The sequence below is a fragment of the Loxodonta africana genome, chromosome 11 (assembly GCF_030014295.1).
Source record: "Loxodonta africana isolate mLoxAfr1 chromosome 11, mLoxAfr1.hap2, whole genome shotgun sequence".
Classification (NCBI taxonomy): Eukaryota; Metazoa; Chordata; class Mammalia; order Proboscidea; family Elephantidae; genus Loxodonta; species Loxodonta africana.
This window is the reverse complement of record NC_087352.1, coordinates 107,953,396-108,025,317: the sequence shown is the minus strand read 5'-3', so window position 1 is coordinate 108,025,317 and position 71,922 is coordinate 107,953,396. Positions and strand designations below refer to the sequence as shown.

Genomic DNA, 71,922 nt, shown 5'->3' with positions numbered 1-71,922 from the left:
GATACACCCTTTTCCACCCCCCATCCTCTCCCTGCTGCTCTACCTTCGTGCTTCCTGGCTGGCAGTGGTAGCTTGGCAGGCTGGGAGGTCCAGAATACATGCCACTTGGATTTTGCCTACCCACACTGGAGATCAGCGGACAGGAGTATGGGAAAGCAGCTTCTGAAGTTCCCAGCAGGAGACAGAGCATCTGGTAACAAGTGATATACACTTTCCTAACCTCCACTCTTCTCCCCTCCCCACTTCGGCCTGCTCTGCTTCCCACTAGCTATGGTCTCGTGGCCTGCAGGCAACTGCTTCAGCCCCGGGCTGCTTGGATTCACCCACACTGAGTGCCATTTGTCTGTGGCTGGCATTGCTTTTTTCTCTTTCTTTTGGTTTCTTCCGTGCTTCCCACTACCAACTCCTACTTTCTCTCAAACACCCAGCTTTGTGTACCATCTTTCCTTCCTCTTGAAAGGCTGTGAAGCAACACTCGACAGGGGAACCACTCCCCGGCCTGTGACACTACACTGGTGGGATCCCCAAGGCTTTTCTTTTTTTGCTTAGTTTTGTTTTCCTTTGTTTTGTTTATTTGTTTTCTTTTTCTTTTTTAAGCTTGGGAGCTCCTTCTAGCCAGGCTACACCACACAGCTTAGAAGCCGCTCCCCTAATCTGCACAGCACCGTAGTTGGGATCCCTAGGGGCATTCCTTTTCTCTCTTTTTTCCTTTCTGTCTTTCTTCATTTCTCAGTTCTCATCTCTCTACACTTACCTTCTTTTCTGTCTCCTGAATACCTGGCACTGTGTGACATCTACACCCCCTCTATCCATGCTATATTGCACAGCCTGGGAGATACTTCCCCGGTTTTTGCAGCCACACCAGTGGGAATCCTGGGGGCTTTTCTTTTTTTCTTCCTTCCAAATTTTTATCTATTTTTTTCTTTTTCCCTTATTTTTTTCCTCCTTTTTGTTTTTCTTCATTTCTTGGTTTCTCATGTCTCCACTTCAATGGCAAGCTCCCTTAGCACTTTTTTGTTTCTTTGTTTTTGGCTCCTATTTCTCTCTCTTCTCTCCTCTTCCTCATACCCATATTAGCTCCACACATGGCAACCTTCCCCCTCCTCATGCCTACCTGCTCAGTGTGCTGAGCATCACACCCCCAAGCAGCACAAGCATGGCCTACCAGAACCTGCCCAGCACTGATTTCCAGCTAGCCCTGTTGGCCCTAGTGCATACCACAAACAACCCATCCCAGGCCTTGCTCTTCAGCTGGACCTGCCCTGCTGCACCATAGCTGAGTGACTGGCCCTGCCCATTAGACAAGGAGGTGAAAAGTATTATGACCACAGAAAGTAAGCAACAAAGAACACATAGCCCACCTGCTCAGACATAACCAAATAAAACAAAAAACAGGGCAAAACAAACAGACCTACAATCAATAAACAAAGAAAATAACTACTGAATGTCCTGAAGACAGCAGACAAATATCAAAACACACACACACAAAAAAAGGATGGTTCCAGTAGGCATCCAACATAAAACACCAGATGACTTTCCAGTAGAAGAAAAGACACTAGACGTACCTGATAGGGAATTCAAATCTTTAATATTCAGAGCTATCTAAGAGTTGAAGCAAAAAACAGACGAATTCATGGAAAAGACAGACAATTTCATGGAAAATACTGACCGAAAAATGGAGGAATTCAGGAAAATAACACAAGATGCCAAAATAAATTTACAACTAGAAATCATACAAAAACAACAATTACAAATCCAAAAGATAAACAACAAGATTTTGGAATTGGACAGTGTCATAGAAGGGCTAAGGAGCAGCTTTGAAATGACAGAAGACAAGATCAGCAAAATTGAACACAAACACTTGGACACAACTCTGATGAAAATCAGAAAAAAGAACAAAGAAAAATGAAGACACCCTGAGAATTATGTGGGATATAATCAGAAGAAAAAACTTGCAAGCGATCAGAGTTCCAGAACAGGGGGAGAAAACAGAAAATACAGAGAGGATCATTGAAGAACTGCTGACAGAAAGCTTCCCTAAGATCATGAAAGATGAAAAACTGACCATCCAAGAAGCTCCACAAACCCCATACAGGATAGACCCCAAAAGAAAATCACCAAGGCATATCATAATCACACTCCCTAAAACCAAAGACAAAGAAAAAACCCTGAGAGTAGCTTGAGGAAAAAAAAAAGTCACATACTGAGGAGAAACAATAAGACTAAGCTCTGATTATTAGGCAGAAACCATGCAGGCAAGACAGCAATGGGATGACATATATAAAACCTTGAGAGAAAAGAATTGCCAACCAAGAATAATACGTCTTGTCAATCTCTCATTCAAATATGACAGTGAAATTAGAACATTTCCAGATAAACAGAAATTAAGGGAATATGTAAAAAACAAACCAAACTTACGAGAATTATTAAAGGGAGTCCTTCAGTCTGAGAACAAACAACGTCAGACCACAGCCTGAATCTAGGACTCAAGATTGTACCAGCCAGATACCAATGTAGGAAATGAACTCTGAAGGACTATCCAAAACTAAAACAATTGCAACAGGGAACCAGAAAGATTAATCTGTAAATGACAACAACGTCAGAACAATAAAACAGGGAATAAACAGTGTAGGTACAGAACTTTCTAACGGAGGGAAGGCAAGGTGATACCAAGTAATAATAGATTGGTTCAAACCTAGGAAGATAAAGGTAAATCTCAACGTAACCACAAAGAAAGTTAAGAAACCTGCTCATCAAAATATAGAAGAAAAACATACAGTCTCAATAAAAACAAAATCTACAAAAACAAAAGAAATCCACCAACAAAAGGAATTCAGCACAGGAGAGTAAGAAGAACAAAGAAAATGTCAGCACCACAAAAAAAAGTACTACAAGATGACAGCAATAAACTCACACCTATCAATAGTTACACTGAATGTAAATGGTCTAAATGCACCCATAAAGAGACCGAGAGTGACGGAATGGATTTAAAAAACAAACAAAAAACAGGATACATCAATTTGCTGTCTACAAGAGACACACCTTAGAAACAAAGATGTAAATTTATTAAAAATCAAAGGATAGAAAAAATATACCAAGCAAATAACTACCAAAAAAGAGTAGGGGTAGCAATACTAATCTCAGATAGACTAGACTGTAAAACAAAATCCACCATAAAAGACAAAGAAGGGCACCACATAATGATTAAAGGCATGATCCATCATGAAGATTTAACCATGATAAACATCGACGCACCCAATGACTGGACTCCAAAATACATAAAACAAACTGTAACAGCACTGAAAAGGGAAATGGACAGTTCCACAATAATAGTAGGAGACTTCAACACACCACTCGGTAAAGGACAGAAGATCTAGAAAGAAACTCGACAAACATACAGAAGAGCTAAAAGGCACAATCAGTCAACTTGACCTCATAGACATATATAGAACACTCCACCCAACAGCTGTAAAGTACACATTCTTTTCCAACGCACAGGGAACATTCTCCAGAATAGACCACATCTTAGGCCAAATCCAAAACATTGAAATAATACAAAGTATCTTCTCTGACCACAATGCCATCAAAGAAGAAATCAACAACAGAAGAGTAAGGAAAAAAAAAAATCAATTGCATTGAAACTGAATAACTCCCTGCTTAAAAACCACTGGGTAATAGAAGAAATCAGAAGTAGAATAAAAAAATTCCTAGAATCAAATGAGAATGAAAACACATCATACCAACACCTTTGGAACACAGCAAAGGCAATCCTCAGAGGTCTATTTATAGCAATAGATATAAAAAAATAGATATGCACATCAAAAAAGAAGAAAATCAAAACATTAGCTACGCAACTTGAACAAATAGAAAGAGAACAGCAAAAGAAGCCCACAGGTCTTAAATGCTAACAAGCGGCCATCTAAGATGCATCAATTGGTCTCAACCCACCTGGATCAAAGGAGAATGAAGAACACCAAGATCACACGATAACTATGAGCCCGAGACAGAAAGGGCCACATGAACTAGAGATTTACATCATCCTGAGACCAGAAGAACTAGATGGTGCCCGGCCACAACCGATGACTGCCCTGACAGGGAGCACAACAGAGAACCCTGAGGGAGCAGGAGAACAGTGGGATGCAGACCCCAAAGTCTCATAAAAAGACCATACTTAATGGTCTGACTGAGACTAGAAGAACACCGGCGGTCACGGTCCCCAAACCTTCTGTTGGCCCAGGACAGGAACCATTCCCAAAGACTACTCATCAGACATGGAAGGGACTGGACAATGGGTTGGAGAGAGATGCTGATGAAGAGTGAGCTACTTGTATCAGGTGGACACTTGAGACTGTGTTGGCATCTCCTATCTGGAGGGGAGATGGGAGGATAGAGAGGGTTAGAAACTAGCAAAATGGTCACGAAAGGAGAGACTAGAGGAGGGGAGTGGGCTGACTCATTAGGGGGAGTATGTAGTAAGGTGTATATAAGCTTACATGTGACAGACTGACTTGATTTGTAAACTTTCACTTAAAGTACAATAAAAATTATTAAAAAAAAAAAAAGAAGCCCACAACCACCAGAAGAAAGGAAACAATAAAGATCCGAGCAGTAATAAAAGAAATAGAGAATAGAAAAACAATAGAAAGAATCAACAAAACCAAGAGTTGGTTCTTTGAAAGGATCCACAAAATCAGCAAACCACTGGCCAAACTGGCAAAAGAAAAACAGAACAGAATGCAAATAACCCAAATAAGAAATGAAATGGGGGACATTACAACAGACCCAACTGAAATAAAAAAGATCATAAAAGAGTATTATGAAAAACTACACTCCAACAAATTTGAAAGCCTAGAGGAAATGGACAAATTTCTAGAAACACACTACTTACCCAACTAACACAAAATGATGTTGAAAATCTGAACAGACCCATAACAAGAGAAGAGATTGAAAAGGTAATAATAATAATAAAAAAAAAAAAGCCCTGGCCCAGATGGCTTCACTGGAGAATTCTACCAAACATTCAGAGAAGAGCGTACGCCAGTACTACTCAAACTATTTCAGAACATAGAAAAGGAAACGATACTGCCGATTCATTCTATGAAGCCAGCAAAACCCTGATACCAAACCGGGCAAAGACATGACAAAAAAAAAGAAAAAGACCAATGTCTTTCGTGAATATAGGTGCAAAAACTCTTAAAATTCTAGTCAACAGAATTCAGCAATGTATCGAAAAAATAATATACCATGACCAAGTAGGATTCATACCAGGTATGCAAGAATGGTTCAACATCAGAAAACCAATCAACATTATCCACCACATAAATAAAAGGAAAGAAAAGCCTCGCATGATCATCTCAATTGACACAGAAAAGGCACTTAACAATGTCCAACACCCATTCCTGATAAAAACTCTCAATAAAATAGGTATAGAAGGGAAATTTCTCAACATAATAAAGGCATCTATGCAAAACCAAGGCCAACAACATTCTTAATGGAGAGAGGCTGAAAACATTCCCCTTGAGAACAGGAATAAGACAAGGATCCCCTTTATTAACTTTATATGGAAAAGGAAGAAGTCCCTGAGGAGTAAAGCACTATTGAAGAGGAAGAATAAAGTAGGAGGACTCTCACTACCTTACCTCAGAATCTACTATACGGCTGTGGTAGTCAAAACAGCCTGCTACTGGTACAAAGACAGATACACTGACCAATGGAACAGAATTGAGAACCCAGATGTAAATCCATCCACCTACGGTCACCTGATCTTCAACAAGAGCCCAAAGTCCATCAAAGGGGAAAAGACAGTCTTTTTAACAAATTGTGCTGGCAAAACTGGATGTCCATCTGCAAAAACATGAAACAGGACCCATACCTTACACCAAATACAAAACCTAGCTCAAAATGGATCAAAGATCTAAATATAAAGCCAAAAAATACGAAGTTCATAGAAGAAAAAATAAGATCAACCCTAGAGGCCCTAATACGCCGCATTAACGGGTTACAAACCACAACCAACAACACACAAACTCCAGAAGGTAAGCTAGATAACTGGGATCTTCTAAAAATTAAACACTTATGCTCATCAAAAGTCTTCACCAAAAGAGTAAAAAGAGAACTTACAGACTGAGAAAAAAAAATTTGGCTATTACAAATCAGATAAAGGTCTAATCTCTAAAATCTACAGGAAAATCCAACACCTCTACAATAAAAGGGCAAATAATCCAATTAAAAAATGGGCAAAGGAAATGAACAGACACTTCACCAAAGAAGACATTCAAGTGGCCAACAGACACATGAGGAAATGCTCATGATCACTAGCCATCAGAGAAATGCAAATTAAAACCACAATGAGATATCATCTCACCCTAGCATTACCAGCACAAATCGAAAAAACAGGAAATAACAAATGTTGGAGAGGCTATGGGGAGATCGGAACTCTTATGCACTGCTGGTGGGAATGCAGAATGATATAACCATTTTGGAAAACAATGTGGGGCTTCCTTAGAAAGCTAGACATAGAAACACCATATGATCCAGCAATCTCACTCCTAGGAATATATCCTAGAGAAATAAGAATTGTCACGGGAATAGACATATGCACACCTATGTTCATTGCAGCATTGTTCACAATAGTAAAAAGATGGAAACAACCTAGATGCCCATCAACAGATGAATGGATAATCAAACTGGTACATATACACACAATGGAGTATTATGTAACAATAAAGAACAATGATGAATCTGTGAAGCATCTCTTAAAAAAAAATTTTTATTTTTTTAATTTTTTTTAATGCATAACATTGATAAATCTGGAGGATATTCTGCTGAGTGAAATAAGTCAATTACAAAAGGACAAATATTGTATGAGACCACTACTGTAAAAACTCATGAGAAGGTTTACACACAAAAAGAAACAATCTTTGATGGTTACTATGGAGGGGAGGGGAGGGGTGGGGATGGAAAAACACTAAATATACAATAGATAAGTAGGAACTTTGGTGAAGGGTAAGACAGTACACATTACTGGGGAAGCCAGCACAACTTGTACAAGGCTAGGGCATGGCAGCTCCACAGACACATCCAAAGTCCCTGAAGGACCGCATTGCTGGGCTGAGGGCTGTGGGGACCATGGTCTCGGGAACCTAGCTCATTTGGCATGTTTTTTCTGGGAGGTTATAAAGAAAATGTTCTACATTCTACTGTGGTAAGTAGTGTCTGGGGTCTTAAAAGCCTATGAGCGGTCATCTAGGATACTCCACTGGTCTCACCCCTTCAAGAGTGAAGAAGAATGAAAAAAACTAAAGATACAAGGGGGAAGATTAGTCCAAAGGACTAAGGGACCACATCCACCACAGCCTCTACCAGACTGAGTCCAGTACAACCAGATGGTGCCCGGCTACCACAACGGAAATTGCCGTGACAAGGATCACAGTAGAGGGTCCTGGACAGAGGTGGAGAAAAATGTAGAACAAAATTCTAACTCAAAAATAAAGACTGGACTTGCTGGCCTGACAAAACCCTGAGAGTATGGCCCCCAGACACACTTTCGGCTCAGTAATGAAGTTACTCCTGAGGTTCGCCCTTCAGCCAAAGAGTAGACAGGCCCATAAAACAAAATGAGACTAAAGGGGCACCAGTCCGGGGCAGGGACTAGGAGGGAGGAGAGAGCAGGAAAGCTGTTAATAGGGAACCCAAAGTTGAGAAGGGAGAATGTTGACATGTTGTGGGGTTGTTAACCAGTGTCATAGAACAATGTGTGTACTGACCGTTTAATGAGAAACTAATTTGTTCTGTAAACCTTCATCCAATGTACAATTTAAAAAAAGGGGGCAGAATATATTAACAGGCACTTCACCAAAAATGACATTCAAGCATCCAACAAACGCATGAAAAGATGTCAACAGCCATTAAACCCATTGCCTTACAGTCGATTCCGACTCAGCAACCTTAGAGAGATGGGAATCAGAATGACAGTTAGATACCATATCATCCCCGTTAAAATGGGACTGATAAAAAAAAAAAAAAAAAACACACTAACAACAAAAACAAGGGTCACAGAAACTGATACTTACTAGACATAACCAATGATCTTGTGGGAATAATTTTCTTGGTTTGAAGACTTAGGGTCATAGTCTTGTGGGACAACTCTGTCAACTGGCATAATATAGTTCATAAAATGTATGTTCTACATCCTCATCTAGTCAGTAGTGTCTGGAGTTTTAAGATACAGCTAAGATACAACTATTGGTCCTTACTCTTCTGGAGCAAAATAGAAAACCCAAGATTCAGAGAAAGAACTAATCTACAGGACAAATTGTCTGAATGAACCACGGCCTCCTCCACCCTGAGACCAGAAGGACTGGATGGTGCCCGGCTACCATGGCCGCAAGCTCTGATCAGGACCACTACGGATGGATCCTGATAGAAAGTGAGAGAAACATACAACAGAATTTCAAATTCTCAAAAATTCCAGACTTACTGGACCCACTGAGACAGGAGGAATTCCTGAGACTACTGCCCTGAGATATTCTTCAAGCGTTGAGCTGAAACTATCCCCTCAAGTCACCTTTTAGCTAAATAGCAGCTTAGCTCATAAAGTAATGAATACCACCCTTGAGTACTGCACCCTTTTAAAAAATCATTTCTATGAGAACAAATAGTCAACAAGTACTCGAAAGCATAGATGAGAAGGTTGGGGGGCTGCGAGACTAGGTTAATGAGAAGGGACCAACTAGAATGGAAATAATAGGAATGCTGATACAATGTATAGGATGTAAACACTGTCACTGAACAATATGTATAGAAATTGTTGAATGGGAACCTGTTTTGCTATGTATACTTCCACTAAAATACAATAAAGTATTATTTAAAAAAAAAAAAAGTTCAAAGCCAGGGAAGAAATGGAATATCCTAGATTTTCTGTGACTCCCAAACTTCTATAAAAAAGAAAACAAAGCTGTACTTAACAAAATTGAAGGATCAGTTGCTTAGTGATTTGAATGTTCTAACCTAAACTTTGACTGGATTTGAATATAAACGTTCTGTCCTGACTTTCAGGAAAACCAATCCACAGCGCAGACACTAAATTTAATCCAGTTGGTAGATGCAAAAAAAAAAACATTCTATTAATTAAAAGGCAACACAAAGTTGTTATTTATTTGTCCTACGCTTTTTTTTAGAAGAATTTGTTTTCACAGATCTGATCTTAGTCACAAAATAAAGATCTTTATACAATATTACATCGCAGCTGTAAAGCCAGCCTTTTTTGTGAATTGGCAAAGTAGTCCACGCAAGCTGTTTCTGTTAAAATTCATATGACGATATCAACTTATTCACTTCACACTTCTATCATTCACAAATCTAAAAGTTGAGAATGACCCTGGCCCCATCATTCCTGACATAAAAAAGTAATGGCAGCCTTCTTGATTTAAGTGAATAACAAAGAGGTTAAACTTAGTCACCTTCAAGTAACAAATTACTCGGTTTCTAAAACAAGTATAAATAACTTTACCATAACTAGGGTAAATCCACATTTCCTAGTATAGACATAACAACAGCATTTTTACTGATCTGTATATATACTGCACACTCCCCTGCAAGGTACAAGATCACCTACAATAAAGGCAGAGTTCAATAAAGACGGAAATCAGGGAGCAGAAGACGAAAAACATGGACCAAGAAATGCTGGGAAAAGGGAGGAGTAACATTATTTGGGGCTGAAGAGCGCAACAGTAACTGATGAGTGACCTTAACTCTGAGCGGCCCAGCCAGCTGCCAAGGCGAAGGAGCAGGAGTACCCTCTGCCAGCACAACTCTGGTCGCTGGCACTCAGTTAGAGACAGACCTTTCCTGCATTTAAGGTTTCAGAGGGTCTGTGTTATGAGAGGTACTGTACAAAAATAGGAAGGCTGTCTTAGACACCAATTTTATCAGAAGTAGAGGTGGTTCCCCATCTTATCTCCTACATTGGCCTTCCCTGAGGTTGTAGTATTGGGAGCCAGGGTGAAGTGTCCAGAAAGTGATGATTTAGCTAAAGTTTTGGGAAGCCAGAGAAATGAAATGAAAAGTGCTTCAGGCTATTCTCTAATTTCAGCTTTTGAGTAAACCTGTAAAAGACTTAAATAATCAATATATTGCCAATGGTGACCTCTTTGAGCATCTGAGGGGAAGCTGGGTAGAAGGCTCGTGTCCCTGCCAAAGTCCACAGGAACCAGGCATTCTGAGGGAGCTGACCCGGCAGCGAGCGCCCGCAGTGCTGAGCAGCGCTCTGACCCACACAGAGACTGGTGAGCTCTCTTGGTCATAAAACTGAAACAAGGGGAATTTAATCTGAAGGTTTATATTCTGTGTAATGAATTAAGTCACCCCACAAGCGTCTAATAAGTGCTGAAATCCTAGTGGTGCCGCTGAAACTGTATTTCCCTGTAGAAAGACGACGATGACATGATAGAAAGACATCTGCTCACGTGATGAGATTGACACACAGAGCCTACCACCAAAGACAAAAAATTTAAAAGCTCAATCCATTTCGCCGATAAGGCTCATCACTGCCATGATGTACTGAAAAGACTGTCTTCATGTGTCTAGAATTCCTGGAGACCTATCAGTGAAAATGCATGACCTGCTCACAGGTTTCAGAGCCCAGTACTGCAGCCACCCTGAAAGCAGCTGACGAGCTTACACCACTTCCATCAGATGCCACCAGCTTTCAAGGTCAGTGAAGGTCCTTCAGGACTGTATCAGCAGCTGACACTATTTGTCCACTATGTCTAAACCAAATGAGTGAATGAGCAAATTCGCTTCTGTGTTTTCCTGAATATAAAATGGGAAGAGGTATTCTCATTGACTTCTTACCTAGAACAATACTGAAAGGAAGTACAGGAGCACCAGCTTTTATACTCTTAGAGGAAGAAAAATGGTATCTCAATCTGTATGATACACACAGGAAAATAGTTTGTAAGGACACTGAGCAAAATATAAGTAGTGGCTATCTCTGGGTGCTGAGGTCACAAGGAATTTTAAGTTTCTTGTGAATTTTATATTATCGTGTAGATGGAAAATATAGAAAGCCTACTTTAAAAGAAAAGTCTCTGTGAAAACCTAATGTTTGGATAATTCTAGTCCATCATAATCATAATTCAAAAGGCACTGATAAAGCTCCTGGAGCCCTGGTGACACAGTGGTTAAGACCTACAACTGCTAACCAAAAGGTCAGCAGTTCGAATCACCAGCCATTTCTTGGAAACCCTGTGGGGCAGTTCTACTCTGTCCTGTACAATTGCTATGAGTCAGAATCAACTCAACGGCAATGGAATTTGGATAAAGCAACTAGCTCCCGAGGGCATCAAAGACATAGCCCCAGGACTACAAGGTAAACCCCGTTTGAGTTACTTTTAATTCCCTTCCAATAAATTCCTACTGAGCACCTACTGTGGGCAAAGTAGAAGCGGGATCCCACTTCGGAGGCACACTGCCTAGAGAAGAGTGGGGGCAGCTGTGGCCACAAACCTTGCAGGCCACTGAGCGGGACAGTCTTGCGTGCTGAGCGGGGCCAGATGGCACTAAGGGTTTGAGTGAGTACAAGGCGTCATCTGACTTAGCTCTTAAAATATTTCACTGAAGTGTTGTGTATGTGAATATGCACGTGTGTGTATGGTGCAAATATGGGTGAGCATCAGTGTGTGAGTGTGTGTGTGTACGTTTCTTTGTGGTGCAAGTGTATGAGCGTACACGTGTGTTTTAAGCATGAGTGTGTGCTGTGTAAGGATGTATGATACGGTGTGTGTGTGGTATGTGTCAGTGTGGTGTAACTGCGTGAATTTGTGTGTTTGCTATGTGACTGTGCATGAGATGTGTGTGTGTGTGGTGTATACATGTGTGCTATGTGTGTGTGTCTGTACTGTGTAAGGTATTGTGTATGTGAGTGTGTGGTGTGTGTGTAAGTGTGTGTGAATGTGTGCAAGGAATGTATGGTGTATGTGAGGTATGTGTAGTGTGTTCGTGTGTGCATGAGTTCATGAGGTGCATGTGTGTGGTGTGTGAGCGCATGAGCATGTATGAGTCTGAGTGTGTGCTTTGTGTGTATGAGTTTGGGTGTAAGTATGAGTGTGTGGCATGTATGAGTTGTGGTGTGTGTGTGGTATGTGTGTGTGGTGAGAATGTGCATGCTGAGTGTGTATGAATGCGTGTGTGGTGTGTGTGAAATGTGAGGGTATGCTTATGAGTGTGTTTTCATGTGTGTGTGGTGTGTGTATGTGGTGTGTGTGGTATGCCAGTGTCGTGTGTTTGTGCTGTGTGAGTATGTGTGGTGTGTGAGGGAGCATGTGTGGTATTTGTGTGTGAGTGTGTGGTTTGTGTGGTATGAATGTGTGTGTATGTGCTGTGTGAGTGTACCTGTGAGCACGTGTGTGTGTATGTGTGTGTATGGTGTGTGTGAGCATGTGTGGTGTATATGAGTGTGTTAGTATGTGGTGTGTGTGAATGTGTAAGTATGTGCTATGTGTGTGTGAACATGTGGTATGTTTGTGTGCAGTGTGAGTTTGTGTGTCAGAAAGGTCCAGCTCTATGGATTTTCACAAAGTAAAACCACCCATGTGACAGGTACAGGAAGGTACATGAAGGGCCTTGTGGTGTGTGTGTGAGTGTGTGGTTTATTTCTGTGCTGTGAATGTGTGTATGTGCTGTGTGAGTGTGTGTGAATGTGTGGTATGTGTGTGAGTGTGTGTGTCAGAAAGGTCCAGCTCTATGGATCTTCACAAAGTAAAACCACTCATGTGACAGATACAGGAAGGTGCATGAGAGCCCTTGTGTTGTGCTCTAACATAGTTTAGCAGGGTCTCGTTGTGATATGCAAAGTGCACTCTGGGGGACAGGCCTCTGGTCAAGCACAACTGCACGCCTTGCTGAAATCATTATATGGCTCTCAATCTATACATCTTAAATACATGTGTCTGAATGGAGTGGCAACCAGGCGGTGCCCGTATTTAATATACATTCATCAAAACCAAACCTGCACAACCCTCTAGTGCCTTTGTCCACTGAGTAAGCAACCTATATCATGAAACCCAACAAAGGCTCTAGGTTCACCACTAACAGCTGTCCTTCCATGAGCACTTGTGGTGTAACCTGGACTCACCAGCAGGACCAACACAGGTAGGTGTACAGGCCCCCAAGACGGAACCAGCAGGGACAAAGAGTACTGCAAATGCTGGGCCCCAGGGCTCCTTCCTTTGAAATCATCCATACATGCATGCTATGCTACAAGGGGTTTCTCTTATATGGCCTTTGTGGCCCTGGGTTTGTAATTCTCCCGGAATGATTCACTGGGCCACAGTCTTGCAAGTGATTCGTCTATTTACTATCCACAAAAGCGGCTTGCAGGGATTGGTTGGTTTACTTGCCACAAAAGCGGCTTGTAATCCACTCAATAGGATAGAGCAGCTTGCAGTCCACCTAGGGGATTGGCTGGTTTTCGGCCCTGCTGGGAGGGCCATGCCTTGAAATTGCCTACATAGCGGCAACTTCACAGCAGTTTTTAGGGACCTCCTGACCGTCAAGAACCTGGAACAGAGCACATCCTTTGGACCTGGGGTTCCTGTGCTGAGAAACTCCTAGACCCAAATAAAGAGCTGTAATACAGGTTGGGGGCTGTCACACTGAACAGAGAGAGACAGTGGGGTAGTCAGAGAGACGGCTGCAGTGGGCAGAGTCAGGCTATGGAAAGAAGTTGGGCAGGAGATCGCTGAGGGAGCTGAACACAGCCCTGAAGAGTGGAAGCAGGTGAGGCCAGACCCAGGCAGCTGGCATCTGAGCAGAGCAGATGCATAGCTGCTGAGAGCTGGAACACTTATTTGACCTGAGTAGAGGCCTGAGTGCCCAGTGAAGGGATTTCCCCTTTCCTGGCAGCATGGACGGAGCTGCGTGGGCCTGGGGTAATGCCGCAGGAGCTGGTGACACTAGGCCTTATAAAGCCCAGCAGCAGGCAGAGCAGTGATGGGAGCAGTGCAGGCCCCGCAGGCAGTGTGGGCAGAGCCACGCAGGCCCAGGCAGCATGCAAGAGCTGAAGGCAGCGGTGACGTGAACACAGGATCTGACCGGAACCACATGTGTCTGCGGAGCCAGGTAAGTGTGGACATGGGTAATTTGGAGGAAGGGTAAGCTGGGGTTCTCCTTTAAGAAGTAAGAACGTTCCTCTCCTACAAAGTGAACTACATGTAGGAGGGCAGGCCCATTTTGGCATAACTGATCTGTTCCTACTGTTTACTATTTGCTTGCTATAAATAATAATCATACCTTTCATTTTGCCAGCACGAGTCTCGCATGTCTGGTTGGATCACACTGGACTAACGTAGTGCCCAGGAGTGGTTGGTACCACTGGGAGAAATCCTCATTCCTAGCAGTTTCATTGTTGCCTGGAATTGTGACACAGCCCAGTCTGCACGTGCAATGCCGACAAAGACATGCATTCATAAGACCCTGAATTCTGGACATCTTGGTATATACTGATTATCAATAGCCCCTCTATGGAGCTTGCCTGTCAGGACACAAACGTGCTATAACTTCCCTCATCTTTAAAACCACGCTCTGGTCCAGTTCCCTCTTTCTCAGCTCCCACGCTCAATGCCTCAAATCAGTCATCTGTACTCATGGTCTGTGATTTTTGGCTCTCCCCTAACAAATTCCAGTCAGGCCCTGGCCCCCATCACTGCTCAAAAGCTGCTTGTCTAGGTCGCTGGGAGCCTCTACGCTGTTGAACGTGGTCATCCCTTGACCCCTTAACCCTGCCAACCACCTTGAAGCAGGTTCGTTACTTGGGCCCAGGACACCACACTGCTCTGCTTGTTCCTATCTTACCACCTGCGTTCCACAGCTCCTCCACAGAGCCCTGTCTGCCTAGCTTCAGGTGCTCAGGCTCAGCCTTGGTCCTCTTCTCCTTTCTCAATACCCAGGCTTTTGTGATCTCAAGTAGTCCGTAGCTTTAAATATTGTCTCCATGCTAACGATTCCCAAATTTACCTTGGACCTCTCCCCTGAACTCTAGATTCCTCCAGTCACCTGCTCAATATCTCTGTCGAGAATGGCTAAAGGACATCGCAACCTAACGTGCCCTACTGAACACCTCCTTGTCCATGTCCGTCAGCTGCCACAGGCACACTGGCCTCCTTGCTGTCCCTTGAACACACAGGCTCACTTACACTTCAGCACCTGGGACTGCTGCTCCCTTCGTCTGCAACTCTCTCCCAGGATATCTGCTTGGTAACTTCCTCACTTTCTTCAGGTGTTTGATCAAGTGACACCATCTCAGTGGGCTCTTCCCTGACCACCTTGTTTAAAACTCAACTCCACCCATTACATGCCTCCCCATACTTCTGGCCCTTCCTCTCCTCGTTTCCTGCTTTATTTCTCTCCAGAACTCTTATTTCCATCTCGTATTATGTTTTAAACATATCCATGCTGTTTATTGCCTTTTTCTCTCTTAAAAAGTAAACTTCACGAGAGCAGGCAGAGATTTTTTGTCTGTTTGGTTTTCTTAATGAACTCCCAGAGTCTGGAACAGGACCTGGTACATAGTAAGCATTCAATAAATATGTGTGAAGTAAATCAATGAACGGAAGTAAAAGCTTGCTCGGAGGCTTTAGGAACCACAATGAACTACTGGTGTGCCTTTAAGTGAAGAAAGTGTTCTTTTAGCTGAGAAAATAGTCTCACTAGAGATACATATGAAAAATGAGGTAAGAAGGAAATAAAACTCAAACATGTTATTAGCAAATCACATAAAAGATTTGGAAGGCAAAGTGTTAGGTAAAATAACTGGCTAAGTAGATTTTTTAATAACCCGTGGTCTTCAGTTTATTCATTTTCTTTCTAGGCCACAATATCATAAATATTTAGGCTTTTTCCATCTGTCTTTCCCAGTCATCTGGCTTAATTCTGAAAGCACCATATTCTCTCTCAGTATACCACCCGTGTTTTTTGAAGAGGAAGCCCATTGTCTGGCAAAAGCATTGGACTGTTTACTCAGGAAAAGCCAGCTCCTACCCTGCATAGCTTCCAGCAAACCAAGGAATTGGATGTGGATGCTGAGTTATCCACCTCTCTTATTTTTTAATATGTAAAGACCAGCTTGGGAGCCGGGAAGTAAGGTGGGTATTACAAACTGATGACAGTGGTGCTGGCAGGAGGGGGTCTGCCCACCTTGTTCTTAGATACACCATGTTATTTTTTCCTACACAGGTACCAAAGACCTCCCTCTCCTGCCTGGGGTGCGGGCCTTTGGTTTGAGCCCACGTGATCTCTGTCATGACCACCTGGGGGCCCCAGCTGTCTCTACTCTTTGTGAAGCTTCCGTTCTGAAAACTTTGACCTCCCAAGACCCTACAAAAGCAAGTGTCACAGCATCACAATGCCACAAAGTACTGGCCAGGGCCACTCCCAAGGCCCCCAGCTCCTTGAGCCAAGCCAACATGGGGCTTTCAGAAGGTGACTTAAGCTTTTTAAGTGGATAGTTGGATGTCCTCATGCCCCAAACAAAGAGGGCTGCCTACCTTCCGTTATGCTATTGGCTCCTTAGACACCCTGCTCTTTTCCCTCATGTAAACTCCCTGCTGAAGGGCCTCATTCCGCCCTACTTGACAGGACTATCCTACAGGCTGGGTCAGTGGTCCCGTACATATTAACACAGCACCGCATCCAGCCATGCCTCCAGGTTCCTCAAACACACCCAGTCCCAGGAACAGACAGCTGAGGGACATAACGGACAGGGCAGTCTCCTCATATCTAGATGGAGACCTTCAAGTACTTCCAAGAATGGCCTTTGGTTCCCACAACTAATCAAAGGCAAGAGCAGGGATCAATGTAGGTAGAAAGCCATAGCAAAGACTCCCTTACATGCCATGCTTGGGCAGGGGGGAGAGGTGGCCCTGTTTGGTTCTCAGATGGCTGTTTCTTCCCCTAGTTGGGGCCATGTGAAGGCTTAGCTCTACTCTGATCTCTAGGACCTAGACCTGCACTACAGTTTCTTCCATGGCTACCTCCCTATTGAAGAAAATGGCCTCTTTCTGACAACCCTGGCTGGGTTAGAATCCCAGGTTCTACAAGGACAAGATAGAGTTGGTCCTGAAAGCTCATTTCAAATTCTTCATAAAGAACTTTTTCTTATGTTTCCTGAATTCCTCTGCATATCTCCCCAATGATAAATATCTCCAGTAGACTTAAGAAACTTCAAACGATCTGATTAATAAACAGGATCAGAGTCTTAAAACCAGTCCTCCTCAATGGGACACTAGTTGGCACATCTACCCTCCAACATTAACAACTAGCACTCTTCCACTCACTTCCTTCCCAGGAACACACCTGGGAGGAGGCTATTACACTTGTGCAGTGTGATCTGGTGGCCCAGCACCCAGGAACTCTGCTCTTCATGTTGTCCCCAAGTCTCTCCCCACCGGATCATTCTTATCCACAGTCTGACCCTCATAGAATCTTAGTCTCCCTACCACAGTTTAAAATCAGTCTCAACCTTTGGCTGGCTTCCCTTTCAGCACCGCCCCCCACCCCTCCAGAAGAATGGATCTCACATGCCATAAATTCCTCACATCAAGAAATTGCCAGGGGCAGAGCCAAGATGGCGGAATAGACAAACGCTTCTGTCCAGCCCTTTTTACAACAAAGACCCGAAAAAACAAGTGAAACGAATATATTTGTGACAAGCTGGGAGCCCTGAGCATCAAAGGCAAGCTTAGACAATGAACTGAGAGGCAGGGGGAGGAAGAGGCCTTTCAGAAGTGGAGAGGAGTTACCAGTCCTGAATCGCGGGGAGCCCTCAGGCACCATTCCCGGAGCTGTAGTGGTGGTGGTGGCGGTGGCGGTGGAGGTGGCGGCGGGCTGGTACTAGCATTCAGCTGCAGTTTCCTAAGGGAGGGGCAGCCAGCCACACAGCCTGCTCACACCTCTGGAACCTGAAGAGAACGGCTCCCTACAAAAGCTAAGTACTTGCCTATATTTTACCGTGCCCCCCCCCCCGCACCCCCAAGCCAGCTTCAGCAGCCAAATCCCTGGGCCTGAGATGGACCCCAGTGTGCACCGACAGCCATCCTCCCAGCCGTGGGGAAGGAAAAAATTTGCAACTGGGGGGAAAAGATAATATCCTAGCTCCATTAACTGGGGGACAGCAGGACTGAAGCGGCTTCTGTCCAGACATAAACCATCCGTGGACCTTGAGCACCTTTCCCTTCTGCATGGACCTGTGTGGGCCTATTTCGGGAGAATACGCCCTTGTTGGCAAACTCCAACCATTTCAGCTGTGCAGTGGAGAGGTGGGTGTTTGACGTTCGACATTGCTTTGCCTATTAAACAAGGTCCTCAACTACCCACAACAAGGACCTAAGGACTGGTAGCTCCACTCAGGTCACCCAGCCACCTGCAAAAGGGGTCCAAAGATAACTGGTACCTCCCAGTCCTTATGACAAAAACTTTGGGTGCCTATGGTCCCTCTGTAGAACCCACCCACCGGGACGCTCCAGAGAACAGAGATGTGTTTTCCTCAGAGACACTTGAGAGTCGGTTCTTAGCCCCCTGCCTTGTTCAGAGTGTGACCCCCTGCTACAATCAGATACTGATATATATGCCAATCACCCCTGCCCCTCTAAGACTGTAGGACAGAGCCTGTACCACACACTTGATATAAGCTACCTGGAAACTAGAGCTGAATTCATACAAGAAAACTGAATGAACTCCTAGACTCATATACCTGATAACAGCTCTAGCCAGCTGGGGACAGTTCACCAGAGCTTCAAAGGTGAAAATAATCAAGCTAGCTCACTCAAGCAACCCATAGGAGTATACCAAAACAAAAGAAAGCAAGCATCTATGACACAGTAAGCAAGCATAAAATAATACAATAACTTCTAGATGGCTCAGAGACAACAGTCAATATCAAGTTACATAAAGAAACACGCCATGATCACCTCAACATGCTCTCAAAACAAAGAATCCAGGGATCTTCTACATGACAGTGCATTACTGGAATTACCAGATGCAGAATACAAAAGCTTAATATACAGAACCCTTCAAGACATCAGGAAAGAAATGAGGCAATATGCAGAACAAGCCAAGGAACACATAGATAAAGCAACTCAAGAAATCAGAAAGATTATTCAGGAACATAATGAAAAGTTTAATAAGCTGGAAAAATCCACAGATAGACAGCAATCAGAAATTCAGAAGATTAACAATAAAATTACAGAATTAGATAACTCAATATAAAGTCAGAGGAGCAGAACTGAGCAAGTAGAAACTACAGTTTCTGAACTTGAAGATAAATCACTTGGGACTAATATATTTGAAGACAAATCAGATAAAAGAATACAAAAAAATGAAAAAACCCCAAGAATCATGTGGGACTCTATCAAAAGAAATAACCTATGAGTGATTGAAGTACCAGAACAGGGAGGGATAACAGAAAATACAGAGAAAATTGTTGAGGATTTGGTGGCAGAAAAATTCCCTGATATTGTGAAAGGTGAGAAGATATCTATCCAAGATGCTCATCGAACTCCACATAAGGTAGATCTTAAAAGAAAGTCACCAAGACATAGTATAATCAAGCTTGCCAAAACCAAAGATAAAGAGACAATTATAAAAGCAGTGAGGGATCAAAGAAAAGTCACCTACAAAGGAGAGCTGATAAGAATAAACTTGGACTACAGGGCAGAAACCATGCAGGCAAGAAGGCAATGGGATGACATATTTCAAAAATTGAAGGAAAAAAAATTGCCTGCCAAGAATCATATATCCATCAAAACTGTCTCTTAAATTAAAAAAACCCAAAATATGAAGGTGAAATTAAGACATTTCCAGATAAACAGAAGTTGACGGAATTCGTAAAAACCAACCAAAACTACAAGAAATACTAAAGGGAGTTCTTTGGTTAGAAAATCAATAATATCAGGTATCAACCCAAGACTAGAACACTGGGCAGAGCAACCAGAAGTCAACCCAGATGTGGAAATCGAAAAAAACAAAGCAAGATTAAAAAACAACAAAAAAAGCCCAACACAGGGTAACAGCGATGTTATTATATAAAAGAAGACAATATTAAAATAATAAAGAGGGACTAAGAAATGTAATCATACAGCTTCCGTGTGGAGAGGAAGATACGGTGATACAAAGTAATAAAAGTGAGTTATAAATATAGAAAAATAGGGGTAAATAATAAGGTACCACAAAGGAGACAAACTATCTTACTCATCAAAATAAAATACAAGGGAAAAATAGAGACTCAGCAGAAACAAAATCAATAACAACAAATATGAGGAAAGGACAATATATAAAGAAAACCTACTCGGCACATAAAATTAAGTGGGAAAAGAAACAGTCAACAACACACACCAAAAGATATCAAAATGATAGCACTAAATTCATACCTATCCATAATTATCCTGAATGTAAATGGACTAAATGCACCAATAAAGAGACAGAGAGTGGCATAATGGATTAAAAAACAAGATCCAAGATCCGTCTATATGCTGCCTACAAGAGACATACCTTAGACATAGAGACTCAAACAAACAAAAGCTCAAAGGAAGGAAAAAATATATATCCAGCAAACAACAAACAAAAAAGAGTGGCAATATTAATTTCTGACAAAATCGACTTCAAAGTTAAATCCATCAGAAAGGATAAGGAAGGACACTGTATAATGATTACAGGGACAATACACCAAGAAGATATAACCATGCACCGAATGAAGGGCTACAAGATATACAAAAAAACTTTATCAGCATTGAAAAGTGAGAACGACAGCTCCACAATAATAGTAGAAGACTTTAACACACCACTTTCGGTGAAGGACAGGACATCCAGAAAGAAGCTCAATAAAGACATGGAAGATCTAAAAGCCACAATCAACCAACTTGACCTCATAGACATATACAGAACACTCCACCCAACAGAAAGCAAGTACACTTTCTTTTCTAGTGCACATGGAACATTCTCTAGAATAGACCACATATTAGGTCATAAAGGAAGCCTTAGCAGAATCCAAAACATTGAAATATTACAAAGCATCTTCTCTGACCATAAGGCCGTAAAAGTGGAAATCAAAAAGAGGAAAAGCAGGGAAAAGAAATCATACACTTGGAAACTGAACAATACCCTGCACAAAAAAGACTGGGTTGTAGAAGACATTAAGGATGGAATAAAGAAATTCATAGACTCCAATGAGAATAAAAACACTTCCTATCTGAACATTTGGGACACAGCAAAAGCAGTGCTCAGAGGTCAATTTATATCAATAAATGCACACATACAAAAAGAAGAAAGGGCCAAAATCAAAGAATTATCCCTACAACTTGAACAAAAGAAAGAGAGCAACAAAAGAAACCCACAGGCACCAGAAAAAAACAAATAATAAAAATTAGAGCTGAACTAAATGAAATAGAAAACAGAAAAACAGTTGAAAGAACTAACAAGCCCAAAAGCTGGTTTATTGAAAAAATCAACAAAATTGATAAACCAGTGGCCAAACGGACAACAGGAAAAACAGGAGAGGAAGCAAATAACCCGAATAAGAAATGAGAGGCGCGATATTACAACAGACCCAACTGAAATTAAAAGAATCATATCAGATTACTATGAAAAACTATACTCAAACAAATTTGAAAACCTAGAAGAAATGGATGAATTCCTAGAAACACAGTACCTACCTAAACTAACACAAACAGAGGCAGAACAACTAAATAGACCCATAACAAAAGCAGAGATTGAAAAGGTAATCAAAAAACTCCCAATAAAAAAAAGCCCTGGTCTGGATGGCTTCCCTGCAGAGTTCTACCAAACTTTTAGAGAAGAGTTAACACCACTACTACTAAAGGTATTTCAGAGCATAGAAAAGGATGGAATACTATCGAACTCATTCTACGAAGCCACCATATCCCTGATACCAAAACCAGGTAAGGACACCACAAGAAAAGAAAATTATAGACCTATATCCCTCATGAACATAGATGCAAAAATCCTCAACAAAATTCTAGCCAATGGAATTCAACAACATATCAAAAAAATAATTCACCGTGACCAAGTGGGATTCATACCAGTTATGCAGGGATGCCTCAACATTAGAAAAACAATTAATGTAATCCACCACATAAATAAAACAAAAGATAAGAATCACATGATTTTATCAATTGATGCAGAAAAGGCATTTGACAAAGTTCAACACCTATTCATGATAAAAACTCTCAGCAAAATAGGAACAGAAAGAAAATTCCTCAACATAATAAAAGGCATTTATACAAAGCCAACAGCCAACATCACCCTAAATGGACAGAGCCTGAAAACATTCCCACTGAGATCGGGAACCAGACAAGGATGCCCTTTATCACCACTCTTATTCAACATTGTGTTGGAGGTCCTAGTTAGAGCAATTAGGCTAGATAAAGAAAAAAAGGCATCCAGATTGGCAAGGAAGAAGTAAAAGTATCTCTATTTGCAGATCACATGCTCTTATACACAGAAAACCCTAAGGAATCCTCAAGAAAACTACTGAAACTAGTAGAAGAGTTCAGCAGAGTATTGGGATACAAGATAAACATGCAAAAATCAGTTGGATTCCTCTACACCAACAAAAAGAACATCGAAGAGGAAATCACCAAATCAATGCCATTTACACTAGCCCCCAAGAAGATATAGGAATAAATCTTACCAGAGATGTAAAAGACTTATACAAAGAAAACTACAGTACACTTCTGCAAGAAACCAAAAGAGACTTACATAAGTGGAAGAACATAGCTCGCTCGTGGATAGGAAGACTTAACAGTATAAAAATGCCTATTCTACCAAAAGTGATCTATACATTTAATGCAATTCCAATCCAAATCCCAACAACATTCTTTAATGAGATGGAGAAACAAATTACCAATTTCATATGGAAGGGAAAAAGGCCCTGGATAAATAAGGCATTACTGAAAAAGACGAACAAAGTGGGAGGCCTTACATTACCTGATTTTAGAACCTATTATACCACCACAGTAGTCAGAACAGCCTGATACTGGTACAACAACAGATACATGGACCAATGGAACAGAATTGAGAATCCAGACATAAATCTACCCGCATATGAGCAGTTGATATTTGACAAAGGCCCCAAAACAGTTAAATGGGGAAAAGACAATCTTTTTAACAAATGGTACTGGCAGAACTGGATATCCATCTGCAAAAAAATGAAACAAGACCCATACCTCACTCCATGTACAAAAACTAACTCAAAATGGATCAAAGACCTAGATATAAAATCTAAAACAATAAAGATCATGGAAGAAAAAATAGGGACAATGTTAGGAGTCCTAATACATGGCATAAACAGTATACAAAACATTTTAGAGAATGTAGAAGAAAAACTAGATAACTTGGAGCTCCTAAAAATCAAACACTTGTACTCATCCAAATACTTCACCAAAAGAATAAAAAGACTACCTACAGACTGGGAAAAAGTTTTCAGCTGTGACATTTCTGATCAGCGCCTGATCTCTAAAATCTACATGATACTGCAAAAACTCAACTACAAAAAGACAAATAACCCAATTAAAAAATGGGCAAAGATATGAATAGACACTTCACTAAATAAGACATTCAGGTATCCAACAGATACATGAGGAAATGTTCACGATCATTAGCCATTAGAGAAATGCAGATCAAAAACTACAATGAGATTTCATCTCACTCCAACAAGGCTGGCATTAATCCAAAAAACACAAAATAATAAATGTTGGAGAGGCTGTGGAGAGATTGGAATACTTCTACACTGCTGGTGGGAATGTCAAATGGTACAACCACTTTGGAAATCGATTTGGCTCTTCTTTAAAAAGCTAGAAATAGAACTATCATATGATCCAGGAATCCCACTCCTTGGAATATATCCTAGAGAAATAAGAGCCTTTACACAAACAGATATACACACACCCATGTTTACTGCAGCACTTTTTACAATAGCAAAAACATGGAAACTACCAAGATGCCCATCAATGGATGAATGGATAAGTAAGTTATGGTATAGTCACACAATGGAATACTACACATCGATAAAGAACAGTGAGGAATCTGTGAAACATTTCATAACATGGAGGAACCTGGAAGGCATTATGCTGAGTGAAATTAGTCAGTTGCAGAAGGACAAATATTGTATAAGACCACTATTATAAGAACTTGAGAAATAGTTTAAACTGAGAAGAAAACAGTCTTTTGTGGTTATGAGGTGGGGAGGGAGGGAGGGTGGGAGAGGTGTATTCACCAATTAGATAGTAGATAAAAACTACTTTAGTTGAAGGGAAAGACAGCACACAATACAGGGGAGGTCAGCACAACTGGACTAAACCAAAAGCAAAGAAGTTTCCTGAATAAACTGAATGCTTCGAAGGCCAGCGTAGCAGGGGCAGGGGTCTGGGGACCATGGTTTCAGGGGACATCTAAGTCGATTGGCATAATAAAATCTATTAAGAAAACATTCTGCATCCCACTTTGAAGAGCAGCGTCTGAGGTCTTAAACGCTAGCAAGCGGCCATCTAAGATGCATCAATTGGTCTCAACCCACCTGGATCAAAGGAGAATGAATAATACCAAGACACAATGTTATTATAAGAGCCCAAGAGACAGAAAGGGCCACATGAACCAGAGACTACATCATCCTGAGAGCAGAAGAACTGGATAGTGCCCAGGTATAACCGATGACTACCCTGACAGGGAACACAACAGAGAACCCCTGAGGGAGCAGGGGAGCAGTGGAATGCAGACCCCAAATTCTCATAAGACCAGACTTCATGGTCTGACTAAGACTAGAAGGATCCCAGTGGTCACGGCCCCCAGACCTTCTGTTGGTCCAGGACAGGAACCATTCCCGAAGCCAACTCTTCAGACATGGATTGGACTGGACAATGGGTTGGAGAGAGATGCTGGGGAGGGGTGAGCTTCTTGGATCAGGTGGACACTTGATACTATGTTGGCATCTCCTGCCTGGAGGATAGATGAGAGGGTAGAGGGGGTTAGAAGCTGGTGAAATGGACATGAAAAGAGGGAGTGGAGGGAGAGAGCGGGCTGTCTCATTAGGGGTAGAGTAATCGGGAGTGTGTAGCAAGGTGTATATGGGTTTTTGTGTGAGAGACTGACTTGATTTGTAAACTTTCACTTAAAACACAATAAAAAAAAAAGAAATTGTCCACTGTTGCTGCAACTGAGCCCAGACCACCTAGATTAGTGACCACAGTCATGTCAATGACTAATTGTAGATGTGCCTAACAAGGACAATGCTTTGACCTCCCTAGACAGTTCACCCATTCATATGGGAAAATTCACAGTTGACCTAATTTCAACTGAAAATCTCTCCTGCTGAAGCTGATTCCATTCCACCTTGTTCTATCCTTTGTAGAGACAGAAATAACTGGCCAGGATCTGCCTTAAATAACCATTCATTCCAGGGAACACTCAAAGGCACTGGGTTGTTTTTTTTTTTTTTTTTTACCAGGGAACATACATCTTATGTTATCCTTCAGCTTTCTCATCTACAGACTTCGTTTGTCCTATGTATCTACATTACTGGAAGAAGCAGATACACTGAGGGAAATGAAGTCGAGTTTTAATTCTATGTCAAAGCCAGTCTAGGAAGTCTTCTGAATTCTATTGCTGTGAACAAATTTATAAAATAGCAATAATAATTGACATTAACGAGCGTCATGGATTGAATTGTATCCTCCCAAAATATCTGTCAACTTGGCTAGGTCATGATTCCCAGTATTGTATGATTGTCTACCATTCTCTCATCTGAGGTAAGTTCCCTGTGTGTTGCAAATCCTATCACAATGATGTATTGAGATGGATCAGTGGCAGTTATACTGATGAAATCTACAAGATTAGACAGTGTAAGCCATTCTCTTTTGAGATATAAAAGAAAGTGAGCAGAGAGACAGGCGGACCTCATACCACCAAGAAAGAAGCACCGGGAGCAGAGTGCATCCTTTGGACCCAGGCTTCCTGCAAGAGAAGCTCCTTATCCAGGGGAAGATTGTTGACCTTCCTCCAGAGCCAGCAGAGAGAAAAAGCCTTCCCCTGGAGCTGATGCCCTGAATTTGGACTTCTAGCCTACTAGACTGCGAGAAAATAAATTGCTCTTTGTTAAAGCCATCCAATGTGGTATTTCTCTTATAGCAGCACTAGACAATGAGACACAAAGGTGTCATAGAGTCTGAGTCTTAGAATGCACACTGAAAACAAATTTATAAAAAACACAAACCAAAGTAGCTTTTCTTTATATTCAAGTATAACAAAGCACCTCGTTTACAAATGTCAACCTCTCCACCCCTATGTCCAGGATTTCTTATCCATGTTCGTTGCTTTATTTTTTTCTATAGCACTTATCATCTTTTGATAAATAGTATCATTGTTTTGCTCATTATGTCTCAGCTTGCTAGAGTGTAAGTTGTCCTGACATGGGGATTTCTATGGTGGTGTTCATTGCTATATCCCTGGGACCCAGAAAAATGCCTGGCAGGTAACAGGTTCTCAATAAATATTGGTTGAATGAATGAGAGGTTATTGTATCAAGTAACAGTATTATTTCTAAATCATAAATATCACATCACTCCTTGTGGTGAAATGAATTCTTTTATGTAACATTTTGTCTTTGTTCTTTGGAAAAACAGCTTGAGAGATTTTCTGCCTAAACCCTGAGGAGTTGCCTTTGCACTCTACCCCAGAGGATTTCTTGCTTTTGGCCAGTTTGATTGACATTTCTTGGGAAAACTATAAACAATTTGGCTTGATAGTTTTTGTCTGGTCCTGGGCTGCAGCCTGCCCTCTGATTGGTATGCACCTTGCAGGGATTGGTCAATAGACTACGCAAATGAACTGAAGTGTAGCCTACTATGCAAATGAAGTGTCCGTGGCTTACCGAGAAGGGATTGGTCAGTTCATGGCCACATTGGGGAAGGGCCGTGCCTTGAAATTGACAAGAAGTTTTGTATAAAAGCTGCCAATCCCACACAGGTTTTTCAGACAGATAGAAGCAGAAAGACAGGAACCAAGAAGAAACAAAAAAAGAAGAAGGCGAAAGAGAACCAGAGAGAAAGGAGGCAAGGAACTTACTAAAAGAGCTACAACAGGGGTTAAGGGCTGTAACACTGAAGCAGCGACAGGCCTGGAAGGGGCCCTGTGGCAGTCAGCGTTTACAGATGGCAGGGCTGAGAGGAGCTGAGAGAACTGTCCTGCACTGCAGAAGGGGGGGGGTGTGCTCTGCTCTGGGAAACCTTCCAGACTTTGCATTCTTTCTGGTCCTCAGTTGTAGCCTGTTGATCCTGATCCCAAGTTGTACCCTGTTGCTTTCTTCATAAACCACTTAACTGTAAGTATCGTCTGTGAGTTCTTTGTGGTCACTGCAGTGGATTACTGAACCCAGAAGAGAAGTACAGAGTGTCATGGGATGGATGGCTGCTGTCAGAATTGGTAAAGGTTTGGAGAATGGTGGTATGTCTGATCTCCACCTCATAGGGATCAGCCTTATGCTGATACTGATCTTGATTCTTCTCTCTCTCGCTGAAGTCAGAGGAGGTCTGACACCACACCATTTTTGTACTCCTCTACTTTCAATCTTTCCCCTCCTGAACCTAGTGCTCATTACTAGGCATGTAAAGCTGCTCCTGCTGAGGTTGAACCATCTTTCCAGCTTCACCCCCAGTCTTCTACACATCATGCTGGAATCCAGACACCCAGGATCCTCACACTAGGCCTCCTGCCTGGAGTGACTCACCCCCTACCTGACAAATGCCAGCTGACCATGAGCAAAAAAAGAAAAAAGCACCATGCCTGTGGAGCCTTCACTGAAATCCCATCCCCACCCAAAATCAGGCCCTGTCTCTCCACTTCCATGGCAACCAACACATCCCTCCAGTACAGATTGTCACACACTGTCAATATTTGACTATTGTGTGTTTCATCCACTGGCAAGACCTCCTGAGCACAGAGCACATTGTGGCTGCAACCCCGGTGTCTAGCACAGAAAAGGATTCAAAATTATTTCACCTGAAACTGAATCCAAAGCACTGGGGGAAGGGAAGAGAGAATACCACTTTAATGTGACCTGGCATCCATCTTCTCACCACACTGTCCACACAGATACGTGAGCAAGTGCAATGGCAAGACAAAGAGAGCAGCTCACTCCACTATGCTAGCTTGAACCAGAAGGGCCCATATTCTTCATTAATGTAGGCTACTAAAGCCATGTAAATCACAAAAACTAGAATATTGTCATCCACACGACCATAGGTTCAAATTAGGAGCCAATAAAAATCTAGATAATATTTTAAGTATATATGTATGCATTTAAAAAAGACAAAGTTAAGTACTATAATGGAATGTGAACAGACCTGAAGTTAGAAAACAAAAAGGAGAGAACACGCTTGGCATTTTTCAAGCCAAAAGGACTGAAGAAAAAATTCAAGCCTTGAGTTCCTATACTGCAGGAATCTATGGGAAAAATATTGAACAACACAGGAAGCATCAAAAGAAGATGAAAGGAATACACAGAGTCACTGTACCAAAAAGAACTGGTCAGCGTTCAACCATTTCAGGAGGTAACTTATGATAAAAAACTGATGGTATTGAAGGAAGAAGTATAAGCAGCACCAAACGCATTGGTAAAAAATAAGGCTCCAAGCCCTTTGGGGCTTCCTGGATTGCAGAGAACATCCAGGTATGGAAGAGGAAGTGCTTTGTACCTAATAAGGAAGGTCAACACTGCAGTCAGAAGAGGGCCTCTCTTCCTTCCCCTTGCTTTCCACAAACAGTTGAGCGAACCAGAACTTTGAGTGATGATGGCTGGGAATTCAATCCTGCTGGCTGCTGTGTCTGTTCTCTCTGCCTATCAGCAAAGTTATTTTGCTTTTCTGATTGGAAAGGCGAGATTAAAATACAAAGTCACACCCTCAGCAGTTACCAGGTCACCAGAATTTGAGAGAGTATTCTGTGCACAACAAAACTGTGTGGAGTTTCATCCCATATTTATAGTTGCATTCTGGATGGCTGGGTGGTATTTAAAGATAAAATAGTGTTAACTAGTTACATTTAACGTGAAAACAGCATGTACAAGCATTAAGGGGGAAGGGAAGAGAAAAGGTTAGAGGTGCTGCCTTAGTTTCTTGGCAATATTGAGGTCAAGGTATTCATCCAGAAAGCTGTTTGCAGTGCCCATGGTGCCTAGGATGATTGACACAGCCAAAGATGAAGAAACAGAAGATTTTTATCAGCTGCCACAGTCTGAAATTGATCAAAGATGCAATCAGGATGCATTGATAATTACTGGCGATTGCAATGCGAAAGTTGGAAACAAAGAAGAAGGATCAGTAGCTGGAAACTATGGCCTTGGTGATAGAAACAATACCAGAGATCGAATGATAGAATTTTCCAAGACCAACGACTTCTTCATTGCAAATACCTTCTTTCACCAACATAAACGGCGACTATACACATGGGCCTCACCAGATGGAACACACAGAAATCAAATTGACTACATCTGTGGAAAGAGACGATGGAAAAGCTCATTATCATCAGTCAGAACAAGGCCAGGGACCGACTGTGGAACAGACCATTGATTGCTCATATGCAAGTTCAAGCTGAAACTGAAGAAAATCAGAGCAAGTCCACAAGACCAAAATATGACCTTGAGTATATCCCACCTGAATTTAGAGACCATCTGAAGAATAGGTTTGGTGCACTGAACACTAGTGACTGAAGACCAGACAAGTTGTGAAATGACATCAAGGACATCATCCATGAAGAAAGCAAGAGGTCACTGAAAAGACAGGAAAGAAAGAAAAGACCAAGGTAGATGTCAGAGGAGACTCTGAAACTTGCTCTTGAGCGTCGAGCAGCTAAACCAAAAGAAAGAATTCATGAAGTAAAAGAAGTGAACAGAAGATTTTAAAGGGCCTCTTGAGAAGACAAAATAAAGTATTATAATGACATGTGCAAAGAGCTAAAGATGGAAAACCAAAAGGGAAGAACACACTCGGCGTTTCTCAAGCTGAAAAAACTGAAGAAAAAATTCAAGCCTCGAGTTGCAATAGTGAAGGATTCCATGTGGAAAATATTAAATGATGCAGGAAGCATCAAAAGAAGATGGAAGGAATACACAGTCATTATACCAAAAAGAATTAGTCGATATTCAACCATTTCAAGAGGTGGCATATGATCAGGAACTGATGGTACTGAAGGAAAAAGTCCAAGCTGCTCTGAAGGCATCGGTGAAAAACAAGGCTCCAGGAATTGATGGAATATCAATTGAGATGTTTCAACAAACAGATGCAGCGCTGGAGGTGCTCACTTGTCTATGCCAAGAAATACAGAAGACAGCTTCCTGGCCAACTGATTGGAAGAGATCCGTATTTATGCCTATTACCAAGAAAGGTGATCCAACCGAATGCAGAAATTATAGAACAATATCATTAATATCACACGCAAGCAAAATTCTGCTGAAGATCATTCAAAAATGGCTGCAGCAGTATATCGACAGGGAATTGCCAGAAATTCAGGCCAGTTTCAGAAGAGGACGTGGAACCAGGGATATGATTGCTGATGTCAGATGGATCCTGGCTGAATGCAGAGAATACCAGAAGGATGTTTACCTATGTTTTATTGACTATGCAAAGGCATTTGACTGTGTGGATCATAACAAACTATGGATAACACTGCAAAGGATGGGAATTCCAGAACACTTAATTGTGCTCGTGAGGAACCTATACATAGACCAAGAGGCAGTTGTTTGGACAGAACAAGGGAATACTGATTGGTTTAAAGTCAGGAAAGGTGTGCGTCAGGGTTGTATTCTTTCACCATACCTATTTAATCTGTATGCTGAACAAATAATCCGAGAAGCTGGACTATATTAAGAAAAGTGGGGCATCAAGATTGGAGGAAGACTCATTAACAACCTGCGTTATGCAGATGACACAACCTTGCTTGCTGAAAGTGAAAGACCTGAAGCACTTACTAATGAAGATCAAAGACCATGCCTTCAGTATGGATTACACCTCAACATAAAGAAAACAAAAATCCTCACAACTGGACCAATGAACAACATCATGATAAACGGAGAAAAGATTGAAGTTGTCAAGGATTTCATTTCACTTGGATCCACAATCCACAGCCATGGAAGCAGCAGTCAAGAAATCAAAAGACGCATTGCATTGGGTAAATCTGGTGCAAAGGACCTCTTTAAAGTGCTGAAGAGCAAAGATGTCACCTTGAAGACTAAGGTGCGCCTGACCCAAGCCATGGTATTTTCAATCACATCATATGCACGTGAAAGCTGGACAATGAATAAGGAAGACCGAAGAATTGATGCCTTTGAATTGTGGTGTTGGCAAAGAATATTCAATATACCATGGACAGCCAAAAGAACGAACAAATCTGTCTTGCAAAAAGCACGACCAGAATGCTCCTTGGAAGCAAGGATGGCGAGACTGCGTCTTACATACTTTAGACATGTTGTCAGGAGGGATCAGTCCCTGGAGAAGGACATCATGCTTGGCAGAGTACAGGGTCAACAGAAAAGAGGAAGACCCTCAACGAGGTGGATTGACACAGTGGATGCAACAATGAGCTCAAGCATAACAACGATTGTAAAGATGGCACAGGATCGGGCAGTGTTTCATTCTGTTGTGCATAGGATCGCTATGAGTCGGAACAGACTTGACAGCACCTAACAACGACAATAGTTAAATTTAAAAAATAAAAGTCTTACTTTGTTTTTCTTGGGAAAAAAAAAAAGAAGGCTCCAAGAATTGACAAAATACCAATTGAGATGTTTCAACAAATGGATATAACACTGGAACCACTCACTCATCTATGCCAGGAAATTTGGAAGACTGATATGTGGTCACCTGATTGGAAGAGATCCATATTTGTGCCCATTCTAAAGAAAGGTAATCCAACAGAATGCAGAAATTATTGAACAATATCATTAATATCACACTCAAGTAAATTTATGCTGAAGATAATTAAAAAACAGTTGCAGAAGTACATTGACAGGAAATTGCCACATATTCAAGCCAGATTCAGATGAGGATATAGAACATGGGATATCATTGCTGATGTCAGATAGATCTTGGCTGAAAGCAGAAAATATGAGAAAAATGTTTATCTGTGTTTTATTGACTATGGAAAGCATTCTACTGTGTGGATTATAACAAATTCTGGATAACATTGTGAAGAATGGGAACTCCAGAACACTTAATTTTGCTCATGAGGAACCTGTACTTACACCAAGAGGCAGCTGTTCGAACAGAATATGGTAATACTGCATGCTTAAAGTCAGGAAACGTGTGCATGAGGGTTGTATCCTTTCACCATACTTATTCAATCTGTATGCTGAGCAAATAATCTGGGAAGCTAGATTATATGAAGAAAATCACAGGATCATAATTGGAGGAAGACTCATTAACAACCTGTGATATGCAGATGACACAACCTTGCTTGCCGAAAGTGAAGAGGACTTGAAGCACTCACTGATGAAGATTAAAGACTGCAGCTTTCAGTATGGTTTACACTTCAACATAAAGAAAACAAAAATCCTTACAACTGGACCAATAACCAACATCTTGACAGAGAAAAGATTGACGTCGTCAAGGATTTCATTTTATTTGGATCCACAATCAATGCCCATGGAAGCAGCAGACAAGAAATCAAATGATATATTGCATTATGCAAATCTGCTGCAAAAGACCTTTTTCAAAAGGGAAAAAGTAAAGATGTTACTTTGAGAACTAAGGTGTGCCTGGCCTAAGTCATGGTGTTTTCGATTGCCTCATATGATGTGAAATCTGGACAACTAATAAGGAAGACTGAAGAAGAATTGATGCCTTTGAATTACAGTACTGATGAAGAATATTGAATATACCATGGACTGCCAGCAGAAGGAACAAATCTATCTTGGAAGAAGTACAGCCAGAATGCTCCTTAGAAGCAAGGATGGCGAAACTTCATCTCATGTGTTATCAGCAGGGAGCAGTCCCTGGAGAAGGTCATCATTTTTGGTAATGTAGAGAAAAAGTGAAAAAGAGAAAGACCCTCAACGGGATGGCTGCAACAGTGGGCTCAAACATAATGTTATGGATTGAATTGTGGTCCCCCAAAATGTGTGTTAACTTGGTTAGGCCATGATTCCCACTATTGTGTGGCTGTCCACCATTTTGTGATCTAATGTGATGATTCTATGTGTTGCAAATCCTAACCTCTTGATGTTAATGAGTCAGGATTAAACACAGTTATGTTAATGAGGCAGGAATCAATCTACAGGATTAGGTTGTATTCTGAGTCAATCTTTTTTGAGATAAAAAAGAGAGAAGTGAGCAGAGAGGAGAGAGACCTCATACCACCAAGAAATAAGAGCTGGGAGGGAGTGCATCCTTTGGACCCAGGGTCCCTGCACTGAGAAACTCCTAGACCAGGGGAAGATTGATGACAAGGACTTTCCCCTAGAACTGACAGAGAGAGAAAGCATTCCCTGGGAGCTGTCACCCTGAATTTAGATATCTAGCTTCTAGACTGTGAGAGAATAAATTTCTGTTTGTTAAAGCCATCCACTTGGGTGTTTCTATTATAGCAGCACTAGATAGCCAATGCAGAATGTGACACTGGAAGAATGCGGTGCTGCTCTAACAGATACCTAAAATGTGAAAGCAATTGTGAAACTGTGAATGGGTAGAGGCTGGAAGTTTTAAAGTGCCTAACGCTAAAAGCCTAGATTGCCTTGAAGAGACTGTTAGTGGAATTATGAACATCTAAAACAACTCTGGTGAGGACTCAGAAGGAAGTGAAGATAGCTGTAACACCACAGACGGAGAAGATGAAGGAACAGCGGAGAAATAGCGGCAGCACAACCAGGAGATTGGCACAAGAAAGTGCTTGAGCCAACCCACAGAGCAAGAGAGCTGAGTGCCTTTGTGCGAGAAACTTCCTGGCAGAGTGCAGTGCCTCCAGGCCCTTATAGGTGGAGTTAGACTTGCCGACCCATGGAGCAAAAGAGCTGAGTGCCTTCCAGGCACTTACTGGCAGAGTGGGGTGCCTCCAGGCACTTATCAGTAGAGCTAAAGAGCTTTGGAGCACTTGCCTGACCAGGGCAGAGGCTGGGTTGGCCCAAGGGCCTGAAGGGCCAAGATGCCAAGGAATTAGGAAGAAGAAGCTAAAGAGACAAGGAATACAGGAAACAGGGCTGCCTCAGTCTCAAAGGGTAGGACTATGACCTCTGGGGTCTCTCAAAGGATGGAGAAATGGCCTCTGAGATTTCAAAGAGTGGAACCACAGGCTCCTAAGTTTCAACAGATCTTCACCAACTCTGTTCAGGAGTGTGGGGCTGCCATTCATGATGGCCAGCAGGATGGGGCCACATCCACTGCCCAAAGCTGAGGGTGGGAGCTGCCATGCCCAAACGGTAGAAAAACAGAGCCTGCCAGGGCCGAGAGGGTAGGGTTGCCACTCATATGGACTAGGAGAACGAGGCCACTGAAATAAGAGGGAGCAGAGTTGCCATTCCAGTGAGCCTGGAAGGCAGAGCTGAAGCCCAGGGCTGAGAGACCTCCACCCAGAATCTGGAGACTGTGGCCAACACCCAGAGACTGGAGGGCAGGGTCATTGCTTAAATGCGCTCAGGGAACAGAGGATTATTTTCAAGGCTTGAGAGCTAATGTAAAGTGTTCTGCTGACTTGCTTGGTGCTTGTTATCCCTTCTTTCTCTCCAATTTCTCCCATTTGTAATGGAAATGTCTAGCTTGTGGCAGTTCCACCATTGTACTTTGGAAGCAGATAACTTGTATTCTAGATTTCACAGACGAAGAAGAATTTTTGGAATTTGGACTTGAGTTGATTTAGGGCTTTTGGGATGATGTGTTTTACACTCGCAAGGACATGAATTCTGTGGGGCTAAAGGGTGGAATGTTACAGATTGAATGGTGTCCTTCTACGATGTGTGTTATTTTGGGTAGGCCATGATTCCCAGTATTGTGTGGTTGTCCACCATTTTGTGATCTGATGTGATTATGCCGTGTGTTGCAAATCTAACCTCTAAGATGTTAATAAAGCAGGATTAGAGGCAATTATGTTAATGAGGCAGGAATCCATCTACAGGATTAGGTTGTATCTTGAGTCAATCTCTTTTGAGATATAAAAGAGAGGAGCAAGCAGAGAGGAAACAGACCTCACATTACCAAGAAACAAGAGCTGGGAGCGAGCAGGTCCTTTGGACCTGGACTGATGACAAGGACCTCCCCCAGAACCAAAAGAGAGGTAAAGCATTCCCCTGGACCTGGAGCCCTGAATGCAGACTTCTAGCCTTCTAGACTGTGAGAGAATAAATTTCTCTTTGTTAAAGCCATCTGCTTGTGGTATTTCTGTTATAGCAGCACTACATAACTAAGACACATAGTAACAATTGGGAGGATGGCATAGGGCAAAGCAGTGATTTGTTATGTTGTACATAGGTTGGAACCAACTCACTGTATATTTATATTTTTCACACTGAGAAAACATTATACAGAAATTATACGTAGGATTATAAAAGGATCAAGCATTTTAAAGGAACATAGGTTTTCTCTGAGACAAAGGCTACAGAGGAGGAAGTGCATGAACACGACTTTCTGCAAGAATCCAGGTTCACACGCTTAGAACAGCCATTGTGGAGTATTCAGAAGATGAAATAATGGGTTAGCAATCAGATGGCAGAGAAAAGAGTGAGTGATGAGACCAGAAGAACTAGATAGTGCCCAGCTGCCACTACCGACCATTCTGAGCAGAAACACAAGAGAAGGTACCGGATAGAATGGGAGAAAATGTAGAACAAAACTCAAATTCCTAAAAAAAAAAAAAAAGCAAGCTAAAACAGTATGTGTACTGTTTAATGAGAAGCTAGTCTGTTCTGTAAGCCTTCATTTAAAGGCCAATAAAAAATAAGTAAATAAGCAAGATCTACTGGACCAATAGAGACTAGAATAACCCCCAAGACTACCGCCCTAAGATAACATTTGAATTTGGAAGTGAAGCCACTCCCACAGGTCAACTTTCAGCCAAATAATAGATTGGTTTATAAAATAAACAATATCACCTGTGAGTAATATGTCCCTTAAACACTCAACTATATAAAACCAAACAGTCGTTTACCCCCAAAGCAAAGAAGGCAAGCAGGGTGAGGGATGCTAGATCAATGGAAACAGAATGGAAACAATGAGAATGCCAACACATTGTGAAAACTGTCACAGAACAATTTGTATAAAAATTGTTAAATGGAAACCTAATTTCCTGTGTAAACTTTCACCTAAAACACAATAAAATATATATTAAAAAAAAAAAGTGCCCACAAGAAAACTTCTAGAGCTAACAGAGGATTTTAGCAAAGTTGCAGATCAACAAACAAAAATCAGTTGGGTTTCTATACATCAGTAGTGAGAAATCTGAACAGGAAATTAGGGAAACAATTCCATTTACAATATCATCTAAGAGAATAAAATACCTAGGAATAAATCTAACCAGGGATGTGAAGTACTTGTACAATGAAAACTATAAAACACTGCTGAAAGAGATTAAAGAAGACTTAAATAAATAGATGTTCCAGATTCGTGGATTGGAGGACTTAATATTGTTAAGACGTCAATACTACCCAAAGTGATCTACAGATTTTGTTTAGCAGCCAAGTCAAGTTTTTTTACTGGTGGGTACATGAAGCCCCGGTAGTACAGTGGTTAGGAGCTTGGCTACTAAACAAAAAGCTTGGCAGTTCAAATTAACCTGCCACTCCTGAGAAACCCTATGGGGCAATTCTACTCTGTCCTATAGGGTTGCTGTGAGTTAGAATTAACTTGACAGCAATGGGTTTAGTTTTTCAGACACAGCTAACAGTAATCAAAACAGCCTGCTATTGGTATAATAAAAGAGACATAGACCAATGGAATAAAATTGAGAGTCCAGAAATAAACCCACATATCTATAGCCAAATGATTTTTAAAAACAATTTTTATTGTGCTTTAAGTGAAAGTTTACAAATCCAGTCAGTCTTTCATATAAAAACTTACATACACCTTGCAACATGCTCCCAATGAGACAACCCGTGCTCTCCCTCCACTCTCTCTTTTCGTGTCCATTTCACCAGGTTCTAACCTCCTCTACCCTCGCATCTCCCTTCCAGACAGGTGATGCCAACATAGACTCATGCGTCCACCTGATCCAAGAAGCTCACACCTCACCAGCATCCCTCTCCATCCCATTGTCCAGTCCAATCCCTGTCTGAAGAGTTGGCTTTGGGAATGGTTCCTATCCTAGGCCAACAGAAGGTCTCGGGGCCATAATCATCAGGGTCCTTCTAGTCTCAGTCAGACCATTAAGTCTGGTCTTTTTATGAGAATTTGGGGTCTGTATCCCACTGCTCTCCTGTTCCCTCAGGGACTTTCTGTTGTGTTCCCTGTCAGAGCAGTCATTAGTTATAGCCAGGCACCATCTAGTTCTTCTGGTCTCAGGCTGATGTAGTCTCTGGTTTATGTGGCCCTCTCTGTCTCTTCTAACCCCCTCTACCCTCTCATCTACCCTCCAGGCAGGAGATACCAACATAGTCTCAAGTGTCCCCCTGATCCAAGAAGCTCACTCCTCACCAGCATCCCTCTGCAACCCATTGTGAAAATTTGGGGTCTGCATCCCACCAGGGTCCTTCTAGTCTCAGTCAGACCATTAAGTCATTAATGAGAATTTGGGGTCTGCATCCCACTGCTCTTCTGCTCCCTCAGGGGTTCTCTGTTGTGTTCCCTCTCAGGGCAGTCATTGGTTATACCTGGGCACCATCTAGTTCTTCTGGTCTCAGGATGATGTAGTCTCTGGTTCTCGTGGCCCTTTCTGTCTCTTGGGCTTGTGTCCTTGGTGTTCTTCATTCTCCTTTGATCCAGGTGGGTTGAGACCAATTGATGCATCTTAGATGGCTGCTTGCTAGCGTTAAAGACCCCAGATGCCACACTTCAAAGTGGGATGCAAAATGTTTTCTTAATAGATTTTATTATGCCAGTTGACTTAGATGTCTCCTGAAACCATGGTGCCCAGACCCCTGCCCCTGCTACACTGGCCTTCGAAGCATTCCGTTCATTCAGGAAACCTCTTTGTTTTTGGTTTAGTCCAGCTGTGCTTACCTCCCGTGTATTGTGTGTAGTCTTTCCCTTCACCTAAAGTAGCTCTTATCTAACAACTAATTAGTGAATACTCCAATCCCACCCTCCCTCCTCTCGTAATCACAAAAGAATGTTTTCTTCTCAGGTTAAACTATTTCTCAAGTTCTTAAAATAGTGGTCTTACATAATATTTGTCCTCCTGCAACTGATTAATTTCACTCAGCATAATGCCTTCCAGGTTCCTCCATGTTATGAAATGTTTCACAGATTCCTCATTGTTCTTTATCAATGCATAGTATTCCATTGTGTGAATATACCATAATTTAATTATCCATTCATCTGTTAATGGGCACCTTGGTTGCTTCCATCTTTTTGCTATTGTAAACAGTGCTGCAATAAACGTGGGTGTGCATATATCTGTTCATGTAAAAGCTCTTATTTCTCTAGGATATATTCCGAGAAGTGGGATTGCTAGGTAGTATGGTAGTTCTATTTCTAGCTTTTTAAGAAAGCACCAAATCGATTTCCAAAGTGGTTGTACCATTTTACATTCCCACCAGTAGTGCAGAAGAGTTCCAATCTCTCCGCAGCCTCTCCAAAATTTATTATTTTGTGTTTTTTGGATTAATGCCAGCTTTGTTGGAGTGAGATGAAATCTCATTGTAGTTTTGATCTGCATTTCTCTAATGGCCAATGATAGTGAACATTTCCTCATGTATCTGTTCGCTACCTGAATGTCTTCTTTAGTGAAGTGTCTATTCATATCTTTTGCCCACTTTTTAATTGGGTTATTTGTCTTTTCGTAGTTGAGTCTTGCAGTATCATGTAGATTTTAGAGATCAGGCTCTGATTGGAAATGTCATAGCTAAAAACTTTTTCCCAGTCTGTAGATAGTCTTTTTACTCTTTTGGTGAAGTCTTTGGATGAGCATAGGTGTTTGATTTTTAGGAGCTCCCAGCTATCTAGTTTTTCTTCTGCATTCTTAATAATGTCTTATATACTGTTTATGCCATATATTAGGGCTCCTAACATTGTCCCTATTTTTTCTTCCATGATCTTTATAGTTTCAGATTTATATTTAGGTTTTTGACCCATTTTGAGCTCGTTTTTGTGCATGGAGTGAGGTATGGGTCTTGTTTCATGTTTTTGCAAATGGATATCCAGTTATGCCAACACCATTTGTTAAAAAGACTGTCTTTTCCCCATTTAACTGTTTCAGGGCCTTTGTCAAAAATCAAATGCTCATATGTGGATGGATTTATGTCTGGATTCTCAATTCTGTTCCATTGGTCCATGTATCTGTTTTTGTACCAGTACCAGGCTATTTTGACTACTGTGGCGATATAAGAGGTTCCAAAATTAGGTAAAGTAAGGCCTCCCACTTTATTCTTCTTTTTCACTAATGCCTTATGTATTTGGGGCTTCTTTCCCTTCCATATGAAGTTGGTGATTTGTTTCTCCATCTCATTGAAGAATGTCGTTGGAATTTGGATTGGAATTGCATTCAATGAATAGATCGCTTTTGGTAGAATAGACATTTTTATATTGCTAATTCTTCCTATCCATGAGCAAAGTATGTTTTTCCACTTATGTACGCCTCTTGGTTTCTTGCAGAAGTGTACCGTAGTTTTCTTTGTATAAGTCTTTTACATCTCTGGTAAGATTTATTCCTGTATCTTCTTGGGGGCTAGTGTAAATGGCATTGATTTGGTGATTTCCTCTTCGATGTTCTTTTTGTTGGTGTAGAGGAATCCAACTGATTTTTGCATGTTTATCTTGTATCCCGATACTCTGCTGAACTCTTCTACTAGTTTCAGTAGTTTTCTTGAGGATTCCTTAGGGTTTTCTGTGTATAAGAGCATGTGATCTGCAAATAGAGATACTTTTACTTCTTCCTTGCCAATCTGGATGCCTTTTTTTCTTTATCTAGCCTAATTGCTCTAACTAGGACCTCCAACACAATGTTGAATAAGAGTGGTGATAAAGGGCATCCTTGTCTGGTTCCCGATCTCAGTGGGAATGTTTTCAGGCTCTGTCCATTTAGGGTGATGTTGGCTGTTGGCTTTGTATAAATGCCTTTTATTATGTTGAGGAATTTTCTTTCTGTTCCTATTTTGCTGAGAGTTTTTATCATGAATAGGTGTTGAACTTTGTCAAATGCCTTTTCTGCATCAATTGATAAAATCATGTGATTCTTATCTTTTGTTTTATTTATGTGGTGGATTACATTAATTGTTTTTCTAATGTTGAGGCATCCCTGCATAACTGGTATGAATCCCACTTGGTCACGGTGAATTATTTTTTTGATATGTTGTTGAATTCCATTGGCTAGAATTTTGTTGAGAATTTTTGCATCTATGTTCATGAGGGATATAGGTCTATAATTTTCTTTTCTTGTGGTGTCCTTACCTGGTTTTGGTATCAGGGATATGGTGGCTTCGTAGAATGAGTTCGATAGTATTCCATCCTTTTCTATGCTCTGAAATACCTTTAGTAGTAGTGGTGTTAACTCTTCTCTGAAAGTTTGGTAGAACTCTGCAGGGAAGCCATCCAGACCAGGGCTTTTTTTTGTTGGGAGTTTTTTGATTACCTTTTCAATCTCTGCTTTTGTTATGGGTCTATTTAGTTGTTCTGCCTCTGTTTGTGTTAGTTTAGGTAGGTACTGTGTTTCTAGGAATTCATCCATTTCTTCTAGGTTTTCAAATTTGTTTGAGTATAGTTTTTCATAGTAATCTGATATGATTCTTTTAATTTCAGTTGGGTCTGTTGTAATATCGCCCCTCTCATTTCTTATTCGGGTTATTTGCTTCCTCTCCTGTTTTTCCTGTTGTCCGTTTGGCCACTGGTTTATCAATTTTGTTGATTTTTTTCAATAAACCAGCTTTTGGGCTTGTTAGTTCTTTCAATTGTTTCTCTGTTTTCTATTTCATTTAGTTCAGCTCTAATTTTTATTATTTGTTTTCTTCTGGTGCCTGTGGGTTTCTTTTGTTGCTCTCTTTCTATTTGTTCAAGTTGTGGGGATAATTCTTTGATTATGGCCCTTTCTTCTTTTTGATGTGTACATCTATTGATATAAATTGGCCTCTCAGAACCACTTTTGCTGTGTCCCAAATCTTCTGATAGGAAGTGTTTTCATTCTTTATTCCGTCCTTAATGTCTTCTACAATCCTTTTTTTTATTGTTCAGTTTCCACGTGTTTGATTTCTTTTCCCTGCTTTTCCTGTTATTTATTTCCACTTTTATGGCCTTATGGTTAGAGAAGATGCTTTGTAATATTTCGATGTTTTGGATCCTGCTAAGGCTTGCTTTATGACCTAATATGTGGTCTATTCTAGAGAATGTTCCATGTGCGCAAGAAAAGAAAGTATACTTGGTTGCCGTGGGGTGGAGTGTTCTGCATATGTCTATGAGGTCAAGTTGGTTGATTGTGGCTTTTAGATCTTCCATGTCTTTATTGAGCTTCTTTCTGGATGGCCTGTCCTTCACTGAATGTGGTGTGTTGAGGTCTCCTACTATTATTGTGGAGCTGTCTATCTCACTTTTCAATGCTGACAGAGTTTGTTTTATGTATCCTGCACCCTATCATTGGGTACATAAATATTTAATATGGTTATATCTTCTTGGTGTTTGTCCCTTTAATCATTATATAGTGTCCTTCCTTATGCTTTCTGATGGATTTAACTTTAAAGTCTATTTCGTCAGAAATTAATATTGCCACTCCTCTTTTTGATTGATGTTTGCTTGATGTATTTTCTTCCATCCTTTGAGTTTCAGTTTGTTGTGTCTGTATGTCTAAGGTGTGTCTCTTGTAGGCAGCATATAGACGGATCTTGTTTTTTAATCCATTCTGCCACTCTGTCTCTTTATTGGTGCATTTCTTCCATTTACATTCAGGGTAATTATGGACAGGTATGAATTTAATGTTATCATCTTGATGTCTTTTTTTGTGTTTTGTCGACAGTTTCTTTTTCCCACTTAATTTTATGTGCTGAGATTATCTTTATATGGGGGATTGTCCTTTCTTCATATTTGTTGTTGTTGATTTTGTTCCTGCTGAGTCTCTATTTTTTTCTTGTATTTTATTTTTATGAGTAGGATAGTTTGTCTCCTTTGTGGTTACCTTATTATTTGCCCCTATTTTTCTAAATTTAAACCTTTGTATCACTGTATCTTCCTCTCCATATGGGAGGTGTATGATTACATTTCTTAGTCCCTCTTTATTATTCTAATATTGTCTTCTTTTATATAACAACATTGCTGTTATGGTGTTTTGAGCTTTTTGTTTGTTTGTTTGTTTAATAATCTTGCCTTTTTTTTTTTTGGATTTCCCTGTCTGGGTTGATTTCTGGTTGCTGTACCCAGTCTTGGGTTGATACCTGATACTATTCATTTTCTAACCAAAGAACTCCCTTTAGTATTTCTTCTAGTTTGGGTTTTGCTTTTACGAATTCCCGAAACTTCTGTTTATCTGGAAATTTCTTAATCTCACCTTCATATTTAAGAGAAAGTTTTGCTGGATATATGATTCTTGGCAGGCAATTTTTTTCCTTCAATTTTTGAAATATGTCATCCCCTTGCCTTCTTGCCTGCATGGTTTCTGCCGTGTAGTCCGAGCTTATTCTTATTGGCTCTCCCTTGTAGATGACTTTTCTTTTATCCCTTGATGCTCTTATAATTGTCTCTTTATCTTTGGTTTTGGTAAGCTTGATTATAATATGTCTTGGTGACTTTCTTTTAAGATCTACCTTATGTGCAGTTCGATGAGCATCTTGGATAGATATCTTCTCATCTTTCACAATATCAGGGAAGTTTTCTGCCAACAAATCCTCAACAATTTTCTCTGAATTTTCTGTTATCCCTCCCTGTTCTGGTACTCCAATCACTCGCAGGTTATTTCTCTTGATAGAGTCCCACATGATTCTTAAGGTTTCTTCATTTTTTTTAATTCTTTTATCTGATTTGCCTTCAAATATATTAGTGCCAAGTGATTTATCTTCAAGTTCAGAAATTATAGCTTCTACTTGCTCAATTCTGCTCTTCTGACTTTCTATTGAGTTGTCTAACTTTGTACTTTTATTGTTAGTCTTCTGAATTTCTGATTGCTGTCTATCTATGGATTTTTCCAGCTTATTAAACTTTTCATTATGTTCCTGAATAATCTTTCTAATTTCTTCAGTTGCTTTATCTGTGCATTCCTTGGCTTGTTCTTCGTATTGCCTCAATTCCTTCCTGTTGTCTGTATATTAATCTTTTGTATTCTGCATCTGGTAATTCTAGGAATGCACTTTCATGTAGAAGATCCCTGGATTCTTTGTTTTGAGAGCTTGTTGAGGTGATTATGGGCTGTTTCTTTATGTGACTTGATATTGACTGTTGTCTCCGAGCCATCTAGAAGTTATTGTATTAGTTTATGCTTGCTTACTGTGGCATAGCTTCTTGCTTTGTTTTGTTTTGGTATACCCCTATGGGTTACTTGAGTGAGCTGGCTTATTTTCGCCTTTGGAGCTCTGACATCCTGTCCCCAGATGGCTAGAGCTGTTATCAGGTATATCAGCCTAGGAGTCCGTTCACTTTTCTTTTATGAATTTAGCTCAGGATTCCAGGTAGCTGATCATCAAGTGTGTGGTACAGGCTCTGTCCTACAGTCTTATGGGGCAGGAGTGATTGATGTATATACCGGTATCTGATTGCAGCAGGGGTCACGCTCTGAACAAGGCAGGGGGCTGAGAACCGGCCCCCATGTGTCTCTGAGGAAAGCACGTCCCTGTTCCCTAGAGCATGCAGGTGGGTGGGTTCTGCAGACAGACCATGGGCACCCGAAGCTTTTGGTTGTAGGGACTGGGAGGTACCAGTTATCTTTGGACCTCTGTCGCAGGTGGCTAGGTGACCTGAGTGGAGCTACCAGTCATTAGGTCCCTGATGTGGATAGGTGGGGACCTTGTTTAATAGGCAAAGCAATGTCAAACATCAAACACCCACCTCTCCATCGCACATCTGAAATGGCTGGAGTCTGCCAACAAGGGCCTATTCTCCCAAAATAGGCCCACACAGGTCCATGCAGAAGGGAAAGGTGCTCAAAGTCTACAGACGGTTTATGCCTGGACAGGAACTGCTTCTGTCCTGAGCTCTCCCAGTTAGCGGAGCTAGCAAATTATTTTTTCCCCCAAATGCAAACTTTTTCCCTTCCCCAAGGCTGGGAGGATGGCTCTAGGTGCTCAACAGTGTCTATCTCAGGCCCAGGGAATTCAGCCCCTGAGGCTGGTTTGTGGGCGGTGGGGGGAGCACAGTAAAATATATGCAAGTACTTAGCTTTTGCCGAGAGCAGGGTTCTCCTAAGGTTCCAGAGGTGTGATTAGGCTGTGTGGCTGGCTGCTTCTCCCTGAGGAAGCTGCGGCTGAACGCTAGTACCAGCCCAGCGCTTCCTCTGCTCTGGGAATGGTGCCTGAGGGCTCCACGCAATTCAGGTCCAGTAACTCCTCTCCGCTTCTGAACGCTCTCTTCCTCCCCCTGCCCCTCAGTTCATTTTCTAAGCTTGCCTTTGAAGCTCAGGGCTCCCAGCTTGTCACAAATATACTCATTTCACTTGTTTTTTTTTTTTTTTTGGGGTTTTTGTTGTTTGGTTTTTTTCTTTTGGTTTTAAAGAGGGCTCGCCGGAAGTGTGTGTCTATTCTGCCATCGTGGCTCCACCTCTCCCCAAGAGATTTTTTTTTCTTTTTGTAAATGTTTATTTTTATCAATCGTTCTTCCAATTTACATTTTTTTCTCTTTTTGTATTAACTTTTATTGAGCTTCAAGTGAACGTTTACAAATCAAGTCAAACTGTCACATATAAGTTTATATACACCTTACTCCGTACTCCCACTTGCTCTCCCCCTAATGAGTCAGCCCTCCCAGTCTCTCGTGACAATTTTGCCAGCTTCTAACTCTCTCTATCCTCCCAGCCCCCCTCCAGACAGGAGATGCCAACACAGTCTCAAGTGTCCACCTGATACAAATAGCTCACTCTTCATCAGCATCTCTCTCCTACCAACTGTCCAGTCCCTTCCATGTCTGATGAGTTGTCTTGGGGAATGGTTCCTGTCCTAGGCCAACAGAAGGTTTCGGGACCATGACCGCCGGGATTCCTCTAGTCTCAGTCAGACCATTAAGTATGGTCTTTTTGTGAGAATTAGGGGTCTGCATCCCACTGATCTCCTGCTCCCTCAGGGGTTCTCTGTTGTGTTCCCTCTCAGGGCAGTCGTCGGTTGTGGCTGGGCACCATCTAGTTCTTCTGGTCTCAGGATGATGTAGTCTCTGGTTCATGTGGCTCTTTCTGTCTCTTGGGCTCTTAGTTATCGTGTGACCTTGGTGTTCTTCATTCTCCTTTGATCCAGGTGGGTTGAGACCAATTGATGCATCTTAAATGGCAGCTTGTTAGCATTTAAGACCCCAGACGCCACATTTCAAAGTGGGATGCAGAATGTTTTCATAATAGAATTATTTTGCCAATTGACTTAGAAGCCCCCTTAAACCATGATCCCCAAACCCCCGCCCTTGCTCCGCTGACCTTTGAACCATTCAGTTTATCCCGGAAACTTCTTTGCTTTTGGTCCAGTCCAGTTGAGCTGACCTTCCATGTATTGAATATTGTCCTTCCCTTCACCTAAAGTAGTTCTTATCTCCTAACTAATCTGTAAAAAACCCTCTCCCACCCTCCCTCCCTCCCCCCTCGTAACCACAAAAGTATGTGTTCTTCTCAGTTTTTACTATTTCTCAAGACCTTATAATAGTGGTCTTATACAATATTTGTCCTTTTGCCTCTGACTAGTTTCGCTCAGCATAATGCCTTCAGGTTCCTCCATGTTATGAAATGTTTCACAGATTCGTCACTGTTCTTTATCGATGCGTAGTATTCCATTGTGTGAATATACCACAATTTATTTAACCATTCATCCGCTGATGGACACCTTGGTTGCTTCCAGCTTTTTGCTATTGTAAGCAGAGCTGCAATAAACATGGGCGTGCATATATCTGTTGGTGTGAAGGCTCTTATTTCTCTAGGGTATATTCCAAGGAGTGGGATTTCTGGGTTGTATGGCAGTTCTATTTCTAGCTGTTTAAGATAACCCCAGATAGATTTCCAAAGTGGTTGTACCATTTGACATTCCCACCAGCAGTGTATAAGAGTTCCAATCTCTCCGCAGCCTCTCCAACATTTATTATTTTGTGTTTTTTGGATTAATGCCAATCTTATTGGAGTGAGATGGAATCTCATCCTAGTTTGAATTTGCATTTTTCTAATGGCTAATGATAGAGAGCATTTTCTCATGTATCTGTTGGCTGCCTGAATATCTTCTTTAGTGAAGTGCGTGTTCATATTCTTTGCCCACTTTTTGATTGGATTGTTCGCCTTTTTGTGGTTGAGTTTTAACACAATCATATAGATTTTAGAGATCAGGCGCTGGTCGGAGATGTCATAGCTGAAAATTTTTTCCCACTCTGTCAGTGGTCTTTTTACTCTTTTGGTGAAGTCTTTAGATGAGCATAGGTGTTTGATTTTTAGGAGCTCCCAGTTATTGGGTTTCTCTATGTCATTTTTGGTAATGTTTTGTATTCTGTTTATGCTTTGTATTAGGACTCCTAACGTTGTCCCTATTTTTTCTTCCATGATCTTTATCGTTTTAGTCTTTATGTTTAGGTCTTTGATCCACTTGGAGTTAGTTTTTGTGCATGGTGTGAGGTATGGATCCTGTTTCATTTTTTTGCAAATGGATATCCAGTTATGCCAGCACCATTTGTTAAAAAAGACTATCTTTTCCCCAATTAACTGACACTGGGCCTTTGTCAAATATCAGCTGCTCATATGTGGATGGATTTATATCTGGGTTCTCAATTCTGTTCCATTGGTGTATGTGCCTGTTGTTGTACCAGTACCAGGCTGTTTTGACTACTGTGGCTGTATAATAGGTTCTGAAATCAGGTAGAGTGAGGCCTCCCACTTTCTTCTTCTTTTTCAGTAATGCTTTGCTTATCCGAGGCTTCTTTCCCTTCCATATGAAGTTGGTGATTTGTTTCTCCATCACGTTAAAAAATGACATTGGAATTTGGATCGGAAGTGCATTGTATGTATAGATGGCTTTTGGTAGTATAGACGTTTTTACTATGTTAAGTCTTCCTATCCATGAGCAAGGTATGTTTTTCCACTTAAGTAGGTCCTTTTCAGCTTCTTGTAGTAGTACTTTGTAATTTTCTTTGTATAGGTCTTTTACATCCTTGGTAAGATTTATTCCTAAGTATTTTATCTTCTTGGGGGCTACTGTGAATGGTATTGATTTGGTGATTTTCTCTTCGATGTTCTTTTTGTTGATGTAGAGGAATCCGAGTGATTTTTGTATGTTTATTTTATAACCTGAGACTCTGCCAAACTCTTCTATTAGTTTCAGTAGTTTTCTGGAGGATTCCTTAGGGTTTTCTGTGTATAAGATCATGTCATCTGCAAATAGAGATAATTTTCCTTCCTCCTTGCCAATCCGGATGCCCTTTATTTCTTTGTCTAGCCTAATTGCTCTGGCTAGGACCTCTAGCACAATGTTGAATAAGAGCGGTGATAAAGGGCATCCTTGTCTGGTTCCCGTTCTCAGGGGAAATGCTTCCAGGCTCTCTCCATTTAGAGTGATGTAGGCTGTTGGCTTTGTATAGATGCCCTTTATTATGCCCAACAGGTTTTTGATAAGGGTGCTAAATCCATTTGATGGGAAAAGAAGAGTCTCTTTAATAAATGGTGCTGAGACTACTGAACTTCCACATGCAGAAAAATGAAAGAGGATCTATGCCTCATACACACAAAAAAAATTCAAAATGCATTAAAGACCTAAATGTGCATACTAAAACCATAAAATTCTTAGAAGAAAAAGCAGGGGCAATGCTGTCAGGTTTAGGTTTCTAGAATGGATTATCTAATATAATAACAAAAGCACAAACAGCAAAAGACAAAATAAATATATGGGACCTCACAAAAATTAACAAGTTGTTCATCAAAAGACCTTACAAAAAAAAGTGAAAAGACAAGCTACCAACTGGGGGAATATATTCAGAAACCATACATCTGACAGGAATCTAATAGCCAAAATACATATAAAACTTCAACAACTAAACAACAAAAAGACAAATAAGCCGATCATAAAATGGGCAAGGGATTTGAATAGACATTTCACTAAAGAGGACATTCAGATGGCCACCACACACATGAAAAGATGCTCAGCATCATTAGCCATCAGAGAGATACAAATCAAAACCATGATGAGATGTCATTTTACTCCCACTAGAATAACAAGATTAAAAACACACACACACACACAAACAGAAAATTACAACTGTTGGTGAGGATTTGGGGAAACTAGAGCCCTTCCATTGCTGCTAGGAATGCAAAATGGTACAGCCATTGTGGAAAACAGTGTGGTGGCTCCTCAAACACTAAAAGTATAACTACCATATGACCCAGCAATTCCACTCCTAGGTATATACCCAAAAAACTTGAAAGCAGAGACTCAAACAGAGACTTGTGCACCAATGTTCTTTGCAGCACTATTCATAATAGTGAAAAGGCAGAAACAACCTAAACAGTCATCAACAGATCAATGGATAAACAAAATGTGGTACACAGATACAATGAAATACTACTCAGCCAGCAGGAGAAATGAAGTCTTGATATATGCTACAATACGGTTGGAGCTGGAAGACATTCTGCTGAGTGAAATAAGTCAATCAGAAAAGGACAAATATGGCATGACCTCAGTTATATAAAAAGACAAGAAAAGGCAAATGTATAGAGACCAAAGTCTATTAGTAGTTACCAGGGATAGAAGGGAGGGGGAAAGGGGGATTAATAGTGATGGAAATACAGTGTTGATTAAGAGTGGGGTTGCACAGCCAATTATTGTAACTGTTGTCAATAAGTTGTACACCTGTAAAAAGTTAAACTGGCAAAAGTTGTGTGATAGAAATATTTTACAACAACAGCAAAAAAAAAAAGAGAGTATCTGCTGATTTGTTTATGTACAACTAAAAAACCTTATGGAATCTGGTTTCTTGGTTTGGAGGTTTAGGGTCATGGCTTCATGGGACACCCCAGTTAACTGGCCTAACAACATGTTTAGTGCTTCTGTTCTACCTCCTAGTTCAATGTATAGTGCCTGGGTCTTAAAAGCTTGCAAGTAGCCATCTAAGGTCTCCATTTACTTGGAGCAACAAAGGAAGAAGTAGAGTAGGAATATGAGAAGAAAATGGAACGTGTGGCTAATTACCTCCATGAACAACTGCCACCTTTGCCATGATACCAGAAGAGCTGGGTGTTGCCTGGCTACCACTACTGAGCATTTTGATCAAAGATTCCATAGAAGAATCCTGATCAAAAAGGAAATGTAGAACAGAATTTCAAATTCTCATGGAGTCCAAGCTTCCCTGAAACTAACACCCTGAGACTATCTTTAAATATTGAGCCAAAAATATCCCTTGAAGTATTCTTAGATTAAATAATGGTTTAACCTAACTCGTAAAAAATATCTACCTTGAGCATTGTGCTCTTTTAAGAACTATATAGGATTAAATTGACAACAGCAACTTGAAGGATTAGATAGGAACCTTAGGAGGCAGTAACTTTATGTTAATGTGGGAGGAACAATTCAGAAGAGGTTGAGAATGACTGCACAACTCAAAGAATACATGTCACTAAATGGCACATATAGAAACTGTTGAATTGATGTATGTTTTGCTGTGTATATTCTCAACAACAACAAAATAATACAGTTTTATGTCTATCTGTCTCTATCTAATCTACTGACCTATCTAATCTGTCACCTATCTATTATCTATCTATATCTATCTATCATCTATCTATCTAATCATCATCTATCATCTGTCTAGCTGTCTATCTGTCTGTCTACCTGTCTACCTACCTACCTACCTGTCCACCTACCTACCTACCTACCTGTCTACCTACCTACCTGTCTAAAGTGAGTGAGTACTAATCAAATACTTATTGGCTCACATTCTCCCATCTCCGGAAAGCAGCCGAAGTTATAGCTCAATGGAAAAATGGAGCTTTGCCTAAAAAAAAAAAATTTTTTTTTTTTATCCTTAGTCTCCTTAAAATCAGAAACTTTTGTTCCCCTCAAGGCCAAAAATTTTTAGAGTTCTATACAAGTGGTGAGCCATCATAATTACACTAAAAATAATGAGATAAAGACTTCTGGACACCAGAAATACTACAGGTGTTCAGCCATCACAATTATCAACAGGTTAATTAGGTTATTTCCTTGTGTTGGCACAGCCGGCAGAAAGTGCCAGGATTAGCTCTCCAGGCTGATGTTAATAAAACCAGAACCACACTCCTTTTGAATGTCATCTTTTAACTTCTGGTTAATGGAGATCTTGTTACTAAAGATGAGCTGCAGGCAGCAAAAGCCCACAGCCTTGTATAAGCAAATTAAAAGGAAATGCATAGCTGTTATAAGGAGGCAATTGTACCTAACAACTATTTAAGTGCTTTTTTCATTATAATGGTTTGTGTGTTGCTTGCCAAGACAGAAGAGAAAGAAAGAGGTATGAGGTAGAGGTAAGCCAGCAAGCATAGACTTTTGTTTATTTGCTGTTGTTTTTATTGTGGTAAAACAAAACAAAAAAAACCAAACCCGCTGCCATCGAGTCAATTCTGACTCATAACAATCCTATAGAACTGCCCCATAGAGTTTCCAAGGAATGCCTGGTGGATTTGAACTGCTGACCGCTTGGTTAGCGGTTGTAGCACTTAACCACTACGCCACCAGGGTTTCCAATTGCGGTAAGTATATATATATTTTCCATTTCAACATTTTTACGTGTAAAATTCAGTGACATTACTTTCTTCATGTTGTGCAACCATCACCACTATCCATTTCCAAATTTTTCCATCACCCTTAAAAGAAACTCAGTGTCCCCTAAGCAATGACTCCCTACTTCCCCCTCCCGTCAGCCCCTGGAAATCACTAATAAACTTTAGTTTCTATATGTTTGCCTATTCTAGATATCTCATATAAGCAGAATCATTCAATACTTCTCCTTTCGTCATTGACTTATTTCACTCAGCATAACATTTTCAAGGTTCATCCATATTGTACATATCAGGACTTCATTTATGGCTGAGTGATATTTCATTGTATGTATGTAACACATTTCGCTTATCCATTCATTTATTGATGGACATTTAGGTTGCTTCTACCTTTTGGCTATTACAAATATAGCTACAGTGAACATTGGTGTACAAGTATCTGTTTGTGTCCCTGCTTTCAAGTCTTTTTGGTATATACCTAGGAGTGGAATTGCTGGATTATATGGTAATTCTATGTTTAACTTTTTGAGAAACCATCACACTGTTTTCCAGAGCGGCTATACCGCTTTAGCAACAATGGATGAGGGTTCCAATTTCTCTCATATTCTTGCCAACACTTGTTGCTGTTCTCTCTTTTTTTTTTTCTCATAATAGCCATCTTAGTGAATGTGAAGTGGTATCACATTGTGGCTTTGTTTGCATTTCTTTAATGAGTAGAGGCACTGAACAACTTTTCATATGCTTATTAGCCATTTGTATTTCTTCTTTGGAGAAACATCTATTCAAGACCTCTGACCATTTTTTGGTTGGGTTATTTGTCTTTTTAATGTTAAGTTATAGATCTTTATATAATTCTGGATATTAAACCCTTATCAGAGTGACCACAAAATTTTTCCTAATCCATAGATTGTCAATAAAGTCCTATGATGAATAAATGTTTTTAATTTTGATGAGGTCCCTTCCATTCAACTATTTTGTCTTTCGTTTGTCCTTTTGGTGTCATATCTAAGAATCCATTGTTAAATACTAAGTCCCAAAGTATTATCCCTCATTTCTTCTAAGAGCTTTCTGGTTTCAGTTATTAGATTTAGGTCCTTGATCCACTTTGAGCTAGTTTTCATATATGGTGTGAGGTATGGCCCAGCTTTGTTTTTCATGTATGGAAATCCAGTTGTCTCACCAGCACTTATTAAAGAGACTATTCTTTCTCCACTGTATGGACTTAGCACCCTTGTTGATTATCAATTGCCCACAGATAGGAGGGTTTATTTCTGGACTCTCAATTCTATTCCATTGGTCTATAGACCATATCAGTGCCAGATTACTGTAGCTCTGTAGTATGTTTTGAGGTCTGGAAGTGTAAGTCCTCCTACTTTGTTCTTTTTCAAGATTTCTTTGGATATTCAGGGCCCCTGCAGTTCCTTATAAATTGAAGGATTGGCTTTTGCATTTCTGCAAAGAAGGCTGTTAGAATTCTAATAGGGATTGCATTGAATCTATAGATTGCTTTGGGTAATATTGACACCTTAACAATATTAAATCTTCAGATCCATGAACATAGAATGTTGGTGTTTTGTTTTATATTTTTAATACATGTCTATTTGCAGCAGCATGCAGTATTTCTCCTTGCTGGACTGGAGAGAGAGAACATTTCCACAGACCAAGGACTTGGAAGATGCTGGTCACAGTCCAGCTCTCTTTCTAACTGTGTCTTGTTCTCCTCCCTCTGCATCGCTCCCAACCATTCTCATTGCGAGCACCACCCAACCATAGCATTTATTTTGCCTCCTGCTTGGCACTGAGCTGTGTGTCCAGTAAATACTTGTTGAATAACTGAATAAAAGAATGGAAACTAATTGCATGAATTAAGGAAATATATACTGGCAATTAGGTAATACATAGAAAGAGCAGGTAATTTGTTAAACACAATAGAAATTAAAATGTTTTAAAAACAGCAGTTTATTCATATGCAAGAGTATTATGTATTCTACCTGCAATGAGCATCAAAATCATGGCTTAGCTATTCCATCAGGACCAGCTGGTTAGTGTATTGCCTAGTGGCCTCCCTTCAGGCCCAGGTGTGCTTGAGGAGAGAGGCGGTGGGCTGTGTCAGCACCTCAACTCCTCCCCTCCCTGGTCTAGCCATGCTCCCACCGCCTGTCTCACTTTGCCTTGGAGAATGTACTTTTCCATAGCTGACCAGCTGCTTGTAGATATTAACACAGCTGCTTTCTCTATCATGCCTAAGGCCTCTATAATTCCACAAGCAGCATTTAGGGAGGCTCTGGCAAGTGGGGGGGGGGGGCAGCCTTTTAGAAAGACACTGGGGGAAAAGGGGGGCAGAGCCAGAGGCCAGCCTGAGAAGAATCATAGAATTCCAAAGACTTAAAGGCCTGTGGAAACCTGGATTCAGTGGAGCTGAAACTTGAACTTTCACGGTAGACGGTGTGTAAAGTCCGTGTCCTGACTTTCTAAATATCACTGAACAAACGGCAAGTTCCCTGTTCTTTAACTTCCCCATCAGACTAACTGAAATTAAAGACATAATCTTTCTAATCTTTCTCTGCTCAAACATCAGAGGTCTCTAACTTTTTGTTTCTTTATCCCTATTTTCATTTACTCAATTATCTATTATTCATCCCACAAATACTACCTGTCAGGCACTGTATTAGGGGCTTTATGCATATTATCTTGGAGGAAGAAACTGAGGCTCAGAGAACTAAGTGACCAGCCCAGGCCACCTGGTGAGGGCTATGGCTCTTCCCTGTCCCAGCGCCCAGGCAGAAGACAGCAGCATGGGAGTGAGGGGATTGGGCAGAGAGACAAGCTGCTGCAGCCCTGAGGCAGGAAGCAGGACTCCATGATGACAATGGTGATGATGGTGATGGCAGCAGCAGCATCACAGACCAGAGGATGGGGCATGAGGCTAGGCTGGCTTCCTAAACTCCAGCAGCAACGCTCTTGACCACGTATCTGCTCGTAAGCAACCCAGGCTGTGGAGGTGACAGCTCTGCACTGCAGCGTTGATCAGGAAAAGGCCACTGGGAACCCACCGCTGGGTGGGGCTGTGGGTGTGTTTGTGCACTTCTGCGCATCTGAACATTTTCACTTCTACCACTTGTGTCCTGGATATGCACCTGGGGTGTTGAGTACTAAGGCAACTTCCAGCACCAGAAAATCTAACAAATGTTTTCTGTTATGTCCAGACCATTCTAACATGAATATTACATAGTTATTCAGTACTGCTGTGAAATTCAGGAAGTGAGGAGTCAGGTTGTCCACAGACCGCCATGATCTAAAACGCATGCAGGGATGCTCAGTACATTTCTCCTGACTGACCACTTCCATGCTTGAGCTCCAGGGCCTGAGCAATGGTTTCCTTGAAGGTCTCTAGCAGAGTAAGCATCGAGTCCAGTGCTTAGGCTCTGGGTCTAAATCCCACTACCCCACAAAATAAATGCAAGCCTGGATCACATATCTGAGAGACATTCTCTTCCTGTGTAAAATGGCCATAAATCCCTCACAAGACTGGTGCAAGGAGATAATGCACACCAAGCACTTAGAATGTACCTGGGCAGGGTGAGGGCTTAATAAATGCAACTATTATTCATGTTGATACTTTTTATTCGTGAAAATATTTTTATTTTATTTTCTATGAGTACTTTAGCTTCCTTCTTATGAACACCTCAACTTAGTTGCTTCTCTGTGAGGTTTTTAGAGCAATGCCAACAGTGTAGTGTATAACATTCTAAACAATCTAACATGAGCAAAGTTTAATCCATAATTTACTATTTATATTTCTATTGATTATTTGTTCCTAATAAAGAGAACAATCTCTGCTTTCTCATTTTTACAAAATCCAGCATGAACCTCAAATATGCATTTGTGAAGTTTATCTTCAATTAAGGTATGCGTTCTAATTTATTTTTGTAAACAACTGAGATGTTAAAAATACATTTTGTGGTCTTCTAGACGGTGGCCCAAGAACCCCCTCCTTAAAAAAAGGTACTCAATTGTGCAGGTCTCTCATTTTCCATTGTAAATCACAAAGTAGAGTAGCCAATTAACAAGTGACAGTTATTTCTTCTCTGAAAGTATACCCAGAATGGTACAAAGATTCTGCCTTTGCTCACAGCCTTCTTACACGTAATCTATGCATATATGCAGGCCTCTCAAGAAGACACCAAGATGATGCCTGTGCATTTGGAAGCTGGGTATGAACATATGCATATTAGTGAGTGTCCCATCTTTCTACCAGTTGATAAATCACAGATCATAGAATTTTAGGACTGGGAGAGACCACAGAGATCACATAATCCAACTCTTTTATTGTAGAACTGAGCAATTTCAGGCCCCAAGGACCTCCTTGGCATCAGCCTGTTGCTCTAGGAACTAGGGCTGCCAATCCCATTACAACTGCAGGGTGAGGGTTGGGGGATGGTAGCTTCTGGGCACATATGGCTCACCTTGGGAAGATGAGCAGCCCAAGGTACTCATGTTAGATTGTTCAGAGGCGAGAAGGTGTTCCACGGTGGTATTAGGATCAGATCCTGGTGCTGCCATTTGTTACCTGTGTGATCTTGGGCAAGCTGCTTCACCTCTCTCACATAAAAAGACAAGAAAAGATGAACATAGAGAAAACAAAGTTTATTAGCGCTTACCAGGGGCAGGATGGAGGGGAAAATTGAGGGTAAGCAGTGATGGAAATACCACTTTGATTAAGGGGTTGCATAGCAAATTATTGTGATTGCTGTCAATAAACAATAAGTTGTACACCTGTAAAAAGTTGAATTGGCAAAAGTATGATAGATATATTTACAACAGTGAAACACACACAAAAGAGTAGTTGCTGAGGCTTACAATGTAAAACCAAAAACCTCATGGGATTTGGTTTCTTGGTTTGGAGGTTAAGGGTCATGGTTTCATTTAATATCCTAAGCTATTGGTCTAATAACATCTTTAGCGCCTCTGGTCTACCTTCTGGTTTGATGCATAGTGCCTGGGGTCTTAAAAGCTTGCAAGCAGCCTCCTAAAAATCAAATGCCTATGCTCATCCAAAGACTTCATGAAAAGTATAAAAAGATTACCTACAGACTGGGAAAAGTTTTTAGCTATGACATTTCCAATCAGCGTCTGATCTCTAAAATCTACATGATAGTGCAAAAACTCAACAACAACAAAAAAAAATACATAACTCAATCAAAGAACAGGCAAAAGATATGAACAGGCACTTCACTAAAGAAGACATTCAGATACATAATGAAATGCTCACCATCATCAGCCATTAAAAAAAAAAAAATTAGAGAAATGCAAATCAAAACTACAAGGAGATTCCATCTCACTCCAACAAGGCTGGCATTAATCCAAAAAACACAAAATAATCAATGCTGGAGAGGTTGTGGAGAGACTGGAACACTTATACACTGCTGGTGGGAATGTAAAATGGTAAAACCACTTTGGAAATCAATTTGATGCTTCCTTTAAAAGCTAGAAATAGAACTACCATACGATCCAGCAATCCCACTCCTTGGAATATATCCTAGAGAAAAAAAAAAGCCTTTACACAAACAGACAGATGCACACCCATGTTCATTGAAGCACTGTTTATAACAGCAAAAGGATGGAAGCAACCAAAATGCCCATCAAGGGATGAATGGATCAATAAATTATGGTATATTCACACAATGGCATACTATGCATCAATAAAGAACAGTGATGAATCCGTGAAACATTTCATAACATGGAGGAATCTGGAAGGCATTATGCTGAGTGAAATTAGTTAGTTGCAAAACGACAAGTATTGTATGAGAACACTCTTAGAAAGTGATACTGGTGAGGAATGAGCTTCTAGGCTCAAGTAGACATGTGAGACTATGTGGGCAGCTCCTGTCTGGAGGGGAGATGAGAAGGCAGAGGAGGACAGAAGCTGGCTGAATGGACACGGGAGTACAGGGCGGTCAGAAGGAGTGTGCTATCTCATTGTGGGAAAGCAGCTAGGAGTATATAGCAAGGTGTATATAAATTTTTGTATGAGAGATTGACTTGATCTGTAAACTTTCACTTAAAGCACAACTAAAAAAAAAATTAAATTAAAAAAAGCTTGCAAGAGGCCATCCAAGGCACAAGAAATTGGTCTCTATTCATCTGGAACAACAGAGGAAGAAGGAGGAGGATATGGAATGTGTGGCTAACTGCCTCTATGAACAACTGCCCCCTTTGCCATGAGACCAGAAAAACTGTATAGTGCCCAGCTACCAATACTGAACAGTTTGATTAAAGATTCCATAGAAAAATCCTGATCAAAAGGGGGTAAATGTAAAACATAATTTCAAATTCTCCTGGACTCCAGACTTCCTGAAACCATGAAGGTTGGATGAACCCCTGAAACTACTGCCCGGAGATAATTTTTAAACCTTAAGCCAAAAACAGATTAGCTTAACTAGGAAAAAATGTCTGCCTTGAGCATTATGCTCTTTAAAGAACTATCTATATGGAATCAATTGACATCAGCAACTCGAAAGATTAAATAGGAACCTTAGGGGCAGTGAATTTATGTTAATGGAGGAGAAACAACTCAGAAAAGGATAGTGAGAATGGTTATACAACTTGAAGAATGTAATCAATGTCATTAACTGGTACACGTAGAAACTGTTGAACTGATGTATGTTCTGCTGTGTAAATTCTCAACAACAAAATAAATAAAAGTATGTATATATAAAAAAAACTGACTATAGCCTTCATCAAGTAACAACAGCAATCCCTGAGGAGAAAATGAGATTCCCAGAGCTATCATATTATAATAACCAGAATGAATGTCATGTTCTCAACAAAAGATTATGAGATTGTCAAGGATTGAATTGTGTTCCCCCAAAATATGTGTCAACTTGGCTAGGCCATGATTCCCATTATTATGTGGTTGTCCTCCATTTTGTGATTTGATGTAATTGTCCTGTGTTATAAATCCTATTCTTTGCCTGTGGTTAATGAGGCAAGATTAGGTTATGTTAAAGAAGATGCAACACCCTTACTAAGGTCAAATCCCTGATCTGATGTAAAGGGAGTTTCCCTGGGGTGTAGCCTGCATCACCTTTTATCTTACAAGAGACAAAAGGACAGAGAAGTGAGCAGAGAGATAGGGACCTCATGCTACCAATAAAGAAGCACTGGGAGTGAAGCATGTCCTTTGGACCCGGGATGCCTGCACTGAGAATCTCCTAGGCCAGGGGAAGATGGATGGCAAGGACCTTCCCCCAGAACCAACTGAGACAGAAAGCCTTTCCCAGAAGCTGGTGCCCTCAATTAGGATTTCCAGTCTCCTAAACTGTGAGAGAATAAACTTCTGTTTGTTAAGGCCATCCACTGTGGTATTTCTGTTACAGCAGTGCTAGATAACCAAGACAAAGACATACAAAGAAAAAGTATGACCCATTTCAGGAAAGAGAATTTGACAAAATTCTAAGGAATTATGAGGAAGCCCAGCATTGGAATTATTAGTTCAAAACCAAACCAAACCCAGTGCCATCGGGTAGATTCTGACTCATAGCAACCCTATAGGACAGAGTAGAACTGCTCCATAGAGTTTCCAAGGAGTGCCTGGTGGATTCGAACTGCTGACCCTTTGGTTATCTGTCATAGCACTTAACCACTACACCACCAGGGTTTCCAAATTATTAGTTAGAGATGTTAAATTGACTGTCTTAAATATGCTCAATGAGCTAAAGAAAACCATGGAGAAATGGCTAAAAGAAATCAAAAGACAATACATGAATAAAATGAGAGTATCACTAAGAAACTATGAAAATGACCCAAACAGAAATTCTGAAGCTCAAAAGTACAATAACTGAAATGAAAACTCTACTACAGGGTTCCAACAGCAGATTAGGACAGGCACATGAAAGGATCAGTGGACCTGAAGATAAGAAAATTGAAAATTATTAAGTCTAAGGAGCAGAAAGAAAAAGGAATGAAGAAAACTGAATAGAGTCTGAAAGACCATGGGGCATCATCAACCATGCATCATAGGAGTCCCAGAAGAAGAGAGAAAAAGTCAGAAAATATTTGAAGAAATAATGGTTGAAAACTTCCCAAAACTGAAGAAAAATGTGAATCTAAACATTCAACAAGCTCAATAAACCTAGAGATCCACACCAAAACACACTGTAGATAAATTGAAAAAAAACAAAGAGAGAATCATGAAAGCAGCAAGAAAGAAACAAACTGTCACATACAAGGGATCCTCAATAATATTAAGGCCTTGATTTCTCATCTGAAACCACGGAAGCCAGAAGGCAGCAGGATGATATATCTAAAGCATTGAAAGGAAAAAAACAAAACAAAACAAAAACTGTCAGCCAAGAATTCTGTACCCAGCCAAACTACCCGTCAAGAATGAAGGAGAAATTAAGACATCCCAAGATAAACAAAAGCTGAGAGTTCATTACCACTAGACCTGCCATACAAAAAATGCTAAAGGGAGTCCTTCCAGCCAAAATGAAAAAAGACTAGGTAGAAACTCAAAGTCATAAGAAGAAACAAAGAACACTAGTAAAGGTAACCTCACAGGTAAATATAAAATCCAGTATTATTGTACTTTCGGTTTGTAACTCCTCTTTTTGTCATATACGACTTAAAAGGTAAATGTATAAAACAACAATTATAAATCTAAGTTAATGGGTACATGATGTATAAAAATATAATTTGTAATTGTAAAAATATAAATGGGGAGGGACAGAGATGTAACTAGGTTGGTATTATTCAAACTAGGCTCAAGGAAACCACTTTTTAAAAATGGCTAAAAAATACACAGAAAAGGATGGGAATCAAAAAAACACTCAAAAAATTTAACTAAATACAAAAAAAGGCAGTAATGGAAGAAATGAGAAACAATAAATATACAGGACATACAGAAAGCAAACAGATAATTGGCAGAAGTAAATTTTTCTTTATCAGTAATTACAGAAAATGGATTAAACTCTTCTATTAAAAGGTAGAAGGTGCCTAGATGGTACAAACAGTTCACACTCAACTGCTAACCTAAGGTTGCCAGTTCAAACCCACCCAGTGGTACTGTGGAAGAAAAGACTTGGTAATCTACTTCTGTTATGACAGCCAAGAAAATCCTATGGAGAAGTTCTATTCTGTAACACATGGGGTTTCTGTGAGTTGAAATCGACTTACAGCAACCAACAACAAGAAGAATTAAAAGGCAAATTTTAATATGTAGATTGAATTTTAAAAAATGATCCATCTATATGCTGTCTCCAGAAGACTCACTTTAGATACAAGGACATGAAGAGGTTCGAAGTAAAAGGATGCAAAAGATATTCCATGCAAATAATAAGCAAAAGAGAGCTGGGGTGACTATACTAATATCAAACAAAATAGACTTTAAATCCAAAAGAAGGTACAAGAGACAAAGAAGGACATTATACATTGACAAAAGTTTCCATCCAGCAACAAGATATAAAATTTTAAAAATATATGCACCTAACAACAGAGATCCAAAATATATGAAGCAAATATGGACAGAATTGAAGGGAGAAATACACAGTTTCACAATAATTGTTGGAGACTTCAATATTCCACTTTCAGTAATGGATAGGCCAACCAGACAAAGATCAATAAGTAAATGGAGGTCTTGAACAACACTATAAGCCAAATCAAACTTAACAGACATATACAGAGCACTTCACCCAACAACAGCAGAATACACATTCTTCCCAAGCACACATTGAACAGTCTTCAGAATAGACCATATTCTAGGTCACAAAACAATCTTAATAAATTGTCAAAGACTGAAATCATACAAAGTATCTTTTTCAATCACAATAGAATGAAACTAGAGATCAACAACAGAGGGAAAACTAGATAATTCACAAATATATGGAAATCAAACAACGCACTTTTAAACAACCAATGTGACAAGGAACAAATCAAAAGAAAATGAGAAAATACCTTGAGACAAATGAATAGAAAAACATAATACAGTAATATTTATGAGATGCAGCAAAAGCAGTACTAAGAGGTAAATTTATAACTGTAAACATCCCCATGTAAAAAGAAGAAAGATCTCAGATCAACAACCTAATGATACAGCTTAAGGAACTAGAAAAAGAAGATCAAACTAAATCCAAAACTAACAAAAAGAAGGAGCAAATAAGGATCAGAGTGGAGATAAGCAACATACAGAATTAAAAAAAGAAAGGCAACGAAACCAGAAATTGGTTCTTCGAAAAGATCGACAAAATTTTAGCCAGCCTAAAAATTTTTAACCAAAAGAGGGAGCCCTGGTGGTGCACTGGTTAAGAGCCTGGCTGCAGTTCGAATCCACCAGCCACTCCTTGGATACTTTATGGGGCAGTTCATTGGGTTTTTTTAACCAAAAGAGAGAGAGGAGACCCAAATTACTAAAATTCGAAATGAAAGTGGGAACATCACTAGTGACCCTACAGAAACAAAAGGGATTATAAGAAGTTACTGTAAATAATTGTGTAACGACAAACTGAATGAAATGGGCAAATTCCTAAAAATACACAAACTACCTAAACTGACTCAAGGAGAAACAGAAAACCTCAACAGACCTATAACAAGTGAAAAGGTTGAATCGGTAATCAAAAACCTCACAACAAAGTCCAGGACCAGATAGCTGGTCTGGTGAATTCTTCCAGACAGTTAAAGAATTAACATCAACCTTTCTCAAACTCTTTGAAAAAACTGAAGAAGAGAGAACACTTCTTAACTCATTTTATGAGGCAAGCCAGACAAAGACACCAAAGCCAGATAAAGACATGAGAAGAAAGAAACCTACAGGCCAATACCCCATTTGAATACATATGTAAAAGTCTTCAACAAAATACAAACAAACTGAATTCAGCAGCATATTTAAGGATTATACACCATGACCAAGTGGTGTTTATCCCAGGATGGGTGGGTTCAACATAAGAAAATCAATCAATGTAATACATTACATTAATAGAATGAAGGAAAAAAAATGCGCGATCATCTCAATTAATGCAGAAAAAGCACTGGACAAAACTCACCACCCTTTTATGATAAAAACACTCAATAAACTAGGAATAGAAGGAAGCTTTCTCAACATGATAAAGACCACGTATGAAAAACCCACAACTGACATCATACTCAATGTGCAGGACTGAAACCTCTTCCCTAAGATCAGGAAGAAGACAAGATGTCCACTTTCATTGCTGTATTCAACATAGTACTGGGAGTTCTAAGTGGAGCAAATAGACAAGAAAGGGGCATCTAAATTGGAAAGGAAGAAGTAAAACTATGTTTGCAGACAACATTATTTTATTTGTAGGAAACCTTAAGGAATCCACAAAAAAATTTGTTAGAGCTAACAAACAAATTCAGCCAAGTTGCGGGATACAAACTCAATACACAAAAATCTGTTGAATTTCTATACACCAGCAGTGAGGAAACCAAAAAGAAAATGAAGACAGCCATTCCATTTAAAATAGCACCAAAAAGAATAAAATACAGAGGAATAAATTTAACCAAGGTGGTAAGAAAACTACAAAACATTGCTACAAGAAATTAAAGACGACCTAAATAAATGGAAATGGAAAGACATCTTGTGTTCATGGATTGTAAGACTTCATATTGTTAAGATGACAACAGTACCCAAAGTGATAAACAGATTGAATGTAATCTCTATCAAAATCTCAATGGCATTTTTTACAGAAATAGTAAAACTCATCCTAAAATTCATATGGAATTTTGAGTGACCCCAAATAGTCAAATCAATATTGAAAAAGAAGAACAGAGTTCAAGAACTCTCACTTTCTGATTTCAAAATTTACTACAAAGCTACAGTAAAACAAAACAGTGTGGTGCTGACACAGGATAGATATACAGAACAGTGGAATAGAATAGAGTCCAGAAATAAACCCTCACATATGTGGTCAGTTGATTTTCAACAAGGGTGCCAAAGATTATGCAATGGTGAAAGGACATTTTTTTTTTTTTTTTTTTTCCGGCTTTAACAAAGAGAAATTTATTTTCTCACAGCCTACTAGGTCACAAGTCCAAATTCAGGGCAGCAGCTCCAGGGGAAGGCTTTCTCTCTCCGTCCACTCTGGAGGAAAGTCCTTGCCCTAAATCTTCCCCTGGTCGAGGAGCATTTCAGGCACAGGGACCCCAGGTCCTAGTGCAGCTTTCTTTGTGGTATGAGGTCCCCAGCTCTCTGCTTGCTTCCTTTTCCTTTTATCTCTTGAGATAAAAGGTGGTGCAGGCCACACCCCAGGGAAAATCCTTTTACATTGAATCAGGGATGTGGCTTGAGCAAGCCTGTTACATCCCACCCTAACCCTCTTTAACCACAGGCAGAGATTATGATTTGTAATAAATAGGAAAATCACAAAATGGAGGACAACCACACATGGCCTAACCAAGTTGACACATATTTTTGGGGGACACAATTCAATCCATTACACTTTATATATATTAACGCTTCTATGTTAGATTCAAGACTGTTAAAGCTTCGGGGTCAATTGAGCCTTTTATGGAAATAAAAGATCCTTCTTTGTTCTTTTTGTGTTGCATTTGATTTTGTTTGATGCTAATACTACATACAACTTTCTTCCTAGAATTTGTCTGGGGTATTTTTTACCTTATTATATATATTTTTTTATAATTTTTATTGTGCTTTAAGTGAAAGTTTACAAATCAAGTCAGTCTCTCACATAAAAACTTATTCACGGAGGGCGGAGCCAAGATGGCGGACTAGGCAGACGCTACCTCAGATCCCTCTTACAACAAAGACACGGAAAAACAAGTGAATCGATCACATACATAACAATCTACAAACCCTGAACAACAAACACAGATTTAGAGACGGAGAACGAACTAATACAGGGAAGCAGCGATTGTTTCCAGAGCCTGGAGCCAGCGTACCAGTCAGGTACGGCACAAGCACAGAGAGCTGCTCCATCCCCCTGAACTAACCCCGGGAGGGAGACCAGCCGGTTCCGTGGGCAGTGTGGGACGCAGCCGGTAGGAGAAGTCCCCGGGAGGCGGTGACTGGTCTCGGAGCAGAAAGAGCAGCGTCCGAGCCGGGGAACCGTCCCGCAGGGATTTGACTGGATGCAGGTACGGCATAAACACGGAGAGTTGCTCGACCCCCCTGAACTAACCCCGGGAAGGGGACCAGCCGGGTCGCGCGAGCGGCGTGGGACGCAGCCAGTAGGAGAAGTCCCCAGGAGGCAGCGACTGGAATTGGAGCGGGGAGAACAGCTTCCCAGCCGGGACACTAAGTCACGGCACAAGCACGGGGAGCTGCTCCACCCATCTGAACTAACCCCGGGAGGAGGCCCAACTGGCTCTCGGGTGCGGTACAGGCACGCGGCTGGAGGGAAGAGAAGTCCCCGGGAGGCAGCGACTGATTTTGGAGTCGAGAGTGCACCGTCCCAGTAGGGGAGCCTTGACGCTGGGCGTGGGGCTGGAAGCGGAGGATCTGACCGTGACTCCAGTGGGCCAGACCCCCCGGGGGCAATCTCCACACAGCCAGCACACATAGGCAACGTGCCCCATGGGAATCTCAGATATAATAGTCATTCCAAGCAAGACAAGCAACTCTGGCTATATTCTGAGGTGCTACTCTCCTATCTCTCTGTTCCCTCCCCCACCCTTCCCAGGCGGCTTCATTAACATCTGAATAGCCTGAGCCAGAGGGAGAACTCTGATAGGGATCTGACTGCATTTTTTTTTAGCGGATTTTCTGGAAAAACTAGTTTCCCAGTGATGGCTCGGAGACAACAATCCATATCAAAGCACTTAAAGAAGCAGACCATGACAGCTTCTCCAACCCCCCAAACAAAAGAATCAAAATCTTTCCCAAATGAAGATACAATCTTGGAATTATCAGATACAGAATATAAAAAACTAATTTACAGAATGCTTAATGATATCACAAATGAAATTAGGATAACTGCAGAAAAAGCCAAGGAACACACTGATAAAACTGTTGAAGAACTCAAAAAGATTATTCAAGAACATAGTGGAAAAATTAATAAGTTGCAAGAATCCATAGAGAGACAGCATGTAGAAATCCAAAAGATTAACAATAAAATAACACAATTAGACAACGCACTAGGAAGTCAGAGGAGCAGACTCGAGCAATTAGAATGCAGACTGGGACATCTGGAGGACCAGGGAATCAACACCAACATAGCTGAAAAAAAATCAGATAAAAGAATTAAAAAAAAATGAAGAAACCCTAAGAATTATGTGGGACTCTATCAAGAAGGATAACCTGCGGGTGATTGGAGTCCCAGAACAGGGAGGGGGGACAGAAAACACAGAGAAAATAGTTGAAGAACTCCCGACAGAAAACTTCCCTGACATCATGAAAGACGAAAGGATATCTAACCAAGATGCTCATCAAACCCCATTTAAGACTGATACAAAAAGAAAAACACCAAGACATATTATCATCAAACTCACCAAAACCAAAGATAAACAGAAAATTTTAAAAGCAGCCAGGGACAAAAGAAAGGTTTCCTTCAAGGGAGAATCAATAAGAATATGTTCTGACTACTCAGCAGAAACCATGCAGGCAAGAAGGGAATGGGACGACATATACAGAACACTGAAGGAGAAAAACTGCCAGCCAAGGATCATATATCCAGCAAAACTCTCTCTGAAATATGAAGGCGAAATTAAGATATTTACAGACAAACACAAGTTTAGAGAATTTGCAAAAACCAAACCAAAGCTACAAGAAATATAAAGGATATTGTTTGGTCAGAGAACCAATAATATCAGATATCAGCACAACACAAGGTCACAAAACAGAACGTCCTGATATCAACTCAAATAGGGAAATCACAAAAACAAACAAATTAAGATTAATTAAAAAAAAAAATACACATAACAGGGAATCATGGAAGTCAATAGGTAAAAGATCACAATAATCAAAAAGAGGGACTAAATACAGGAGGCATTGAACTGCCATATGGAGAGTGACACAAGGCGATATAGAACAATACAAGTTAGGTTTTTACTTAGAAAAATAGGGGTTAATAATAAGGTAACCACAAAAAGGTATAACAACTCTATAACTCAAGATAAAAGCCAAGAAAAACGTAACGACTCAACTAACATAAACTCAAGCACTATGAAAATGAGGATCTCACAATTTACTAAGAAAAACGCCTCAGCACAAAAAAGTATGTGGAAAAATGAAATTGTCAACAACACACATAAAAAGGCATCAAAATGACAGCACTAAAAACTTATTTATCTATAATTACCCTGAATGTAAATGGACTAAATGCACCAATAAAGAGACAGAGAGTCACAGACTGGATAAAGAAACACAATCCATCTGTATGCTGCCTACAAGAGACACACCTTAGACTTAGAGACACAAACAAACTAAAACTCAAAGGATGGAAAAAAGTATATCAAGCAAACAATAAGCAAAAGAGAAGAGGAGTAGCAATATTAATTTCTGACAAAATAGACTTTAGACTTAAATCCACCACAAAGGATAAAGAAGGACACTATATAATGATAAAAGGGACAATTGAACAGGAAGACATAACCATATTAAATATTTATGCACCCAATGACAGGGCTGCAAGATACATAAATCAAATTTTAACAGAATTGAAAAGCGAGATAGATACCTGCACAATTATAGTAGGAGACTTCAACACACCACTTTCGGAGAAGGACAGGACTTCCAGTAAGAAGCTCAACAGAGACACGGAAGATCTAATTATAACAATCAACCAACTTGACCTCATTGACTTATACAGAACTCTCCACCCAACTGCTGCAAAATATACTTTTTTTTCTAGCGCACATGGAACATTCTCTAGAACAGACCACATATTAGGTCATAAAACAAACCTTTGCAGAGTCCAAAACATCGAAATATTACAAAGCATCTTCTCAGACCACAAGGCAACAGAAAAACTAGGGAAAAGAAATCAAATACATGGAAAATGAACAATACCCTCCTGAAAAAAGACTGGATTATACAAGACATCAAGGAGGGAATAAGGAAATTCATAGAAAGCAACAAGAATGAAAATACTTCCTATCAAAACCTCTGGGACACAGCAAAAGCAGTGCTCAGAGGCCAATTTATATCAATAAATGCACACATACAAAAAGAAGAAAGAGCCAAAATCAGAGAACTGTCCCTACAACTTGAACAAATACAAAGTGAGCAACAAAAGAATCCATCAGGCACCAGAAGAAAACAAATAATAAAAATTAGAGCTGAACTAAATGAATTAGAGAACAGAAAAACAATTGAAAGAATTAACAAAGCCAAAAGCTGGTTCTTTGAAAAAATTAACAAAATTGATAAACCATTGGCTAGACTGACTAAAGAAATACAGGAAAGGAAACAAATAACCCAAATAAGAAATGAGAAGGACCACATCACAACAGAACCAAATGAAATTAAAAGAATCATTTCAGACTATTATGAAAAATTGTACTCTAACAAATTTGAAAACCTAGAAGAAATGGATGAATTCCTGGAAAAACACTACCTACCTAAACTAACACATTCAGAAGTAGAACAACTAAATAGACCCATAACAAAAAAAGAGATTGAAATGGTAATCAAAAAACTCCCAACAAAAAAAAGCCCTGGCCCGGACGGCTTCACTGCAGAGTTCTACCAAACTTTCAGAGAAGAGTTAACACCACTACTACTAAAGGTATTCCAAAGCATAGAAAAGGACAGAATACTACCTAACTCATTCTATGAAGCCACCATCTCCCTGATACCAAAACCAGGTAAAGACACTACAAAAAAAGAAAATTATAGACCTATATCCCTCATGAACATTGATGCAAAAATCCTCAACAAAATTCTAGCCAATAGAATCCAACAACACATCAAAAAAATAATTCACCCTGATCAAGTGGGGTTTATACCAGGTATGCAAGGCTGGTTTAATATCAGAAAAACCATTAATGTAATCCATCACATAAATAAAACAAAAGACAAAAACCACATGATCTTATCAATTGATGCAGAAAAGGCATTAGACAAAGTCCAACAACCATTCATGATAAAAACTCTCACCAAAATAGGAATTGAAGGAAAATTCCTCAACATAATAAAGGGCATCTATGCAAAGCCAACAGCCAATATCACTCTAAATGGAGAGAACCTGAAAGCATTACCCTTGAGAACGGGAACCAAACAAGGATGCCCTTTATCACCGCTCTTATTCAACATCGTGTTGGAAGTCTTAGCCAGGGCAATTAGGCTAGACAAAGAAATAAAAGGTATCCGGATTGGCAAGGAAGAAGTAATGTTATCACCATTTGCAGATGACATGATTATATACACAGAAAACCCTAAGGAATCCTGCAGAAAACTACTGAAACTAATAGAAGAGTTTGGCAGAGTCTCAGGTTATAAAATAAACATACAAAAATCACTTGGATTCTTCTACATCAACAAAAAGAACACCGAAGAGGAAATCACCAAATCAATACCATTCACAGTAGCCCCCAAGAAGATAAGATACTTAGGAATAAATCTTACCAAGGATGTAAAAGACCTATACAAAGAAAACTACAAAGCTCTACTACAAGAAATTCAAAAGGACATACTTAAGTGGAAAAACATACCCTGCTCATGGATAGGAAGACTTAACATAGTAAAAATGTCTATTCTACCAAAAGCCATCTATACATTTAACGCACTTCCGATCCAAATTCCAATGTCATATTTTAAGGGGATAGAGAAACAAATCACCAATTTCATATGGAAGGGAAAGAAGCCCCGGATAAGCAAAGCACTACTGAAAAAGAAGAAGAAAGTGGGAGGCCTCACCTTACCTGACTTCAGAACCTATTATACAGCCACAGTAGTCAAAACAGCCTGGTATTGGTACAACAACAGACACATAGACCAATGGAACAGAATTGAGAACCCAGACATAGATCCATCCACGTATGAGCAGCTGATATTTGACAAAGGAGCAGTGTCAATTAGCTGGGGAAAAGATAGCCTTTTTAACAAATGGTGCTGGCATAACTGGATATCCATTTGCAAAAAAATGAAACAGGACCCATACCTCACACCATGCACAAAAACTAACTCCAAGTGGATCAAAGACCTAAAAATAAGACTAAAACGATAAAGATCACAGAAGAAAAAATAGGGACAACCCTAGGAGCCCTAATACAGGGCATAAACAGAATACAAAACATTACCAAAAATGATGAAGAGAAACCAGATAACTGGGAGCTCCTAAAAATCAAACACCTATGCTCATCTAAAGACTTCACCAAAAGAGTAAAAAGACCACCTACAGACTGGGAAAGAATTTTCAGCTAGGACATCTCCAACCAGCACCTGATCTCTAAAATCTACATGATTCTGTCAAAACTCAACCACAAAAAGACAAACAACCCAATCAAGAAGTGGGCAAAGGATATCAACACACATTTCACTAAAGAAGATATTCAGGCAGCCAACAGATACATGAGAAAATGCTCTCGATCATTAGCCATTAGAGAAATGCAAATTAAAACTACGATGAGATTCCATCTCACACCAGCAAGGCTGGCATTAATCCAAAAAACACAAAATAATAAATGTTGGAGAGGCTGCGGAAAAATTGGAACTCTCATACACTGCTGGTGGGAATGTAAAATGGTACAACCACTTTGGAAATCTATCTGGCGTTACCTTAAACAGTTAGAAATAGAACTACCATACAAGCCAGAAATCCCACTCCTAGGAATATACCCTAGAGATACAAGAGCCTTCATACAAACAGATATATGCACACCCATGTTTATTGCAGCTCTGTTTACAATAGCAAAAAGCTGGAAGCAACCAAGGTGTCCATCAATGGATGAATGGGTAAATAAATTGTGGTATATTCACACAATGGAATACTACGCATCGATAAAGAACAGTGACGAATCTGTGAAACATTTCATAACATGGAGGAACCTGGAAGGCACTATGCTGAGCGAAATGAGTCAGAGGCAAAAGGACAAATATTGTATAAGACCACTATTATAAGATCTTGAGAAATAGTAAAAACTGAGAAGAACACATACTTTTGTGGTTACGAGGGGGGGAGGGAGGGAGGGTGGGAGAGGGTTTTTTTATTGATTAATCAGTAGATAAGAACTGCTTTAGGTGAAGGGAAAGACAACACTCAATACATGGAAGGTCAGCTCAATTGGACTGGACCAAAAGCAAAGAAGTTTCCGGGATAAAATGAATGCTTCAAAGGTCAGCGGAGCAAGTGCGGGGGTCTGGGGAACATGGTTTTCGGGGACTTCTAAGTCAATTGGCAAAATAATTCTATTATGAAATCATTCTGCATCCCACTTTGAAATGTGGCGTCTGGGGTCTTAAATGCTAACAAGCGGCCATCTAAGATGCAGCAATTGGTCTCAATCCACCTGGAGCAAAGGAAAATGAAGAACACCAAGGTCACACGACAACTAAGAGCCCAAGAGACAGAAAGGGCCACATGAACCAGAGACCTACATCATCCTGAGACCAGAAGAACTAGTTGGTGCCTGGCCACAATCGATGACTGCCCTGACAGGGAGCACAGCAGAGGACCCCTGAGGGAGCAGGAGATCAGTGGGATACAGACCCCAAATTCTCATAAAAAGACCAAACTTTATGGTCTGACTGAGACTGGAGGAATCCCGGCGGCCATGCTCCCCAGACCTTCTGTTGACACAGGACAGGAACCATCCCCGAAGACAACTCATCAGAAATGAAAGGGACTGGTCAGCGGGTGGGAGAGAGACGCTGATGAAGAGTGAGCTAATTATATCAGGTGGACACTTGAGATTGTGTTAGCAACTCTTGTCTGGAGGGGGGATGGGAGGATAGAGAGAGAGGGAAGCCGGCGAAATTGTCACGAAAGGAGAGACTGAAAGGGCTGACTCAAGAGGGGTAGAGCAAGTGGGAATAGGGAGTGAGATGTATGTAAACTTATATGTGACAGACTGATTGGATTTGTAAATGTTCACTTGAAGCTTAATAAAAGTTATTAAAAATAAAAAAAAGAAAGCAAATTAAAAAAAAAAAACTTATTTACAACTTGTGGTCATACTCCCAATTACTCTTCCCCAATGAGACAGCCCGCTTCCTCCCTCCACTCTCTTTTTGTGTCCATTTCACCAGGTTCTAACCCCCTTCACTCTCTGATCTCCCCTCCAGGCAGGAGATACCAACATAGTTTCAAGTGTCCACCTGATCCAAGAAGCTCACTCCTCACCAGCATCCCTCTCCAACCCATTGTCCACTCCAATCCATGTCTGAAGAGTTGGCTTCAGGAATGGTTCCTGTCTGGGGCCAACAGAAGGTCTGGGGGCCATGACCACCAGGGTCCTTCCAGTCTCAGTCAGACCATTAAGTCTGGTCTTTTTATGAGAATTTGGGGTCTGCATCTCACTGCTCTCCTGCTCCCTCAGGAGTTCTCTGTTGTGTTCCCTGTCAGGGCAGTCATCAGTTGTAGCCGGGCACCATCTACTTCTTTTAGTCTCAGGATGATGTAGTCTCTGGTTCTTGTGGCCCTTTCTGTCTCTTGGGCTTGTAATTGCCTTGTGTCCTTGGTGTTCTCCATTTTCCTTTGATCCAGGTGGATTGAGACTCATTGATGCATCTTAGATGGCTGCTTTTTAGCGTTTAAGACCCCAGACACCCCTCTTCAAAGCGGGATGCAGTGTTTTCTTAATAGATTTTATTATGCCAATTGACTTAGACACCCCTGAAACCATGGTCCCCAAACTCCTGCCCCTGCTACGCTGGCCTTCGAAGCATTCAGTTTATTCAGGAAACTTCTTTGCTTTTGGTTTACTCCCATTTTGCTGACCTCCCTATATTGTGTGTTGCCTTTCCCTTCACCAAAGGTAGTTCTTATCTGC

At 40.5% G+C, this 71,922-nt stretch overlaps 1 protein-coding gene across 1 annotated transcript; it reads left to right on the top strand.

The window, feature by feature from the left end:
* Positions 1-28,773: 28,773 nt before the first annotated feature.
* On the top strand, positions 28,774-29,087 carry LOC135232702 (microsomal glutathione S-transferase 2-like). The gene has a single exon (XM_064293223.1). The coding sequence runs from the start codon at positions 28,851-28,853 to the stop codon at positions 29,085-29,087; it is 237 nt and encodes a 78-aa protein (XP_064149293.1). The 5' UTR covers positions 28,774-28,850.
* Positions 29,088-71,922: the final 42,835 nt, after the last annotated feature.

Excerpts from the sequence above, each read along its gene's own strand:
- LOC135232702 (XM_064293223.1), top strand. The coding sequence starts at position 28,851 with ATGATGGCTGGGAATTCAATCCTGCTGGCTGCTGTGTCTGTTCTCTCT.